The following is a 72089-nucleotide window of genomic DNA, read 5'->3' on the forward strand; positions in this document are numbered from 1 at the left end:
TCAGGAACCACCGGTTGTAACTCCTCCTGGATCTTTTCTTGATTATCAATAAAAACTATTTGAGTTTTTTCTCCATGCTTTTGTATCATTGATGCTTGTTACATTTGTATGGTTAACTTAAATCTGATCCTAAGTTGTTTATGAATATAGATCCATGTCTTTGTATAGTGTTCTTCTTCTGTGATCTTACAGGTACTTTGTGAAGCTGGGCAAGTAAGGGAGCAGGTAGCTGGAGACTGTCAAAGAAGAGAGGGATTGGATCAAAGGATTAGCGCAAGACACAGGTCGGTTCTTTCTATTCCTCTCTGTCTATAGTTCATAAAGGAAATACAAAAGTAGTTTTTCTCTGTTTGTTTCTAAGGCAGCTGTCACACCTTAGTGGGATAGAGCAGTTCTAAATAGACACTTTTCTCTGTAACAAAATGGCGACTCCACTGGGGAGCTAATTAGTTTGTTTGTGTATCTTTCTTTGTTGTTTGTTTCATAAACTTAAAAGTAGCATTCGAACTGCATTTGCCAAAACAAATGCAAAGTAGACATCTGTTGCTTCAATCCATTCACTGGATCTGTTTATGATTTGAACAAATGATTCACAAACTATCTGATTGCCCTTGTGATAGCTCTTAGATCCTCCTTAGATCTACCCCTGATTGTGCATTACTGATTGCTTTTACTCAGCCAAAAACCAAAGACTGAACTGCAAACTGTGACCCGGAACCTGGACAGATTCTCGTTTCTGGCCTAGCGTAGGTACTGTTAAGAGATCTTGAATTTCAACGCACTTCCCGAAAGGGCAACCTGCACTGCATTTCAGTTTGTCTGTGTTACAGGTGCGCTGATCAGACTAGCCCTGTGCAGCTGTGGTTCTTGTGCTTCATTCTTTCCAGTTCTGTCTCTGAATTTTGCTGCCTGTGATCAGTATATGTCTGTTTAAAACCCCTTTTCCTTGCTGTTATTCTGCCTCCTTTGTACAAAAGAACTGTAGATGTTTTTTTGTGTTTGTTGAGTCGTTTACAGTTTTCCATTGCAAAAGTAGAATAGTCGTACTGTCGTCCTTTGATTTGAATCTGTCGCAAGTGTCGATTTCAATCATAGGAGAAAGTTTGATTGCTGTCGATGGTCGATTATACTGTTACTATTGCTTTGGTATGAATTTGTGATTTTCTAGTGTCAAGAACAAGTGTTCATTTCAAAATCGCAAGGTGTCGTAATCATCTCTGTTTTTGATTTCGAAAAAGAGCTTGTTTATATTTGTCGCTCGAAAAGAAATTCAGATTTGTACATCAACTTTCTTTTTAGCATCAATACTAAGAAAGTCGAAAACAAATACATGCATGTGCATTTGCATATAGACAGTCTGTTTGGCTTGATTTAGGAAAGTGCATTTACAGTGTGCTCTTTGCTCTTTGTGAAAATATTGTGTCTTTCTTTTCCTCTAGTAGCTAGGATTTTCATTGCACAAAAGAGATAAAAGTTTGTTTATCATCTTTAGATTGCATTTTAGGAATTACATCTACATCTCATGGTGAACCCAAAAGGCAAACTTCATAAGCAAGATCAACTTAAAATAAATTCAATGAATCTAACAACGCTTTGGAACTTAACGCACAACATTTAGAGGTCTAGGCTAGAGACGTATTCCGGCATCGTAAAGCCTGGTAACTGTTGTCCTCACTGATGGTTGGGTGATTCCTCCACTTTGAGACGATAAGTGCCAGTACAGACTTGTTCTCCCACGTACCGTCGAGTATATTTTGGGAGACCCCTATAGGCTTAAATCCTTTATCCATAGGAAGCCGTGTCTGCCGCCCTATCGATCGCAATGCACTGAACACAGCATTCGGGAAGATTGACTGCCGTACCGTAAAAAGTATTCTGCAGTTTTGCGATTGGTTTGGTACTCCCTCTACCTAGATCTCCAGAGCAGTCCCTTTCGTTCCTTTTCAGACTCCTAAATGGAAAAGGTCCATCTGAGCACTTGTCACTTCAGGCTCATTAAAAATCGAAGGAGACTAGAGTCATCTTTTATTTTTTCTCGACTCTTAAAAACTGAAAAAACAAGTTTTGTCAAAGCGTCTAAAGTTTATTTTAAACGGAATATTCATTACCATTTCCTACGTTGATCTTGGGTTGAGAAAATGGAGTCTACCAACCAAGGAATTCCCCTTGGAGGAAATCCTAGTCCCTTCTCCTCTTGGGGAGATGTTGGTGCGCCCCACATGGCCACATTGTCGCTTCCAGGACTAACAATTGGTTTGCTTGTATGGCTCTTCTCAACCTCTGTCGTTCAGAACACCACTATTCCTGAACATTCGAATCAGCAATTAGACGAATCCAGAGTAGCCCACCAACCTTCTACTTCCTCTAATTCTTCCTCTCCTCCTTCCTCTTCACTTGATGGGGCTGGTAAAGCCAAAAGTCAAGTTCCTAAGGAGAAGAAAGAGAAGAAGAAGAAGGAGTCAAAAGCGAATGGGGGCAAACGAGTGTCGTCTAACGAAAATCCACACACTGCACCGACCAGGCCTAAATCGCCATGTGTCATTTGCAAAGGAGACCACTTTCACAGAGATTGTCCTTGCATCCCTCGGATCTTAAGGGACTGGTCTCCTCGTTTGCACAACCCGGTGTCGTCAACCTCTGATGATCATGTTGAAAACACACCGTCGACTAGTGAAAGTGAAGCCCCAGGACAAAAAGGAAAATATAGATTTCCTTGTAAACTGTGTGAAGGCGATCATGCATTCACCGTTGCCCCTTCTTAGACGAAGCTAAAAGAGTTTTGGATGATCGTCCGGTTTCACCGTTACGACTTCCTCCTGGATATAAAAAACTCTTGCCGAGTCCGTCACTAGTCGAAAATCCGGCTGACCCGCTCAGGTGGTCGGCCGAAGCATCTGTCATTGAAGATGAACAATCTGAATTCATACTAGACAAAAGTCAAAAGGTCGAGGTGGCAGTTGACCCGGTCTTGCCTTCAGAGGTTCCATCTTCAGATGATACAATCACTGAAGAGAACAAGGATGACACCATCCAAATTATTTTCATAAGCACAGACTCCAACGAACATGGGGGCAATTTACCCGTTCCTTTATCGCAGGAAGGAAGTTTGTCAGAGTCGTATCCGGCCGTCTATTCGGTCCAACCTTCAAGCAACCTAGTTGTCTCCTTCGACTGGAATCAACTAGGCAGACCCTGTTTACCAGCTAGTGTACCATTCCGAATTATTGTTCAAATAAATAGAATGGTTATGGCTGGTACCATCATAGATGAAGGGGCTTCTGTTAGTATCCTTTCCTCGACTGCTTGGAAAGCGCTTGGTTCGCCATCGCTTTTGCCTGAAATGAGAAATCTAACAGGCTTTGATAAAGGAACCAGTCGACCGTTAGGGATCCTTCCCAATGTGCCCATAACAATGAAAGGGAAAACCGTTGACATGAACGTGATGGTAGTTCAAGGACCCCTGGATTACAATATACTCCTTGGACGAGACTATATTTATTGCATGGGAGCAATTGTCTCCTCACTCTTTAGAGTAATGTGTTTTCCGCAGGAAGGAAGAGTGGTCAAGCTCGTGGACCAGCTTTCATTCCCCGGATCATACAGAGCAAATAGTCACATACCATCCCTGAATGGTCTTTTCACGCAAGAAATGTCTCAATCTCTAGTCCGTCCTCCCGATGAGCGCGAGTAATTCGGAGGGATATGACTGAAACCTAGGGGGCATGCACCCTGGTCTGCTTCGGCAGGAAAACTTCGGGTATGGGGTAGGTTTCCGCGAGAGAATATGACCTCCGTACTCCCGTCCGTGATTGGAAGGGGGAGTTGGACTGGAACAAGATTCTCTTGTCAAAGTTATGTGAGGTGGCGAGCACTGCCACTCACCTTTGTTTATCTCGGTAGACATCGCCAGAGAAGTGTTTTGTTTGCGCTGTGAATAGAGCAATCTTTAGGTAGCCTGAAAGAGGTATACCCTTCCTGATAAAACGAATGTTTTGTCAGCTCGAATAGAGGGTGACCTTGAAACTCTGTTTTATACCTGGGGGCATGCAAACCTTTTGGAATGCAAGCAAAGAGCGATCATTTATCTGTTTTTTGGATTGGTCGTTTCCTAACTTACATAAAGAAAGGATGTGGGGCAAAACTCTAAAAGTTGCCGTTTTTATATGAGACATTCTTATCATACGACTGGATTAGTCGAGCAGTTTTAGCACATAGTTCAAGCTCGTTAAAAAATAAACATAAGACATGAGCAAATGTTTCCACCCGCGTTCAAGCTCATTAAAAAATGAACTATTCCCCGGTAAATAACCAGCGTGAACGTAGTACTTCAGCCATTAAAGCCTTGGTCGTGTTTGCACCGTCACGTCCAATTTTTCATTGGCCGATCATTCACCTCCATTTGATTGTTTACCCATTTTGAGGAACAGCTGTGAAGAGTGATTTCACTAGCCATCCTTGTGACACTGCCGTGATTAGAAAATTCCAAACCTTACCTGGAATCAGTTGCTACTCGTTTTATCACTCGTTCGTCAAAAGACGAGTCTCCTTTAAGATCTTTTCAACTGACTCGTAAAATATGAAAAGATTGCCGAGTCCTTGGCCTTCTAGCTCATTAAAGGGACAGGAAGTGCTATTCCTCTTCTAGATTTTAATCTTTTTGGACCTGAGGGATTATTGCACAAAAAGATCGAGCGCTTGTTTTGATCGGCTCGTTAAAACTATCGAAAATTCATCCCTTCTGTATTGTTTTATACTTTTTCGGACTTAAGGGATTAGGTGACGAAAAAGGAATTTTGTAGTTACCTTTACGTTCTTTTTTAGACTCTCTAAAATTGAAAAGGACCGAGTTATCTTTGTCGTTAAACTCGTTAAAAAGATTAATAGAGACAAACTTGTCTTTAGATGATCCAAGTGGATATTGGTGGCCACCTGCCAAGTCCACCTGGACCCCCACCATTATCTTTCTCTGCATTTTCAGTTTCCTTAATTGTAGCACAACTTACTATTTTTAGCAGTTTTTCGGGTCCTGAACTTCCAGAGCCGTTTTGAGGCCCTAAACGACGTTTTTTGGGGAATCCGGGGGCAACATGGGTCCATGGAATGGACCGATGTTGCCCGTTCCAACAATGATAGTGCTCGGATAGATCTTTCTAATGAGCTATTGTACGCGTCAAACGGAGATCATATGCCAAAGTTGCGACCTCGAGAAGTTGATGTACCAATTTACCCCAAACGGGGCCCACAGTTTGGTTTTTCATCTCCTAGGGTTAGGTTTTGGAATGTTAAGGGTTTTTTCCATTGTTTCTCAACAATAAATAGGCCTTCGAGCCTCATTGTAATACAGTTCAGAGGCATGTAGCCATCACATCTCTTCTCAGAGATAAGCTACCATCGCCCTAGCTGGTTTATTTCCATTTCTGGTTGTAAGCATATTTCAGTATTTTCCATTAATGAAATTAAGTATTATTTCCGCTGCATCTTTGTGTATATGGTTATCTCTGTAATTTGTTGCATTCCTGTTTAAATCCGGATCAGTGGTATCAGAGCGGTCTGCTTTTTCTCTGTTTTTCTTTGCATGTCCCCAACAAGGTCAGGATATAAGGAGTTAGGGCTTGAACTGGTTGAACCTTTGTAAGACCAGCCTCGCAAATCCCGACGGCCTCCCATGGCGGACGAGAAGAAAGACGAGGGGGCAGGAGATCCCATCAAAATCTTGCTCGAAGAAGCCCTCGAGCGACAACGGAACGCGATGATGGACAGCTTTGCCCAGATCCTTCAGCGGCTACCTAGAAGCGGCGCATCGGTTTCCAGCAGCTCCTCTGGAAACGCCACACCCTTTAAGGTACAAGTTAATTTTGAAATCCCCATATTCGAGGGTCAGATAGACGCCGATGCCGTAGGTAAATGGTTAAATCTGCTAGAGGGTTATTTTTCTGTTCATGAATTTTCGAGTCGGGAAAAGATTGTTTTTGCTCTTCTCAAAGCAGCCCCCCACGTCAAGGACTGGTGGGAAACCTACTGCGAGCAGAAGGGTGAAAGTACTGGCTCACTATTTTCAGCCGCACCCACCTGGGATTCATTCCGGGATGCCATCAAGGAGCAGTACTACCTTGTCAGAAGCTATAAGGATGAATACATAAAGTGGACCACGCTGCGGCAGGGAAGGGACCAAGACGTGCCGGAGTTCACCAATCTTTTCCATACCATTCGCACAAAGTTGGGTATCAAGGATTCGGAGCAACATTTGATACTCAAATACCGTGGCTGCCTACACAAGTACATCCAGGAAGAAATACAATTCCTAAACATCCCCTCGCTCGGCGCAGCATACCGATATGCTATCAAGGTCGAGCAGAAGTTTAAACAAAAGAAGCGAGACTTTGGATCTGCGAATTCAAAGCAGGGGAAAGGTGTCCCTAAACCACAGAACAAAGGACAGAGCCAAGGCGGGATAGCCCAAGACAACTAGCCAAAGCTGCAAGCAAAGAACAACGCCGCAAAGCCGAGAAAGGACACTGGAAAATGGTGTGAGTTCCATAAGAGCTCCACTCACAACACAAGTGAGTGTCGAGCCAAGCAGTCACTGGTGGCTGAGCTAAAGGTTTCAGAATCAGATGCATGTTCCGACTCTGAGTCAGAACTCGATAAGGGGTATGAAAAAGGGAAGCAGATCATTGATGCAGATCCCAGTGCCATTGTTGCTACCGCAAAGATCCAGAAAAATGAACCCGAAGATCCAGAGGAGGAGGAGCGTTTCTTCCACTCCCAGATGTGGGTAAAGGGCTCCCCGATACAGTTCATTGTTCATAGCGGGGGTCAAAAGAAACTGATTTCGGCAGAGGTAGTGAAGCAGTTGGGCTTACCGACCACAGCACATCCACAACCATACACCATTGGGTGGCTTCACCAAGGGCGAGATCTTCGCGTGAGCCAGCAGTGTCGCCTTCCATACAACATCAAGCCCTTCACGGATGAGGTATTGTGTGACATTGCTCCCCTTGAAGTTTGTGATGTATTACTAGGACAACCATACTTGTGGAAGCGACATGTTGTGTATGAATCAAGGCCCCGTGATGTTATTATTACATTGGGAAAAAATTTGTTTAGGATACCAGAGGTAGCACCACCTGCCGCCATCTCTTTGATTACTGCAAAACAGTGCAGTAAGATCATTTCCAAAACCAGGAAATTTGTTTTCCTGATCATACGCCCTCAAGGGAAGAAGAAGACAGTAGCCGCGGCCTCCAAACGGGGTCCCTCTGCACGACAGCTACAGATGGACAAGATTGTGGAGGACCATGAAGACATCTTCACCTCCCCGGCAGGGGTTCCTCTGCACTGTCAAGTCAAGCACTCCATCGATCTGACCCCAGGTGCGCCGCTACCCAATGGACCAATTTATCGGTGCTCCGTTCTAGAGAACAATGAAATCAAGAGGCAGATTCAGGAGCTCCTGCAGAAAGGTCACATCCGTCCGAGTTCATCGCCCTGTGGGAGCCCGATCGTGCTGGTACAGAAGAAGGATGGGACGTGGAGACTCTGTATTGACTGTCAGGCGCTGAACAAGATCACTGTCTGTAATAGGTACCCGATTCCACGGATTGATGACCTCCTAGACCAACTAAAGGGGGTGAAATATTTTAGCAAGATCGATCTGAAGTCAGGATATCACCAGGTACCAATCGAACCCTCAGATGTGTGGAAGACTGCCTTCAAATCCAAGGAGGGCCTCTTCGAATGGTTGGTCATGCCTTTCGGATTAACGAATGCTCCTGCAACCTTTATGAGGCTAATGGATGACATCTTGCGGCCATTCACCAACTCCTTTGTAGTAGTATACTTGGATGACATTCTGATCTTCAGCCAGAGTTGGGAAGAGCACCTCCACCACATCCGACAGGTTCTCCAAACACTGCGGCAACACAAACTATGTGCCAATTTGGAGAAATGCACTTTTGGCATGACCGAGGTTCAGTATCTGGGATACATCATTGATGAACAGGGGGTGCATGTCGATCCAGCCAAGGTCCAAGTCATTCAGGATTGGCCCTCTCCAACCACTCTAACAGAGCTCCGCAGCTTTCTAGGTCTTGCCAACTTCTACCGCAGGTTTGTGCTGGGGTTTTCTCATATTTCTTGGCCCTTGAGTCAAGTCACCAAGGGAGGGGCGAAAGCCAAATTCTTTTGGTCTGAATCTCAACAGAAGGCATTCAGGGAGTTGAAGGATCACCTCTGCACGGCACCAGTGCTCGCGTTACCAGATTTACAACAACCATTTGAGGTCGAGACAGATGCCTCTGACTATGCTATTGGGGCAGTCCTTACTCAACATGGACATCCAGTGGCATATCACAGTGAAACGCTTTCAGACACAGTCCGGAAGTACCCCACTTATGATAAAGAGATGTATTCCATTGTACACGCCTGCCGACAATGGAAGCATTACATTTTGGGGAAGGAAATGGTCATCCACACAGACCACCGACCCCTGCAGTTCATACAGACCCAAGGGAAATTGCAGAATGATCGCCATCAGAAGTGGTCTACATACCTACAACAGTTTCACTTGAATATCAAGTATAAAAAGGGCAGCACCAATAATGTTGTAGATTGCCTCAGTCGACCACCGATCATGGCGCTGACCACCGTGCTCAACTCTTGTGGGCACGAGACTTCTGATTGGCCACTTCTCTACAAAAGTGACCCAGAATTCGGCCACACATACCAGACACTCTTGGAGGGTCGGCATGTTGCAGATTTTCACCTCCAAGATGCCCTATTATGCCACCTCGGTCACCTTTGTGTTCCTTCAAGTGAGCGTGCCAAGACGATTTGGGAAGCACACTACAGTCGAGCTGCTGGGCATTTCGGGGTCGAGAAAATAGTGGAAGTACTGCAAAATTATTTCTATTGGCCGAATCTTCAACAGGATGTTGGGAAGTACATCCGATCATGTACTGCCTGTGCCATTGCCAAACCGACCATTAAGAAGCAAGGCCTCTATACCCCGTTGCCTACCCCTAGTCGACCTTGGGAATCCATCTCCATGGATTACATGTCAGGCCTTCCTTCCACTAAGCATGGAAATGACTGTGTTTTTGTGGTCGTCGACAGGTTCTCGAAGATGGCCATTATGGTGGCCTCCAAGAAGAATATCACAGCAGAAGCCACTGCTAAACTCTTTTTTGAACGGGTGTGGGTGCACTTTGGGATCCCACAGTCTATCATCTCAGATCGGGAAAGTCAGTTTCTCAGCACATTCTGGTCCAGTCTCTGGTCAATGCTGGACACCAAACTCACGAAGTCCACAGCCTTCCATCCTCAAACTGATGGCCAGACAGAGGTTGTCAATAGGATGATTGTGCACATCCTGCGCATGTATAACTCAAAGCATCCACGCACATGGGATGAGAGCCTCCCCTATGTTCAGCACAGCTACAACCGAGCTCTTCACAGCTCCACTGGCCATAGCCCTTTTCAGGTGGGGTTGGGATTCCAGCCACTATGCCCCATTGATGTGGCCATGCCACTTGCAGCTACTCACATGAATTCAGCTCATGTCCAGTCCGAAACAGATAAGGCCACCATCTTCATTGAGCGCATCCAACATATTCGCCAGCAGGTCCATGACATTCTTGAGAAATAAAATGCCAAGTACAAGCAGCGACATGATCAACATCGGGTGCCACACAAGTTTCAGGTGGGCGACAAAGTCTGGTTGCATTTGCAAAAGGAACGCCTTACTGGAGCCTATCGGAAATTGAGACCACTCTGATATGGTTCTTACACCATTACTAAGGCTATGGGAGACAATGCATTTGAGCTCAGCATTCCCCCATTCCTTGGCCTGCACCCAGTGTTCAATGTGGACCACCTTCGGCCATACTTTCCACCATTTCTAGACACATCTGACATTGCAGAACAGCTCAAACCCACAGAATTAAATCCAGATTGCATGGAACAAGTTGCAACTGATCGAATCATGGACACACAGATCAAGAACACTCACCAACAGAATATCCAACTGTATCGAGTTGTCAAAGCAGGCCAACTCCTTCAGCAGGGCAAGTGGCTCACCAGGGAACAAGTTCAGCAGAAGTTCCCTCATCTCATGGAGGAGCTCAACGCAATGGGGACCATTGCTTCCTAAGGGGGGAGGAATGATCCAGGTGGATATTGGTGGCCACCTGCCAAGTCCACCTGGACCCCCACCATTATCTTTCTCTGCATTTTCAGTTTCCTTAATTGTAGCACAACTTACTATTTTTAGCAGTTTTTCGGGTCCTGAACTTTCGGAGCCGTTTTGAGGCCCTAAACGACGTTTTTTGGGGAATCCGGGGGCAACATGGGCCCATGAAATGGACCAATGTTGCCCGTTCCAACAATGATAGTGCTCGGATAGATCTTTCTAATGAGCTATTGTACGCGTCAAACGGAGATCATATGCCAAAGTTACGACCCCGGGAAGTTGATGTACCAATTTACCCCAAACAGGGCCCACAGTTTGGTTTTTCATCTCCTAGGGTTAGGTTTTGGAATGTTAATGGTTTTTTCCATTGTTTCTCAACAATAAATAGGCCTTCGGGCCTCATTGTAATACAGTTTAGAGGCATGTAGCCATCACATCTCTTCTCAGAGATAAGCTACCATCGCCCTAGCTGGTTTATTTCCATTTCTGGTTGTAAGCATATTTCAGTATTTTCCATTAATGAAATGAAGTATTATTTCCGCTGCATCTTTGTGTATATGGTTATCTCTGTAATTTGTTGCGTTCATGTTTAAATCTGGATCATTAGACGAGAACGAGTTTCACTATCTCTAGGTTCGTTAAAACATAGCGATGGGTTTGCCCGAAGGGAAAATTATAGAACAAGCATATGTTATCCTCCTCAAGCTTGACAAAAATAAAGAGGTACTGGTCAGCAATGACTGGGGAAAAATGGGAAGAAAACTCAAAGAATCTTTATTGGTAGCAAGTCGCTCTTGAACATGGCACTTCCACTCCGTGTCCGAGTCGGGTTGGGTTGTTTCATTCACCGGTCACATCGCCATGGTCACGCCATACCATCCACATTTGGGGTTAATGATACCAATCCATCACATCAGTGTCGCTGAAATGTTCAAGAGAAGTCATCCAGAGAAGCCACCCGTGTCTCACCCACTACCATACATTATACTCCATTCTTTCATGACTGCCACCCTGAACCGTATATCATCAGATCGTTTTCACCTCCATCAAAATCATTTGCTCCATTCCGTGTCATTGATGTGGGATTCATTAAGGCCCTCCTATGACGGATCACTTCTTGTCGACATCAGCTCATTATCCAAGAAGTTGATCTAGGAACACCCCATTCAGTACTTTGAAGCTTGCATGCCTTAATGGCAAGTTTCTCACTTCCGGCGACAGGTTTACATCAATGGCCTTCGACCGAAAGAATTTGCGTGGTGTTCGACGCCAAGTCCTTTATTCACACCACGTGGATTGTACTGCAGTACCTTGAGGATCATTATCATTATCGGTGATTCCTCTCGCGCTTGTTAACAGTTTACATCATTGACTGGTAATCAAGCGATGTCTTTCCATGTTCGACTTCAAAACATTTCTCACATGGATCGACTTGTACTTCGAGTAAAGATCAGACGAGATTGAAGACCCCGGATCTAGTTTCATCCATCCGGGCTGCGATATATATTCAGGGAAATAAAGACATCAAATGTACAACATTGCAGCACATATAATCATCCTACCAAAAGGATGATGGCTCTATCAGAATCATCAGTCTACACTCAGACGATTGTCTGTCCTATGTACATGAAAATGAATTTATAAAGCTGAGCATGGGAATGCCCACCTCAGCTAGATCATGAAAACAGTATGAAGATAATGTATTGTATTGTATCTTATTACAGGTCTCCTCCCAGCATTGAAAGAACTTCGGATCCTCATAATAAAGCATTTCACCCGACACCGAAAGGTTAACGGCCTCACACTTTAGGGGGGCAACTGTTATAGAAATTTTTGTGCCTTACAACTCCAAGCATGAAATGTCCATAAACCAAGGGCTCCTAAGTCCCTAAAAGTTTTGTTCTAACCCCTAAAGGAACAAGGTCAATAGATTACAGCTTCTCCCAGAAGTTCTCCACCAGAAACTGCTCAGAATAAGTCAAAACAGGATGATTTCAGCTGCTCCACTGGCTAGGTGCGTTGCATTGCACCTAAATACACTGTGAGGGTGCGTTGCATTTCAAAATTCCCTTCTGTGGGGTGCAATGGGCGAGAAATGACAAATGGCAGTGTCATTCCGCGAGGTGGAGAGACAATGGAAGCTTCCAAAATCTTCTCCTGTGACACTTGCCTCACTGAATTCGACCAAGGATGAGTAAGAGGCCTTCAGTCTCCAAGTGGAAGCAAGAACTGACAGAGAGAAGACACTAATCAAATCACAAGCTGACTCATCCTCCTTACACATATCTATATATGGATCCCTCATCTCATAGATCCAGAGGCTGGAATTTTTCATATTGTAAGGAATTGCTGTTGGTTTTTTGAGACAAACATCAGAGTATTGGGTGATCTATGCTTTGTTTGAGGTGAAGAGGGGCTTCTTTGCTGGGAGGTTGATGCTGGTTCAGGAATCACCGGTTGTAACTCCTCCTGGACCTTTTCTTGTTTATCAATAAAAACTATTTGAGTTTTTTCTCCATGCTTTTGTATCATTGATGCTTGTTACATTTGTATGGTTAACTTAAATCTGATCCTAAGTTGTTTATGAATATAGATCCATGTCTTTGTATAGTGTTCTTCTTCTGTGATCTTACAGGTACTTTGTGAAGCTGGGCAAGTAAGGGAGCAGATAGCTGGAGACTGTCAAAGAAGAGAGGGATTGGATCAAAGGATTAGCGCAAGACACAGGTCGGTTCTTTCTATTCCTCTCTGTCTATAGTTCATAAAGGAAATACAAAAGTAGTTTTTCTCTGTTTGTTTCTAAGGCAGCTGTCACACCTTAGTGGGATAAAGCAGTTCTAAATAGACACTTTTCCATGTAACACATACTACAAGTGAATTTGTTGATGAAATTATTAAAGCCTTTATGTCCATTTACACTCCTGGAAAACCCCTAGCCATCATGTTTGACTATGATAAGTTCATTGCAAATAAGATGGATGATCAATTCATGAGGATGGATAATGAAAGAGTGTTCAAATATTCTTCAGTGTTATATCATCTGTTCCTGTATTATCAAGCTGATAGATTCCCAGTCACACTCCAAAAGCTTGATATGAGAGGCAACCCTAGATTAGTGGTCTTCTGGACTTCATTAATCGACCAATATGACTCTCAATATTATTATACTGATTTCATAGATCTCTTTGTGCATCCAGTGGCAACTATGCTATTAGGAAGTCCTCCCCCCAGAATCAGTGCATATATCAGGAGGGTCCTATAGTTGTCCAAACAATATAGAGTGGGGGATTGGTACTTGTACCAAAAACACACTGAAATCAGAATATATGGATGTGAGTTGGCTCCCTACAAACTACCCAGACACCTCCCCATGAGATTGTTTTCTCTGGAGTACTATAGGAAAATGATCAATTCAGATGAGGTACATTTTGTGAAGGCCAGGAAGAAATCTCAACTTAGGATAAAAGATCAGCTTGGCCCTTTCATATGTAATAGTAGGGAAGCAGGAAAGGAAGCAGAATTAATCCTCCAAAGGCTGAAACTGAAACAAAGTTTTATCTGGAATTATGACCCTTTAGAGTTCATTTGCAATAGGAGACAAAAGAATAAATTATGTCCTTATATCCACCATAGAATTCTTGAAATTAAACAATATGCAAATCAGCTAGAATGGTTGGAAAACACTTTGGTAGATCGATATAGCAGAGAAGCTGCTGTCAATAATGTATTGATTGACTTAGAAAGAAGACTTGATGAGAATTCATTTACATAGGTGCTAGGAGAATCTCAATCTCAAAGAAAATTATAGGGACTCAGTGGGAAAATAGTAGAAGAAGGACCTCAAGAGCAAGAGCCATTAGAGAAGCTAGAGAAATCAGAACAACCAGAGATATTAGAAGAGCTTGCTTAGCCAGAAAATATCATGAACAATCCACCTATTTTACAAACTCCTCTAAATGAGGAGAGAAATCCCAAGAGAGATAGGGAGGAGGCCACTCCTTCTAGTAGACCTATGTGCCAGACTTATGTCAAGAGGCAAAGGTTGAATCCATTTTCAGAACAAGAGTTTACTGAGGAGACAACTGGGACTATAGGTATAGGAAGAGCAGAAAGCAGGCAGACCGCACCCTCTGGAGGTACACAAGAACCTTCAACTTCACAAGCTCAAATGATAGAGAGATAATAGAGAGTGGGAGTATCCTCATTCAGAGCTCCAAGTGGCCAATGCCAGGAAATTAAAGAGAAATACAAAGAAATCAAGGCAAGAAATGAAATATTTAAGGCCCAAAGTTATGCACACTACCTTAAAATGGCCCCAACAAATCAAACAAGGCTAATGTCAGCCTTTGACATAAAGGAAGGTAAGATGCAGATGAGTTTCTTGAGACTAACTACACAGCAGCCCAGGTCAATTGCAAATTATTTGAAAATAGAATTTGAAGTATTGGCAAAGGATATCCATCCTATTGACCAAATAGAATTACACAAGCAGACTGGGGAAATTGTTTAATCCACCTTGACGAGCAAGGCAATTGTAGCTCACCGACTCCAAAATTTGCTGAATAACATATCAGTGCAATTCCAGTTAGAGAAGGCCTTTTCATAGGCCAAAGGTACCAAATTAAAGTCCTTAGAGGACTTGGTCATAGAACTGGGGCATGATCCCAAGGATGTGAAAGCTGCAGAAAAGCTCATTAAAAATAAAAATGATGATATAGCTACACTAAACAAGCAGCTCAAAATTACCCCTCTGCATCATCCTCAGACAGCTGAAGTATTGGAAACTCAAAAGGAGGGAGAGCTTATGACTTAGTCCTTAAGCTGAATGAACAACTGAAAGAAACAAAAAAAGAGCTGGATAACTTGATACAGTCTAAACAGAGTGAGTTGGCCACCATTCCTTAGACTGTAATTCCTATAGTCTCTACAGCAGTACCCTCCACAGTGGCTGCCTCATTAGCACCCACAATTCCATCGATTACATTTATGCCAGTCACAGGTACATCAACAGGCACAGGGGCATCTACAGGCACAGGTACTTCCACAAAAAAACAATTGAATTGATAAAAGCCATGGAGGAAATGAGCATCCAGGCTACTAAGCTTAAGAAACTTAGAGGAAAAGTGTCATGTTTGGAAACTGATTACAAACTTGCACAGATACAACAGAAGGAAGAAGTTCAGAAGAATCAAAGAATGGGAGAAAGAATAAAAGTCCTTGAAAAGGACTTGACATTGTAAGTGCCACTTGGAGACATGAAGGAAATTCTTTGGGCCAACATCATTGATTCTATCAATGATGTTTGGTCATCTATTCAAGTAATTTTTGAACAAATTGATCTAGTAAAAGTGGCTATAGAAGTAATCCACAAAACAAGGGAAGAGTTGGTAAGGAAACCTGAAGAGGCCAACCAATTGATAACATTTTTGAACAGCAAAAATAGGTACCAACTTGATGAACTAGAAATAGAAGATGTAACAACAACCATCATAGAAATAAAGAAGGTTCTCACCAAAAGGAACTTGATGCTCAATCAGGAGAAAAGGTGGCAAAGCATCCAAGCTGATATTGACAGTTTTATGACAAAGTTTGGTATTTTAAGAGAAAAAGGACTTCCCAGTCCTATGGTAATAAATTACAAGCTGATGACCCAAGACGATTATGTTGAAAGACTAAACAAGTTGTCGAGCAGCTAAGCTAGTACTTCAAGGGTAAAATCTTTACCCACTGGAAAGGTATTATATGATAGTTTGGAAAATCTAGTTTTTATAGAGCATGAGGTAAAGCACTTGTTTGTCAGCAGGCCAAATTTTTCTAAGTATACAAAAGCTGATGAGATATATAGAAAGATGATAAGGATGAAATTACCTGATAGTGAATGGTGGATGAAACTAACAGATTTATTATAAAGTCACTGCAGTAAATCTATTTGCTAGGTAAAACAAATCAAACAGGGTCAAAGTGTAGCAGGTGAAGAGTATCAGTAGGTATAAGACATAAAGTGAATCCAACACATAAGTATCAAGCAACTAAAAATCCAAATTGCAAAAACCAGCACAGTCATAATAAAAGGGACAACACGAAGGCAATTCTCCATCTGTCTCTATCTTTGTGTCGAAGATATTTTTGGTTTCCTAAAATAATTCTCATCTTTTTATGAGATATTTTGTAACATGTTTTGTATAAATACTTCACAAATTGAAGTAATTAGTGTGGATTAAAATACATTTTTGTAGACATTTTATATTGAGCCAAGGAGATATTGTACTCAAGACTGGACTAGTTTTGCTAGATTATGAAATAAAGCTAAGGACATTTCACTGGATTCTCATGCACAGTTGGAACCAAACAAGGAATGATATCTTAGAATTAGTTTAAATGCTCTCTGTTTTAATTGTTTACTTTCTATATGTTTTCTTCTAAACTATCTTGGTTTGGGAATTCTTGATTGCTCCCTTACTTTCATGGTCCCGCCCCCGGTCCATAGTAAAGGTTCCTTAGTTTCCCTTTGTTACTAATCATCCTTATTTTCTTCATATTAATCCCAGTTAAGGATTCTTCATTGCCCTTTTCCCTGGTTAGGACTACCTCATCCATTTGAACCTATAGATTTTCTTTTTGTTGTGCTAGCTTGCCTTGTGAACTCTTACTTTAGTGATTGATCTGATCAAGTTAAGCCACTCTTTGATTGTCTCCATAGCCCAATGGCCTGAATACTTGTTCTTCCCATCTGTTTTCTTAATTCCACCACCCAATCAAAACAAAAAATCATGAGCACTAATAACTAACCTGAAATCCTACCCAAAACAAATTTAAATTATCAAGAGAGAGCCCTCTTTGGACTTATGTTGGCTAGAACCTGAGTCTAAAAGATTACGTTTGTGGTTACCTCAGATTATTCCTTCTTTATAACTTCTAAGGAAGACTTCTGAGTGATAACATAGTGGCGACCATACTGGGGATTCAAAACCCTCAGTCTTAATAAACCTTTGAGAAATTCAAATTTTTATTTTTAAGCTTCTTAAAGGGTTATTAGAAGTTATTTCAAGAAATTCATAAAAAAAGAAAAATAATTAGAAAAAGCTCGAAATATGGCTTCCGGGAGAACTCACTATACTAGGGCCAACCCTGATCCAAATCCTCCCCCTGTATTTGATAATCCCAACCTTATTCCGAGAATAATTAGAAGACAAGAAAGTTCAGTAAGTCCTAGACCTGTATTTAGATCCAATTCCTGTCCTTGTGAGTGGTTATTCATAGAAGACCTCCCTTTTGACGAGTATTTTGACCTTTCCCTATTTAGAACTAAGTCTGAGAGTGCACTTGAGGACACAGTCCTAGATCCAAAATTTACAGCAGAACTTAATGTCCAAAGGGAAAACTTGTCAATTGATCAGTACCTTCTAAATTCTCCTCAGTCATCCCTTACAACTGATAGAATCCCTGAACTTTATGAAACAACTTCAACATCTTTCAATTCATTATCATTTCCTCACATTTCTGAAGTCCATTTCTCATTTGCATTCATACCTTCACTTCCTCATCAGGCTATCACTTCCCATCAAATACCCATTACCCCTGTTACCCAAGTTCTCCTATTGTCCCAAATCCTCCTATTACCACAACTCCTGTTCTCAATGTTGTCCAACTTAGAGCTATGGGACTCAGATATGCCCCACTTGTTATGCCTACTCCTCAAGGTGTCTTGCCTCCAGACTATCAGAGTAAAATTACCTTATTTGATGGCACTGGATCTTACATAGCACAACAGCACATAAGAAATATGACAGATTATTTTGAACTGCATGAAATAGACATAGGAGATGTCCAAATGAGAAGCTTTTTCCAAACTCTAACTAGAGAAGTGAGAACATGGTTTAGATCTTTGCGTCCTCAGAGTATAGATAGTTTAGAAGTTATTTATCAACAATTTGAAAATAGGTGGGAGAAGAAAAAGAACCCCCTTCAAATTCTTTCTGAATATGAAAACCTTAAGAGGGGAACAAACGAAATCGGTCAGGACTACTATACTAGGTTTAACAATGTTTATAATGCAATACTACTTGACCTTAGGCCTCCACCTGGCTTAGCCCTAATTAAGTTTCTAGATGGGTTTGATATTGACATGGCTTTTGAACTTAGAGAAAGGAATCCCCCAACCGTAGAGGATATTCAAAGTGTAGCAGTTAGTGTAGAAGTTAATCTGCTATCCAAAAGAGCTAGGGCTAGAAATGAAAGAAGAACACGCCTGAAAGATGAAACTTCACCCTTTGATCAAAAAATGGATGCTTTAGCTAAAGGAATGGAAAGATTGATGGATAGGATAGACGTCATTGAAAGGAAACCTCACTGGGATAACCAACAGGCCCCTCTAGTAAGGAATCCAAACTTTAGGAAGAACCAAAACCAAAAAACCATTAAAAATGGGCCTGATCAGAACATTAGACCTCCTTTCCAAGAGAATTATGCTGAAACTTCCCATCAAGAAAACCCTAAACTAGACACCCAAATCAACTTAATGGGATTAGATGATGAGGAAACAATCTTTCTGACTTAGGATGACCAAGAATTATACATGCTTCAGCAGTTACAAACCCAAGCTAGAGAATATTTTGACTATAAGCAAGGGTATGACTCTGCTATTTTCGAGGTGCATAAATAGTACAATTTGAGAAGAAAAAAGAACACTGATGTTCCAAACCAAAATAAGAAAGTAGTACCTAATAAACCAAAGAAAGTGAAACTGTCCAAGTTACAAAAACTATAAAAATCCTTTTTAGATCAAGTCAAAACCCCCCCAGTCCCACCATTGAAGATGTAATCAATGACCAAACTCCTAATGAGAAACCTTCCACTTCAGTCCCCTTCGAGGGAATAGTGGAACAACCTCCAAAAATTACATTAGAAAATTCAATTAAGAATACTCCAAACAATGAAAAAGAAGAACATATTACTGCTAACCCTGCTGTTAAGGTTTCAAATGTTCAAACAGACAAAACCCCTCTACCTTTCAATTTGGGAGCAGAGGTGGCCAAACTTAAAATATCAGTTCCTTTAACAGAACTAGTTAAACATGAAACTTACAAATCTCAAATAAGTAATTCTTTAAACTTTGTTGAGAATGAAGACTCTGTTAACTTATTTGACGATCAACCTGAGCTAATTTTCGGTCCTGATGTTAATGGAAAACCAATGGAAGGAGGGATACCACCCTTCTACATTAGCCTTAACATCCACGATAAAATCCTACATAATGCCATGCTAGACTCTGGTGCTTCACATAATCTTATGCCTAAATTTGTTATGGAGAAGCTAAACTTGGATATCACTAGACCTTACAAGGACTTGTTTTCATTTGATTCAAGCCAAGTTAAGTGCCTAGGACTTATAAAATATTTGTGTGTTTCCCTAGTGCAGTACCCTGCTAAGACCATACTTATGGACATAGTTGTTGTTGATATACCACCTAAGTATGGTATGCTGTTGTCTAGATCTTAGGGTGCCAAACTCCAGGGATCTCTAGAACTTGACATGTCATATGCTACCATATCAGTCTTTGGACATCCTAAGAAACTATATAGAGAGACTCTGATGAAGTATGTAGTGAGTACCCAGGAGAGACCTCAAAACTTTCCTATATATTCAATGCATTTTGATATTGATTCTTTCATTCTTTATAATGCTGAATCTAACCAAGAAGACACTTCAAACATTATAAATTCAGAACCAAAAGAAATCGCAGTATTAAAAGAGAACCAAAGTGTCCAAACTCAAGAAATGTGAGATTATAAAGATGACTAAGATATAATAATCAAAGAAGATTTTGTTCCCTCAGATAGTAAGAATTATGAACATGAAATTCTATGGCATCTTGAATTCGATGGGTTAGTCAACAAACTAGGTGTAGGAGCAGGTGTATGGATTTACAACTTAGAAAATGATCATTCAGAGGGTCATGCCTACAGATTGAACTTTAAATGTACAAACAACATGGCCGAGTACGAAGCACTTCTGTTAGGTCTGAAACTGGTCAAAAGGTTAGGAGCCATAAGAGTCTCTATTATGGAAGATTCTAAGTTGGTAATAAAACAGATTAACGTTGTTTATATGACTAGGGATCCTAGGCTAGGATTTTATAGAGGAAAAGTTGTAGAAATAATAAATACATTTTTAGAAACCAAGCTTGCTATTATTCCAAGAAAACACAATATGCAAGCTCACAACTTAGCCATGTTTGCTAGTCACGTACATCAAAACTTCTTTCGCTATGATGCTGATCTGCCTATTGTTTCATTCTATTCTACGCCAAAGTGAGGTTATCCTTTAAGAGGTGGAGAACTTGTTGTTGATGCTCGATGTGATCTTCCACTGCTTGAACCTTATAATTTTCTCTTAAATATGATGCGATGGATGGTTGATGATATCCATGAAGTGCCATAAATGGGTAATTTTTGCTACAATATGGAAGGAAGTGTTATACCACCATTTAGACAAAGGCAAGAATTTGATCCATTATGTCTATTTATCAGATACAAAGCAACTAAGATATCCTTCCAAACATATTTTTACTATCTCAGTTTTCTGATCAGATTGAGGATGATAAGATGAGCTATGAGCTAACTGAGTACAAAGACAAGAAAATAATTCTGTCCAAAAAGTTCCAGTGAAAATGGGATCTCTATCGCTTACAATAATCTTTGGGTTTCCATGTAGCTTTTGATTGTTTCCATTAATGCAGTAGAAACTTCTTTGGCTTTAAATGGATGAGATAATGCACAAAAGTTTGCATACTTGGTAAGTTTGTCAACTACCACCATGATGATACTCTTTCCTTTAGACTTGGGTAAACCTGTGATAAAATCCATTGAAACTTCCTCCCAACGTTGACTTGGAATGGATAAAGGTTGTAATAGACCTAGTGTCTTAGCTATTTCAACTTTATTTTGTTGGAAAACCAAACATTCCGCCACACAATTTTGAATATCAAATTTAAGGCCATCCCAAAAGAATTCCTTCTTAACCTTGAGGTAAGTTTTTAAAAATCCTGAGTGCCCTCCTACGGGAGAGGTGTGCAATTCCATAAGAATGTTTTGTTTGATTTGGGAATTATTACATAGGTATAAATGATCTTTGTCTCATAACGAATCATTTTTCCAGCTAAATGTATCAGATGTACTGGGATCTTGTTGTAACTTTTGAATGAGTGCCCACACTTCTTTTTCATTCTTCCATTCATCCCTTGATTTGTTTATCCAATTTGGTTGGATAGTAGAAATGGCGCAAAGCAATGCTTCCACATCCTCATCCTTTCTTGAGAGTGCATCTCCCACAAAATTTTTCTTCCCTTTTTTGTAGATGATTTCAAAGTCATCACCCAACATATTTGTGACTCATTTTTTCTTCTCTTCTGAAGATAATTTTTTTTCTAAAAAGTATTTAAGACTATCATGATCCGTTTTTACCTTGAAGTGCCTTCCCATTAGGTAGGGTTAACATTTTGTAAGTGCATGTAGTATTGCCAACATTTCCTTCTCATAAATAGCTTTGTGTAAATACTTTCCTTTGACTGGACAACTTTCAAAAGAAATGGGTCTTTCTTCTTGCATTAAAACAACACCAATTTCATTTCCTGAGGCATCACATTCCACAATAAAGGATTTTGTGAAATCCAGCGTAGCTAAGACCGGTGCTTGGAAAATTGCCTCTTTAAGATGTTCAAAGGCATTCATTTCTTCTCGAGTCCATGAAGAGGTGGGCTGGAAGAAGAAATGAACCGGCGCGGGATTACCTATGTGCTCCTTGCTCACTATATTGATTTCTTTTCTCGGTTGGGAAAGAGAGATCGGCTGGGACTGATGAAAGCTGACACATAATGTTGTTAGAGGTGGTAATATTCTCCCATAATTCTTAACAAACTTGTGACAATACCCTCTCAACCATATAAATCCTCATAGATGCTTTATGGATGTGGGGATTTTCCATTCCTTAATGGATTTAATTTTTCTAGGGTCTACCTTAACACCTTCATGAGATACAATATGACCTAGATATTCCACCTCTTGTACTCCAAAGAAACATTTGGATCTTTTTGGATATAATTGTTTCTCCTGCAATAGTTTGAGAACCCTATCAACATGTTGAACATGATCCTTCCAAGACTTGTCGTAGATTAGTATATCATCAAAAAATACTAACACAAATTTTCTAAGGAAGGGTTTAAAAATGGAATTCATCAAACCTTGAAATGTAGAAGGTGCGTTGCTAAGGCAAAAAGGCATGACCAAAAATTCATAATGACTCTCATGAGTTCTAAGTGTTATTTTTAGAATGTCTTCAGTCTTCATTCTGATTTGATGATTGTTGGCATTATAATGCATGTGTTGTACTTGATGGCAACCCACTCATAGAAGATCATCTCACTTATATACAACAAGATGAATCTACAGAAGAGATATCAGATGTGACAGAATGCATGAGGTGCCGAACAGCTCAAAGGGATCAGATGACAGTTCACAAGTAAGCTTTGCCATCAAGTCCAAAGGGGGAGATTGTTGGCATTATGGCTAAAGTATTGTCCTTGATGGCAACTTATACAGGTGATAGATCCCAGTACAACAGGTCAGTAGCAGAGATTGATGATTAGCCTCTCAGATTGGAAGAAAATAAGAGGCTCGCAGGTGAATCGTTCAAAAGGTGCGGACCCGCAGGTTCTGCATTCATAATGTGCGTACATGTTCGCGGGATCACAGAACAAAAGGTGCGGTCCTAAAGTGCACACACTTTCATGCAGAGAAAAGCACATGTGGGGTTTCTTATGTTTAACCCTTGGTATTTAGCCCGTCGGTATTGTGTTATTATGGTTTTGGCCCGTGGTATTGTGAAAGGCCTAAGGCTATAAAAGAGGAAGGAGATCATTTGGCTAGGGTATGCTTTTGGGTTGAATATCTTATGGGAGCTTGATCTGAAATACTATGATCTCTTGGTGAGTAATGTCTAGATCTAAATAAGGCGAATCTACTGATGGGTCGAGATCATCTTGGTGCAAGATCAGATCTGTAGATCTGATAGACTGGGGTATGCTTGAAGTCTGAAAAACACCTATAACCTCAGGACCGCAGGCGCAACACGGCGAATGTGCGAGAGGAACGCAGGCGATCCATAGGCGCTGTGCGGACGCACGCAGAGTAGCAGAAGGCGCAGCTGCGGTGGTACGCGGCGCTACAGAAGGAGAAGTGCGGAGGTATCTTGGAGGTGCGCGACGCGATAGAAGGAGTAGGTGCGGAGGCAGAGCAAAGATACGCGGCGTGACAGAAGACGCAGGTGCGTAGGCACCCTAGGAGTACGCGGCGCGACAGAAGACATAAGTGCGTATCTGCACAGAAGTACGCAGAAAGACAGAAGGTACAGTGCGTGTGCCCGCAGAAAATCAAACAGTTAGCTGCGGATACCCGCGGGTCAGTAGTTGGTGCAGGGGCGGATACCCGCAGGTTTCCGTTGGAGAAGCTGCGTACATTTCTTAGAATATGTCTTAGCTGCTTCTGTTGTTTACTGAAGTATTCTGGGTTGTTAAGTGATGTCTGGTATTATGTTCTGATAACAGCAGTCTGAGAAGTGATTGATTAAATGATTGATGGATGAATGGATCAGGTTCTTAATGACTCATCTTTATGTGACTAGATCTGGTTGATGACTCACTTGTATATGTATTGATCTAGTGCTTGGGTAATTCAAAATATTGTTTATGTGCCTCAATGTTGTTGTTGGGTCCAGTATGAAAATTGGACGAAATGTGGCCTTTTAGATTATGTGTTGTGGTTAAGTGTATCCAGTATGAAAATTGATGAAACGTGGTACCTGGAGGAGAGAAGATTGTAGGCTAGCGCTTACGTACTAGTATCTAATCTAGTACAAGAGCAAAGGGGGTTGTAGCTCCCGTACTGGTATAAGACTGCACCAGTACTAATATTGTAAAAGGATTTTTAAGAAGAAGATTGAGATGACTTGCAGCAGGTGGTTTTCTCCCACATTGGGTTTCCACCTTATATCATGGTGTTCATGTGTGTGACTTATGTGTGATGATCTGTTCTATTTTACTGCACCAATTTACTGTTAATATGGTTGATAATGTTCTAATGCACTCATTAAGGATCAACTAACTGAATCATAAGAAGTTGTGGAAGTAGCATATATGAATCTGAATATGGAAATGAAAACGTTTTATTAATGTGATAATACTGATTCACCCCCCCTCTCAGTATTATTTCCAACAATGATATCCTGAATGAAGATCCAACTTGGTGAAGTAAATTGATCCATGCTATTCATCCAATAATTTATCAATGACAGGAATGCGAAATTTATCTTTAATAGTGATCTTGTTGAGCTCCCTATAATCTGGACACATGCGCCATGATCCATCCTTCTTGTGCACTAATACTACTAGAGTAGAGAAAGAACTTTGACTAGGTTGAATTATACCAGCCTCTAACTTTTTTGCGACCATATGTTCAATTTCACTCTTTTGAGCATAGGGATATCTGTAAGGCCTAATGTTTGGAGGAACAATTATTGGAATCAAATGAATAGAATGATCCTAATCACGAATAGGTGGGAGATCTTTGGTATTTTCAAACACCTTGGAATAATTATCCAAGACTTTTTGGATATCTGGAGAAATAGACGATTTCGATGTGGGAACCTCTAGCGAGCATAACTGTGCAATTACGCCTCATTTTTATTTATTTAGAAGCTTTGTAATTCTGTTAGAGTTGATTATCTTTCCTGGTTTCCCTGTGATACCCCTTAATTCAACTTCCTTTCCTTTTGAAAAAAATTCAAGAAAAGTTCTTGAAAATTAAAATCTATCGCATCCAAAGATTGTAGCCATTAGACTCCTAGTACAACATCAGCACCACCCATTGGAATGGAAAACATTAGGCTATTCAATACATCTTCTCCCATGGATATCTTGATATTATGGAACTTTCCAAAGAAATTTATGGTTCCCCCACTTGCAACCATCACTTGACACTCTAGTGCTAGATATAGGAAGCAATTCAATTTATTGGCTATCTTACAATGAATAAAATTATGGGTACTGCCCGAATTAGTCAACACTACTACCTTTTTCTTCTTGATATGTCCTTCTATCTTGATAGTTTGAGGATTGGTAGTTCCGACCAATGCATTACACGATATGGTCATATTCATTTCTTCTTTCTCTAAGGTTTGTTCCTGGTGTATATCCTCTTATTTTGACATTTCTTGTTCCTTTTCTTCCTCTTCAAAATCTATGTAAAATAATTTCTTCTCAACACACTTATGACTTTTAGTGGATTTATGACTTTTAGTGGATTTTCTATCACAACTGTAACAAAGCCCTTTTTCTCTTTTTTCTTCCAATTGTTGTGGTGTCAACCTTGTAGGTTATGGAAGGCTAGGAGCAACAACACTTCCATCTTTATAATTGTGAGTGGTAGGCTTCCTTGTTGCCATAATTTTTCTTTCCATTTTTCTTGCCAACCTGAATGCCTTCTCTAATGAATCCCTATGAGCACATCAATCCTATACTCCTCTAGAATATCTTTTACCCTTATGTTCACTTTTTGGAAGTCCTCAATGTGCTCCATCATTGAACTCTTTGTTTGAGATTTATCAATTGGCTAGAAAAGGTGTTTCTTTTTGTATCCTCATAATGTGCTATCATTTCTTTCGTAAAAATTTCCCAATTGACAATTTGTTTATGAGAGAAAATCCATCGATACCATAAAAACTGATTTGGTTCCAAATATAAAGTTGCAATGCATACCTTTTGCATGTTTTGCACATTATGGAGATAGAAATATTGCTCCATCTGTAGTATCCATGTTATGGGATCCTTGCCATCAAACTTCCTCATATCGATCTTTAGAAGATGGTGGGTCTTCAATCCAATGTTAGAGTCTATGAAATCATGATTACCATTTCTTTTGTTCTCATCATGAGTTTCGTTTACTACCCTTTCGCCATTAATAAGCATTTCTTGTAGAAAAATTGTGAAATATTTCTTCAAATCTTCCATGTTTCCTTTAAGTTTTTCTTCTATACCATCCATATTAGCTTCCACTCCATTAATCTTAGCTTCCATGCCATCCATCATAGCTTCCACACCATCCATCTTAGCTTCCACACCATTCATATTAACTTCCATGCCATCCATCTTAGCATTCACGCAATTCATATTATCTTCCATGCCTTTCTTTAAACCATCCATATTAGCTTCTGTTACTTTTTGTGAGAGTGAAAGTTGTTGCACTTGATCTTGTAATTTTGATATATCATGTTGCATTTCTTCCTCTTCTTCATGAGTCATGGTAGATATTTCAGGTTTCTTGCTAGGTGTTTCCATTTTCTATCTTTGGGGCATCAATTAATGATAATTATTCCTAACTATTCCCTTTGAATCACTTCAAACTATTTTTTCGAACAAAACTTATGCAAATTTATTAAAAAAACTACACACCTTTTTTTTCTTTGTAGGAGATTGATATTGAATTTATTGTATGTTTTCAATTTAGGATCTCCAAGGTTTGAAATTGCATCCTGTGGGATCCCTCTAAGTACTCTTTTCAACCCCACCCATCTGATCAATATTGATTCTTCAAGAAAGAGTTATGCTAAATCTCCTACGATGGCCTAATTATAGAGTGGTTCAGTAGAGCGAACTTGTACGACCTGCCATGTGTCACTATTTCAACCTTCGGACCTCAAAATGATACAAAGAAAACTACAGTCCATCCTCTTTCTGTAACTTCTTACAAAATTTCAATCCAATGCTTAGAGAGAAAATTATGATGATTTTCCCAAAGTCACCTGTTTGGGATGTAATTCAGGAGCCTGCAAAAAACCCTAAATTCCTTGGATCATATCTCTGAAAATGTAGTGAGAAAACATTTGAAATTTGGGCCCAAGGTTCATCGAGATTTCAACTCAAATGGATTTTAATTTTGGCTTTTGAAATGTCGTAGAAACAAATTTATAGTGAGCATTCCACGATGACCTGTTTGGAGAAGCGAACCCCCAGAATCCAAAGCTTTGATACCAAATTTTATGCAACTAACTCACAAAATAGAAGAAAAGATAGATCAACGACTTCAAAATCAGCCTCTTTGAGGGGTAAACCTCCTTTACATTACACAAATGAACAATTCTTGGATGATAAAAATGAAAAAACCTCCTTTCTATATATAGGAGTCTAAGGGGTCACAGTATAATCAAAGCCGACATAACAATAATAATATAAGGGCACAACAATAACAATAGTGGGCTTCTATGGGGCACAATAATAACAATATGGGGACAATAAGGGCACAACAATAACAATAAGGGCTACAATGACAATAGTAATGGAGGAATCACTAGTATTGTAGGGACTTAACAATCATTAACATTTTTTATACCCCTTTATATTTTTTCATTAACTTTGAGGTCCATTTTTTATACCTGCTAATATAAAAACTCTTTACCCCTTATATATCCCTTAATATATTATGTCATTTTTTCCTCGATATATATCCCCAAATATGAACCCACGTGGTATGGTATTTCTCCCCAATGAAACCCTCGTGCTTGTTATAAACATCAAAGGATACATCTTGCATAACATCTTGAGGTCGGAAAAAAAAGTGATGTATGGGAGTTTCTTATCCGCTCTCTTAGACACTTTTAGTGATGATAATGTAGGGGTTATTGACAATGGATATTCTAGACATATGACAGGTGAATGTAGTCAAGCCCTTATTTTTTCAAAAGGAACTTCTTCTCATTCAGCTGTAATTGGATACAAGAAGAGATACCTTATGAAAGGAATTGGATCTACTCCATTGGAGCTAGAGACCAATGGAAGCATTCGTCTCATTAATATACTCTACGTTTTATGTTTGAATAACAAAATAATTTCTATTTCTTTCCTAGAAGATAAAGGTGATAGGATTGCTTTTGTTGATGGTAAAGTCTTGGTTTGGGGAAAGGGCTCTAGTATTGAACAAGTTAAGATAATTGGGATTCATGAGGGGAATTTGTATATACGTATTACACCTCTCCCTCAAGCCCTAGTACACTTAGATGTTACCCTTATAAATTATGGCATACATGGTATGGAAACCTTCACTACAAGGTTTTTCCATCTCTAAATCAAATTGTCACTAACATCCTTGAATTGAAGGAAGAACATGGAGGGATTTGTAAGGGATGCGGTCTAGGAAAGAATGTGAAGAAACCATTTGAAAGAAATGATACAAGATCCAAGGACATATTAGATCTAATACACTCTGATGTGTGTTGACCTATGGCAGTAAAATATCTTGGAGGACATCAATACTATGTCACCTTTATTGATGGCTACTATAGGAAAACATTGATATATGTTCTCAAGAACAAAGATGAGGTATTTGAGAAGTTTCAAGAATTAAAGAATGAAGTATAGAATTTGATAGAAAGGAAGATAAAGACCCTTAGGTCTAATAATGGTGGAGAGTATACCTCCAAAGATGTTATATCATTTTGTAATGAAGTAGACATCAAAAGGGAGAAAATTGTTCCTTGTAGTCTCAAACAAAATAGTGTGGCTGAAAGGAAGAACAAAACAATTGAAGAATGTGTTAGAGCCATGCTACATGATCAGGATCTTCGTCAGTTCTTATGGGGAGAAGCATCTATAAAAAATGTCTACACGAATAATAGAAGTCCTCATAATATTACACAAAATGTGAATCCAAAAGAGGCATTTACAAGAAAGAAGTTGAATGTGGATCATCTTCAATTATTTGGATGTCAAGTTTACATGCACATTCTAAAGGAAAAGAGGAATAAATTGGATCCAACAAGTATGAAATACATATTTGTTGGTTATAATGCATCATCAAAGGCATACATAATCTACATTAAAGAGGATCATCATATTTAAGTAAGAAGAGATGTCATCTTTGATGAAAATGTTTCATATAAGAAATCGAAAGAGATCTTGGAGGATTCTAATGAAGAAGAGGTACCCATTTTTGAAAAAATCTCAAGGGATTACAATGTTAAACATCCTACATCAATTCAAGAAGATGTTGAAGGACCTAGTGAATGTGTGCAACAAGTTGTTATTCCATAAACTTGTAAGAGACTTAGTTGGTTGAGGAAAACTCTACAAGTGGTAGATGGACATGCAACAACAAAGGGAACCTTTAGAGAAAGTAAAAGGCCTATAAGTTATTCTAGTTATGCAAAATATATGACTAATCTCATTGAGGCTAAACCTTCCTCCTATGAAGATGCAACTAAACATCAAGAGTGGAGGAATGCAATGCAAGAAGAATACCAATCAATTTTGAAGAATTATGCCTGAGAAACTATTCCTAGACCAAGTGAAGAATCTATCATCACTTCCAAATGGATATAAAAGATAAAGCATGTTGTAGATGGGAGAATTGATAATTATAAGGAAATATTTTTGGCTAGAGTGTTTTCACAAAAATAAGGTATCGATGAAGAAACCTTTTCCCCTACAACTATATATACAGCCATAAGGTTGCTTGTCCCTTTGGATGCCACTATGGGATGAACATTCATCAAATGGATGTTAAAACAAATTTTTTGAAAGGGACCATTGATGAAGAAAGTGAACAGCCTCAAGGTTTGAAGTCCATAAGAGGTGGACACACATTTGTAGATTGAAGAAGGCTTTATGTGGCTTGAAGAAAGAACCTAGAGCGTGATATGCTAGAATGGATGCATACCTATTGAGACTTGGTTTTGTCAAGAGCTCTATAGATCCTAACCTCTACATCAAAGTGATCTAGTATGAACCTATGACCACACTTTTATATGTGAATGATCTACTTGGTACAGGTGTGGAACATCAAATTCAAGCATGCAAGAAGTAGTTGGCAGGAAAATTTGACATGAAGGATCTTGGGCTTATGCACTATTATTTGGGACTAGAGTTTTGGAGGCAACTCGGTGAAATATGTATTGGTCAAGATACTACAAAACTTTGGCATGATGGATAGTAAGCCAATGACAACTCCTATGACCACTAACCTAAAGAAGTTAAGGAGTTCAAAATCTAGTTCGATGGATCCTACATGCTCTAGAAATTTGATTGGTTCCTTAATGCATCTTTTGAATACTAAACGTGGCATTTGTTTTGCAGTAAATGTCATCAGTAAATTTCAGATGGAACCAATGCATGATCATTGAATATCATCCAAACACATCCTAAGATATCTTCATGGGACTATGGATCTTTGCCTTAGATATGTTAGTAATGAGATCAAACTTTTGGGATATACATATTGTGATTTGGGTGGTAGTGAGATAGATAGAAGAAGCACTACATGTGGATGCTTCAGTTTTGGATCTTCCATGATCTCATGGATGAGCGAGAAGCAAGATACTTTTTATTTGAGTAGTGCTAAAGTTGAGTACATTGATGCAAGTGAATTTTGCAAAGAGTATGTCTCGCTTAGAAAGTTGATATAATATTTATTTGAAGGACCTTTAATCCTTATAAGTATACATTGTGACAACAAAAGATGCATAAGGTTGACTAATGACCTTGTGTTTCATGCTAGGATAAAGAATATTAATAATAAGTACCACTATATCAGAAGCTTGGTACGAGATGGGGTTGGGAAGCTACATTATATTCCTATAGATGAGCACGTAGTTGAAATTTTCTAACAAAGGCACTTCCAAACAAGAAGCTTGAGTACTTAAGAAGCAAGATTGGTTTGGTGGACATCTCCTCTCTAATTGAGAAGGAGGGATGATGGACATTAAGGTTGGTGCTTCTTGAGGATTGGAAATCCAAGATAGAAGTAGTCTCGTAGAACAAAACTCTTTAAGGATGAGGTAGGGCATCCAATATGAGAGTAGCCGAAGAGGATCAAAATTATTTGAGGAGTTGGAATGTAAGAGAAGATCAGTCCTAAAAGGACATACCTAGTGAACATCCAAATGGGGTATATGCCTTTAGACGTAGTGTGGTGTCTCACGTAAATTCTCCCCGCATTATGCTCTCATATAAGTATATCTTGTCCGTTAAGGCCTTGTTGACAATGTTGGTTGTGATAATTGTTTGGCCGTTAATACGCCATTATTATTATCACTTTTTAACACCTATTTCATCCATTTATATTCTTCTTTATCATGTCATTTATCATGATTTATCATATAATTCCATTTTATAATTATTTATGCTCTTATGGATAAATATTATTTCTTCTCCTTTATTTTTAATAAATTGATTATTATGCATGTTTTTACCAATGATGGTTTATTAATAAATTAGTTGAAACATCACTTACCATTTTAGCTTCCAAGATATTTTCCATATTGCAGATTTGATCTCCAGCTCATCATTAAATGTGCCAACTCAGAAATTCGTTGGAATAAGAAGTGACAATTTTGCATTGGACGTTTTGGGCAAATGGAGAAGAATCTGGAAAACCGAAACATGGGTTTTGTCTAAAATGGACCAAATTAGTTTTTTAATGAGCTATTTTCCCAAATTCGGTCCATATTAAGAGAAACGGAAGGTTCTCTGAATACATTTTTCTTAGATTCGCTATTGTGGCCGTTTTCCAAATTATCTCAGTTGTAATACCAAATTCAACCTGTTCCTGTTGAATGTTGATGGAAAGATATTTCAGCTATGATATTATTGATCAATTTGTTGTGAACACTCCAATTTTGTAATGGGAATCACATTGTAATCATCTCTGTTGTAACTTCTCTCTGCTCTCTGTGTATTTAAATGAAAACAGAGATCAAAGCAAGAGGAATGGGAATTATGGAGAATTAGATGGATTATTAGATTAGAGATAGATAGGATAGGATAGGAGGAATGGGAGAATTACTATTGAAATTGTAACTTTGATCATTGACTCTCGCTGTTGAAGCAGAGCACGAACTTGCTGTAACGATTATGTAATGATTAATATATAAAAACAATGGTTGTTTCTTCGCATCTCCTAAAGTAATTCGGTGGTATTCATCGGCAGCTAAGGGCCTAGCTCCTGGTGGATCTACTTGCTATTCTTGTACCATACAGTGTGGTTTGCCTAATTTTTGATTTCTGCAAGTGTGGTTTGTTTAATGACTACCTTCTGTAATCGAATTGCATTGCTGATCATTTCCCTCATAACAAGATCATTTCTTTTTGCAAGTATGTTGTTGTGCTATTCATTCTAATTACAGAGCTTTGCTGTTCATTTCAGTAACTGAGTTTTTCTATTCATTGCAGTCACATAAGCTTTGATGTTCATTTCTATTATATAACTTTGCTGCTCATTTACTTTCTGCAATCATCTAGTTTTGCCTTCTAGCATTCTTACAGTTAACAGAATTATTTTATTTACATAATCTGTAGTGGTATTGTTGATTTACTTCATTGTCATTTCCAATTTGGTTATTTAGTGTGTTGTGTGTGAGGTCAACAACTGTAAAGAACATTGACTATTGCTATGAAAGCTCTCAGATTGGGGATCTTATTTATGATTGATTTAGTTTCCATCAGTTAAACAAGGAATGAGTTATTGCTACTGTATCCTTGACTAATAATTGTTGTTACTTTTTCGAATAAATAATTTAGTTTTAGAGCATTGAGTTTCCTTTAATTGCAAGTGAGTTTGACTTAAAGCATCAATTTACTCTTTTATTTGAAAGCACTGTACTGCAATTTAGAAACATTACTCTTGAGTAAATAGCCACCACAAATTGTGTACACTCTTGAAATAGAAAATCTTGCCTGGATTGATAATTAATGTGGGATAATTAGGAGTTAAAAAGACACCTTTTATCAACCAACATTTTGGTGCCGTTGCCGGGGAGAGTGTAGCCATTTCTAAAGAGTAGTGTGCATCTGATGGGTGCCTGTTAGGAAAGAGTTGGGTATCAAAAACAAAAGGTAAGAACCTGTGTACGGAGCATGTAAAAGCCTTGTTCCCCTGCCCACTTTCTAGCAGGATTATTAAAGAACTTAGGGTAGAAATAAATGTTTGAATTTTTGTGTGAATGACTAACAAAAAAAAAATAAAAAATTGAAAAACAAATCTCATGATTTCACTTAAGTGGTGATGTAAGCACCACCCATTTCACTAACCAATTGACACGAAAATTTGGAGGAGCCTCAAACAAACACATGAAGAACATTTTCTATTATGGTAAGAAATGGCTCACATTTCAACTTTTGAATTTCCTGTCAAAGATCTAGGATGAGTGACAAACTTGCACATAATTCCCCCATCTTCTCTACCAAATTTTCATGGTTTGACAAATGAAGATCCAGATACATTCTTATTTGAGTTCGAAAAACTTTGTAGAGGATATGATTATTGTACTAATGATCAAAGGTTGAAAATGTTTCCTCTTACTGTAAAAGGAGCAGCTCTTCGATGGTTCATGAGCCTAGGTGGGAATTGCATCCAAACATGGGAGGACATGAAGAACATATTCTTGAAGAAGTACCAAGACTACTACAAATCCAATGAAGATATTTTCTGTATGATACAAGGGGAAGATGAAAGCTTGGAGGACTATGTAGACCGATTTCAATATAACCTTAAAAAATCAAAGCATAAGTATTTGGAAAAATAGATCTTAAAAACACTCAAAGGAATCAAAGATAAATTTTTAGAACTCTTAACTCTGATAGGAAAAGGTGATGTTTTTCAGTTGTCATATGATGATGTTTGTGAATTGTTCATAAGGTATTAAAGAGGAATCTCCAAGGCTGGTAAGAATTCTAGAGACGTTTGTTCTTTATTTTCCAAATATCCTACAAGAACAGGAGACATAAGAGCTGAAATCAATGTTTTATTTGAAAATTTTAAAGTTGATTTTATTAGCTCTTTAAATTCAAAATTGGATGTTTTCCCCTCATTATCGAAGGGAGCATCCAATAGATAGTTGTTCTTCCTTATCTAGGATGGAAGTAGCATATCGAAGATGAGGAAGCTGCAACAAGGTCAAAACCATGGAAATCATGGCCCACACGTATGGTTCAAAACACTTCCTCTCCATTCTCTTACTTGCATAATCCATTATGGAATACTCATATGTTAGGGCAGCCATGTCAATCTGAATATAACCACCACCAATCTTGTCTACAAGTTTGGCATGGTTCATCTTATAATTGCATGACTACTCTCCCTCATTTTGTAGCACAAACACATCCTCCATATCCTTCACCAACTCTTCCACAACATATTGCTTGCCTATCGAAATCATCCACTCAACCTAATCAACTACATCATCAAAATGCTCCATTCTGTGCACAATTTCCTGCCCAACTCATTCCACACCCTCACCATAATAAACCAGTACAACATGCTTACAGTGTTGAACTATAAAATTTACCCACCCTTCCCACCCATTATATGTCACATGCACCATTGGAGAAAACTTACAATGAGATTCAGAATGTTTCAAATTCAAAAATTGTAGAAGTTATGGAAGAAAATGAGGTTTCTTCTAGTATGCATCAAAAAGTCATTTTAAAAGCTCAAGAACTTCATGATATGATGGCTATGGGAAATCAAGAAAGTAAAGGATATATTGAAGATTGGTTTCACTCCATCATTTGTTTGCAGCATTACTCCATACTTCAACAATTTTTTACACCATTGTTTCAAGGGAAATTGGCTTCTCATACCCTAATATTTTATACATGCATTTTTCAAATTTCGGTATGTGCATATTTGAAGCCTTATTTAGAAAATGGTTCCATTGGAAGTATTCTTATACGTAATAATATTTATTTTTCAAATCAGAATAGGTTAGTGTAAAAAAATAAAATAAATAAGGACATAAATAAATACATTTTGTTTTTATGTAAAAATAGTTTTTTTTTTTTTGCAACACGCTGTGGAAATCAACATAGGTGATAAATGTTTTAATTCATTTGTGTATTTAGATGAATTATAATGGAAATAATAGTTCTACAAACACTCATATTCATTTTTATCACCAATTTGGAAAAAATGCTTGAATATCATATTTTTTGGCTTGTGGGCTTGATGAAATTTCTGAAAACACAGCCGGGACAGTCATTTTTTGAGGGACCAAAAGGGAATATTTTTAAAACATGTTTCTATCCTAATTAGCCCTTGATGTTTAATTTCCAACCCAATTTTAATCACTCAATTTTGATTTGGAACGAAAAAGTTAGAACTAAAACATTGACAAGGTGTCTAGCGGGCAGCTTAGGAACATAGTTGGGACAGTCCATTTTTGGAAGCCTAAATGACCATATTTTGAAAATATGTTTCTATGGTATATTCCCATATGAATTTAGTTTAAAAGGAAATTTGAATCACTCATTTTCGATATCGTATGAGGAAGTTATGACAAAAATACTGACTAACTATCGTAAATCAGCACTCTTAAAACTCTATTTTTCCGGCTGTTGCTTAGAGTATTTGACCTATCAATTATTATTTTATTCAAAACCTGTTTTTATTGGAGATAAATAAATGAATCTAATTTCATTTCCAATTTGAATAATTCAAATCTGACATCAAAAGAAAAATCTATGCTTCAAATATCCACTGTTGTTCTAAGTGGGGTAATCGAAAATGACTCTGTTATGCAGGTTGTTCTAACTAAAATTGACATATCATATCATTGAATTTTTAAAATATGTTTCTATTGGAGATATATCTTTGAATTAGCTCTCATTTAGATTTGTAATCACTCAATTTGGATGAAAAACAAAGAAGTTGTGATTAAAACACTGCAGGTTAGCATGATTGGCCACTGCTCTCCCGCAAGAAACAAATAAATTTTACTTTGTTATTTTCTTCGTGGATTTGTTATGCAGAGTAACTACTTGTTTCTTTTTTGCATAATTCTTGGATTAGGGGAGCCCAATCACCTCTTTATCTCCATGATTTAATGTTTTATTGCAGGTAGACACTCGTTTTTTGCAGGTCCTAGGAGAATAAAGAAGGTCAATTTATGGACGAGCGATTCTTGAAAGAAATTTTAATGAAACAAGGGAATTTCATCCAATTCATTACCCAATGGATTCATAATAGAAGAAATGAAGAATTGATTTCCATTTGAAGATTCATGTCATGTCACTGCTGCCAAAACATTTTTCAAAGAGATCATTTTTTTCCTTGCCTTAGGAAATAACATCATAGCTGTTGTAACTTAATAAAGTGTTGTTTCTTTTCTGATTTCTTTTATGTTTTTGTGTTTCAGGTGTTGCTCCCTTCAAATTGTAGTTTCCACTCCATTGGCAGTTGAACAATGAGGACCCCACAATACAAATTCTTGCTGCAGAAGGAAACTCTTCGACAACACCAGTCCACTAAACAATTTATTCTCTTGAAACCTATACATAAGTTTACCTTTTTTGTTGTTTTCTTTTTATTTGATTAGATTTTCTTGGATAATAGATTGTACATTAGTTTTTTTTCTATTTTTGTTTTCTGTTCCTCAGAATAGCAGCTATTCCATTTAAGGAAGAGCAGTCGTTCCTTTTAAGGAACATCAATTTTTGGGCAAACTGGTCAAAATAGAAGTGTTGCTTTCCACCTGCTTTTGGAGAACTTCCCCTTAGCCAAATTGAGCATGCATTAGGTCATTGGAAATATTGTCGAGTCTAGTTTCTAGAACATTTTGAATTTTTCAATTTGGAGTTCATTTGCCCTATCAAAAGTCCAATCTCCCAAGACTGGTCAAAATTTGCAGAATGAGGTTGCCGAAATGCATAGTGATGTTGCAGTCAACGTTTGAAGGCCTTCGTCAACTCCAAATTAAGCTTATGATAGCTCATTGGAAATTTATTTGTGTCTACGTATCAGTTGATTTATCAAGCAAGTGCTTTGGCCAATTAATATATGAGAAAAAATGATTTTACCAAGGTCACTCCAGAGGTGCACTAACCCTCCTGAGGAAAATGATGTTTTCGAAATTTCTCCCAAACCATGAAACCTGTGTAAAGAATAAAAGACATTTTTATTCTTAATTCAATGATGGACAAAAACGTCTCTCACTTTTCTCAAATTCATCTTTTTTTCCCAGAAACACAGTTTGAAGAAAAACCGTCCCTTATGTGTGGTGAATGGCTTGTTCCTTGGAAGGACTTCTTGACAAATGATGGAGACCTGATTTTTGATGATATGAATACCTTCTGATATACATCATACCTCGTCTACTCAGATATCTCTGAACAACACTTTTGCATGTATTTTCATTTGCTGTTTCCTACAAGGAACAACACATTTTTGAGTGTTTTTGTTGTTCCTTCAAAGGAACAACACTTTGGGAGTATTTTCGAGAACAACCCTTTTTTCCTCTTGTGGGGTTATTCCTAGTTCATATCAACCACATTTTACTTATTCCCTTTCATGACATGAAGTACACTACTTTTATGAGGACAAGAATTATGGATTTTATTGAAGCGAGTTAATATCATTCACATTATGATCTTTAACAAGACAACTCCTTGATGATAGATTATTTTCAAAAGGGACACAATTATTTATATACTATTTTACTGCATTGTTTTCTGCTGTACATGATACTAATTGATAATCTTAATACCATGTTGGTTCCACCCTTCTTGGTTATAATATTCTCTGTCTATAATAAATGAAATTATGGGTATTTTTTTCTATTATCATGTTCAACTTCTTCCACCATCCCTGCTCTTAAGGAGTACTGAGCCTCCCTCTTTTTATCATAAAAAGGTGTAATAATAGCAAACTTTTGTTCATAGATGGAGGATAGGGGGTCTCATTATGAGCCAACCTATCATGTTCATAAGGCTATAACAAATTGACATTCCCATTATGGCCACCACACTAGGGTTATGAACCATTGGATAGCTAGAATATCCTTGGAATAGGAGGCCTGATCACGAGCCGGCCTGATCACTTTTGCTACATCCCAGTGAATGGCAGTGTGGTTATCTGGTTACCACGTTAGCACACTGATCTCTTTTGTAGAACAACACTGGAACTCTCCATTTATAAATTGAGGAACCTGGCTCATATGGGTTAAAAAGCAACCCTGCTGAGGCTATGGATGCCTGCTGGCAGTAGAGGCTCTGCTTATGGTTTTGAAGTTATATCTTATCATCATTTATTACTATAATACCCTTTTCTTATTCTCTCTTTTTATCAGAGGAGTTATTTCCTTAATTTTACCCTGTTTTGAACCTTTACACATGAGAAATTGTTTTTCGATCAATCACATCATTTTCAGCTAGAATACCGTCAGCAAAGCATCTTCTTGGCATATTGTTGTCCTTTTTCTTTTTTAACTTATCATCAATCCAAAGCGTCCTATCTCTTATTGATAACTATGTTTACACACTCTACTTTCATTATAACCATACCTCTTGCCATCCTATTATTGATATGTGTACTCTGCTTCATTTACTGTTGTATTGTTCATTCCCTTGCCTTGCCGTTAGCACAACACTTTTCATATGCTTGATGGCTATGGAATTCTTTTTCCAATTAGAGGGGGGAATATATGCACTAAGAGATAGCATGCGATATGATTACTGCACTTTTCCATAACTTGTTGATTTTACAAAATATTAGTATTGCATGTGTACAAAAGTTTTTCTGATTGAAATTTTTGTATGCATCTTATCTGTTGCTATTTAAAACTAACACTGTGGATTCAAGAAAATTGTCTGCAAAATAGTAATTTGTTTATAGGAGAAAAACAAGTATGGGGGGGAAACTCTATTTGAACCATGACCACACTATTGCAACTAACAGAAGATGCTCGAGTAACTCACGAACGCGAACAATTGTTCAGACATGATGTGCTTGCCTGGATTCCACCTTTTGCATCACTTTCAGCACCAACTCTGCCTACATCAACTTTAACAAATTCCAATCCATACATGTCATTCTACATTTTTTTTTGGAGGTAAAACTTGAGGTAAACTAGCATAAGTGTCTGATTTATTACGAATTTAGGAGAATTTCATGAAAATACATTGAGCATTATTTATCATCATTCATTCCACATCTTTACAACTTCCCATTTTTTAGAGACATATCATTTTTTAGTTTCGGGGAATGTTGCTTTCATTTATTTCTTTCTTATGATCATGTCATTAATATTCTTTATCATCCATTGATATTCTTATTCATTCTCAACACCTCCCTTATTACATGTTGTTTTACACCAAGCATAGATTTCAACAAATTGTGGCAATCACCTCTATTTGTTTTCTAGCATTGCATGAGGGCATGCTAATTCTTCAGTTTGGGGGAGGAATTGCTACGCATGATGGATATTTTCTACTTCCTTTCTCATTTAAGGCATACAATTTCATTTTTATACAGTGTGGAAATTTATATCCATATATTTTTAAAACTATGAACTCAATTCTTGTGATTTTTGGAAAACACAGACGTATCATTAAAATACACAAACCCAGATAATTTCAAGTTAAATTAGTTCATAAAATTTCAAAAATCATGCATTATCACCTACAACCATTTTGCTTATATCTCATGATCCATGCATCAAAACGATTTGATTTTTGGATCATAGAAGCATTAATATATTATAAATGTACTTGCAAAATTTCTGTGAAATCTGGTTTGTAGTTTTTAAGAAAATGGTTAATGAAGTTTGTTGTTACTTATATCATATTTTGCTGCAACTTCATATACACATAAGTTGAACGTCCATGTAAAAATTGTTATGCCTTTATCAAGATTGCTAAAATTGAATATTCATTATTTGAGGAAGAATTCATTTGTTCCATCCATTTCATGAGTTGGGATGACCAATTTTTTTATTGCTTGGTTAACACAAAGTCTTTGGGTTGCATGAGGACATGCAATATATTCAGTTTTGGGTTGCATGAGCACATGCAATATATTCAGTCTGGGGGTATGTTGGGCCATTAATAGGTCATTATTATTATTATCATTTTTTAACACCTATTTCATCCATTTCTACCCTTCTTTATCATGTCATTTATGATGATTTATCATATAATTCCATTTTATAATTATTTATGCTTTTATAAATAAATATTATTTCTTCTCCTTTATTTTTAATAAATTGATTATTATGCATGTTTTTACCAATGATGGTTTATTAATAAATTGGTTGTAACATCATTCACCATTTTAGCCTCCAAGATATTTTCCATATTGCAGATTTGATCTCCAGCTCATCATTAAATGTGCCAACTCAGAAATTTGCTGGAATAAGAAGTGACAATTTTTCATTGGACATTTGGGCAAATGGAGAAGAATATAGAAAATCTGAAACATGGGTTTTGTCCAGAACGGACAAAATTGGTTTTTAAATGAGATGTTTTCCCAAATACAGTCTGTATTAAGAGAAACAGAAGGTTCTCTGAAGACATTTTTCTCAGATTCACTGTTGTGGCTGTTTTCCAAATTATCTCAGTTGCAATACGAAATTCGACCTGTTCCTATTGAATGTTGATGGAAAGATATTCCAAATATGATATTGCTGATCAATTTGTTGTGAACACTCCAATTTTGTAATGGGAATCACATTGTAATAATCTCTGTTGTAACTGCTCTCTGTGTATTTAAATGAAAACAGAGATCAAACCAAGAGGAATGGGAATTATGGAGAATTAGATGGATTATTAGATTAGAGATAGATAGGATAGGATATGAGGAAAGGGATAATTACTATTGAAATTGTAACTTTGATCATTGACTATCACTGTTGAAGCAGATCACGAACTTGCAATGATTAATATATAAAAACAGTGGTTGTTTCTTCGCATTTCCTAAAGTAATCCAACGATATTCACTGGCGGTTAAGTGCCTAGCTCATGGTGGATCTACTTGCTATTCCTATACCATACAATATTGTTTGCCTAATTTCTGATTTCTGCAAGTGTGGTTTGTTAAATGACTATCTTCTGCAATTGAATTGCGTTGCTGTTCATTTCCCTCATAACAAGATCATTGCTTTCTGCAAGTATGTTGTTGTGCTATTCATTCTAATTACAGAGCTTCGTTGTTCATTGCAGTAACTTAGTTTTGCTGTTCATTGTGTTATCACAAAATCACAACTGAAGGGCTGCTGATCAGGCAGACTCTGTGTAACTATTTCAGACCAAGCTTTTGACTAAGGATTAGCCTCCCTAGCCTGAGAGGGCTCTCTCAAGAAAAGGTTATTGATTTTGAATGTTGATAAGAGGGCTAACTCTTGTACTATAGATTTAATGTAAGCATAACTGGTTGGAAACACACCAAAAGATATCTCATTGGGCTATGGAGTCTATAATATCAAGTAAACAAGAAAAACACAGTGAACTCATAGAAATCAAGGCTCTTAGCATTACAAGTCAAACATATTCCACCACACATAGCTTGCTGTATACACAGGAAGTCAGAGCATATAAGTATGAATTCTGAGTGATTGCATACAACAAAACCATAAAATAACATAAGGTATAACACATCATCACTTCATTTGACCATGACAATCCTTCGAGAATCTTGAGAAGAGTATAACTCTGTTTTACTATCACTGTCAAAAAAGATCTTACAGTGGCCCAAAACAACACCCTTTTTCTATTAAGTATCCAACCTTTTTTACATCTAAGTTATTCCTATATATAGCCTATCAAAACACTGCTGTACGAGACTCCTCATCAAGCATGAAGGGAGCTCGGGCTTTTGACATAAATGACCTTAACAATAACATAAACGAACTAATTTATTACAAGAGATATGATGCTACGAAAACAGAGGATTCCATCATATTGGCACTTTAAGTCTTCTTCCTTGTATACCCTGATGTGTCCTTTGAGCTTGCCACCTGTAGTACTGCAATAATAACCATATCCAAGCTTAAAACAGATTCAATGTACATACAGCTCCGGATACTTGATGCATAGATGACTTCAACAACCGAAAAGAAAATGAAGCCTATATTCTTGGTTGCTGCCTCCCTCGGTGTTCATATATTAATGATCCATCTTTAAGCCATTTAAACCTTGGATAGTCCCGTGTGACTGAAGAAAACTCATAACCCAACCATCCCACAACTGGACAAGTGTATCATTTAACACCTCAGCAGCTCTATCCAAACCCTAAAATTTCGGAGATAAAGTGACTTTTAGGCAAAAGACAAAACTTCGACTTTTTCTTTGAATATTTACACCTGACCTCCTTTTCAAAATTTCTGACTGATCTTCTATAGTCTACATGCTGATATTAAACCATCTCTTTGAATATATGCTGATCTCAGCATTCCAACTCAAGCTTTAAACCTAACCAGTCATCTACAGCAGTTTCGTAGCGCGCTACGAAACTGCTGTAGGTCATCAAAATTAAATATATGAACCTCAAAACAGCAATATTTCAAATCTATGATTCCTTTAGTCTTTCCATACAGGTGTGAAGACACAAACAAGTCTCAAAAACTTTTAAAAAGACAATGGCCTAACATATATCAAAATTTGAGAAAACACATTCCTCCTTGAATCATTTAGCTAGCTTGTCTAGCTTTTCTTTCAGGCTGATGACTTCCTCCTTCAACTTCTTGTTCTGTGCTCTTAGACTTGCATTCATTTGTTTCATAGTTTTTGCCTGTTTTAGAGCTGGTATTGTCCATACATAGGCGTCAGATACCGAACTAGCTTGACTGATCAAACTTGTTTTACCTTTCATCACAACTTTCTTATAACTAGTATATCTCACTGCCTTCTCTTTAAAGATATTATGAACCTGAGGTATCTCCTTACTTGTTCCAGCTTGTTTTGTAATGGCAACCACATTCCACTTTGACTGATAACCACCTTATTGTCCTTATTCTTGTTTTTAACTGCTTGGACTATTCCAGAGAAGATTTCAAGTGCCTCTGTCCTAGGCATGTCTGAAGGGACTTTCTCTTTTTGAGCCTTTTCTGCTTCCTTTATTTGCCTCCTAGTCATTGGTCTGCGAGGTTTAAAGGCATACTCTTTACCTGGTTCTTCAAACTTTAACCTTTTGGAAGCCTTTGACTTCTTAGAACTCTCAGGTGAAGATTGTGTTAGATCAATATGCATAGGTGCCACCAATTGATCTGGTTCTATTTCAAGTGGTTCAACTTGGATTGGATGTTCTTGTTCTAATTCAATGGCTTCCAGCAAATCATTTAGATTACCCTTAGAAACAGGACTCTCTTCCACATGAGCAGATTTTCCTTTTTCTTTGTTCAGCTGGCCTCTAGTTCTTGCTCTTGAAACTCTTTCAACTTCACTAGACTTAACTTCATCTTTTCTTTTGTGAGTCTTCTGTTTAGATGATTCTGGTGTTTCTTTAAGCGGCAACTTAGAGGCTTCTTTTTCAGACACTTTGGATGATTTCGAAGTTTTGACTACTGATGCCTCAGGAGTTTCTTTGACTGCTAACTTAGGAGTCTTCTTTGTTGATGCTTCAGGTGTTTCTTTGACTGTTACAGACCTCTCTGACTTCTTTGTTTTAGCTTTGGGCTTCTTATGGTCTGTTATTTCTTTCCTAATCTCAGCCAAAGTAGTATCCTCACTCCTATCTTCTCTTTCTCTTACAGGTAATGGAGTGAGGCCCGTTTTACTAGGGAAACCGGCCATGAATACAAACGAATCCCAGTCTTTGTAGGCTATCTAACACCAATAATTTAACCAAACCATGATGAAAAAGAGATGTTTCATAAGCTTCCTTTTTCAACTGAATCTTGTCACACATCTTAGACATACTCCTGAATAAGTAAAAAGGGATGTCTATTGAGCTCTTACCAGTGAAGTGTAGTAGCAGCTTGAAATGATATGAGTAGACTTTGTTGTACCGACCTTCACATGTCAAGTACTTCTGGATGCATGTCAATAATGTAGCATAATTCTCCTTAAGATAGCTCCTTGGGACAGCTTTAGTAAGATCTTCGTCTACATATGGTGCCTTTAAGAACTCCTTACACGGACCCATATCAAACTTGAAATTCTTGAACCATTCTTGGCCACCTCTTGGGATTTCTGTGACTGTAGAAATGACTTCAGGGGAAACCGGAAACTCCAGCATGGCCACCTTTGAATTTAATCCCGTGAAGTTCACTGCAAATGCCTTGGTCACTTCTGCATGTCCACCTTTGAGTTTTTCACAGAACCGCCAACAACCAGCAGCTCTGAACGCCTTTGCTACTTCCTCATCCCTGAGGGTTACATCTAATCCCTCCGGCTCTGTTCTCACACATCTACCCGAACGGTGCTCCTTTCTCTCCATGTTTCTTTGCACAATTCTACACAAGGAAATGACGGTGGTTTGCAGCACGATAACACTCTTTGGCTGTAGAACTCAGGCTCGCTTGCAGTAGTCTGATTAGAATAAAGCTCACGCTTTTCATAGAGTAGAAGACATTCATATGTTATGAAAAACACATTATGGAATGACCACTTCCTATAACGTCCTCCAAACTGACACCTAACTCAATGAAATCAGACTTGATGGCAAAGTAATGGCTAATCATGACACGTAAATGGTGTGAGGAAACAATCATAACCGGACTCGTGACTCACCACTTCTCGGATTAGACATTTCAGGAAAAAAAAAACTAGACAACAGCCCGAAACCCCGATTTCGTAGCGCGGGCAGTTCAAATTTAAAGGAATGCGCTACGAAATCGCTGGCAAACGGGCCGCTACGAAAACACGCAAACATTATTTAGCAGCAGAACTGACCAATCACTCTCGCGCTACGAAACTGCGCAAGTACCTAAGAGATCATACCCGCGCTGCGAAACTGCGCAAATACCAATGACATGACATGACATAACTAACCATGATGGAAGATGACTAATGCCCTTGCCTTTACACGAATTTCATTCATAACTCTTGAATTTCAAAATTTGAAATTGACATAAGTTAACAAACTTATTTACAAGACCTCAAGACTTTATAAAAACTTATGGATAATTAACATATACATGAACTATAGATTCCAGTGATAACACATTGCAGTCACATAAGCTTTTCTGTTCATTTCTATTATATAACTTTGCTGCTCATTTACTTTCTGCAATCATCTAGTTTTGCCTTCTAGCATTCTTACAGTTAATAGAATTATCTTATTTACATAATCTGCAGTGGTATTATTGATTTACTTCATTATCATTTCCAATTTGGTTATTTAGTGTGTTGTGTGTGAGGTCAAAAACTGTAAAGAACATTGACTATTGCTGTCAAAGCTCTCAGATTAGGGATCTTATTTAAGCTTGATTTAGTTTCCATCAGTTAAACAAGGAATGAGTTATTGCTACTATATCCTTGACTGATAATTGATGTTACTTAAATAATTTAGTCTCAGAGCATTGAGTTTCCTTTAATTGCAAGTGAGTTTTATTTAAAGCATCCCTTTACTCTTGTATTTGAAAGCACTGTACTGCAATTTAGAAACATTACTCTTGAGTAAATAGCCACCACAAACTGTGTACACTCTTGAAATAGAAAATATTTCCTAGATTGATAATTAATGTGGGATAATTAGGAGTTAAAAAGACACCTTTTATTAACCAACAATACTGATACTTAAAAAATGGATTATCAATCTGACTCTTCTCATGAGAATAATTCAATTTTAGAATCCTTGTACCTCATGATGAAATTATGAATACCTCCCTAGATAATAGGGAGTGTTGGAAAATGTAACTAGTTTCAATATTCATAATGACTTTTGTAATCGTGATATTGTATATTTTAAATAAAAAGAGAAAAATAGTTTTATTTTTTCAAGCATGGGTTTCATGCTTAAAGTCTAGGTCAAAGCATGTTATTCATGATTCTAAGCCTTATTGAGTCAAAGAAGAATTTTTTCATGTAGTGTAGTTCCACTTGGACTTGTTGTAACAAAAGAAAGTCATTATTTTTTAGCCTAGAAAGTCAATTTATCCTCCAAGATCAAGTCAACCCAACCATATTGAAGTCAACCTAAAGAGTCCTAGTTGACTCCTCAAGAAGACTGTATATAAGAGGGACTTCGACTAATTTGGGTCACTCACTCAATAAGAGTCCTATTCGACTCCTCAAGAAGGCTATATATAAGAGGGACTTTGACTCATTTGGGTCACTCAATTTCGATATGCAACAAGACAAGAAGAAAGGAGAGTGAGAAAATCAAGAAGAATAAGAAGTCAAAGAGAAGAAGAAGTCTTGGAAACTTCATATTTTCTGTCCACATGTTCAAAGTTGTCTAGGGTTTTTTGTGCGAATTGCAGGGGCCAACGTTCTAGTATGAAATTGGAGACAAAAAAGTTGCCAGGTCAAGATTTTGATTGAAACTTCTTTGACAAAGTTTCACCTTCACTGACTTTGGAATACTTTGACTTGTTTGGAAGACATCATGTTGAAGGGATTACTAGGTGATTAGGAGGAACTTTGACTTTAGTCTTTGGGTCTTGGAAGTCTCATATTGATTTGATTCTATAAGAAGAGAAGTATTCTTTCTACATTTTGCCCTTGGAGGGATTTTTCCCTAGCTTGGAGCCTATATCTTGTGTACTTTGTCATTTTCTGATCTTTATTGTTTTGATCATTTCTTGATGAAGAAGAAATAAAAGTAATAAAAGGAAACTAATAATCATAAGTAATTATCAAGTAAGGGAATTCAACAATAATCTACAAGAACCTTGATTTTACAACACCCCGCAACCTTACTCTTAACCTAACGGGGTGTATGTGAGTCCAGGAAGAGAATTGGAATATGGAGATAAATGTTGAGAAATGGCAACAAGAAATTTCAGTTTAATTTGTCATTGAATTAAACTGAGAATTAAAATCAAATTCTATTCTTATAGCAACTTTTAAATAGTTAAGTAAGTTTAATTAACTTAATTATCTTAGGAATTTTGAGTTGGAAGTTTTTCTGTAGTCATGTATATGTTCTCCCTGCATTTTAGGGGTCCAATATGAGTTTAAATTGAGTTGGAAAATAGCTCACTCAATTTACTGAGTTAAGTTGAATTAGTCCTAAATTGTTTTTGGAACTAATAGAGGACTAACAGTTAGTTGGTGCACTAATGCATCCACTAGTGCTACTCTAGTTAAATAAAGATTCCCTGCATGTCAGTTCAGAGAAAGGCCCAGTTGAGACTAGAGTGCGGGGACAAGGTACTATCAGTGCTATTATTTACTAGAGTGTAATATCATGCATGCATCAAAGATTGATCCTATAATTGGATTGTGCAATTTTGGAAGCATGAATTCCATTTAAATACGGGTTATTCATCCTAGGAATTATGGAAGAGATTAGGGGCTTGGAGAGATGTAGAATTAGCTATGTGTTGGCCAAGAGCTAGCTTGTGAGTTGAGAGAGTTGAGCATACCTGTGTGGAATTGTTCTAGTGAGAACACACTTTGTATCTTCACTCATATTTATGATATATGAAATATGGATAGTGGGGTTTTGATCAGTGGCTTTCCCAAGATATATCTTTCATTATGTGCCATTGATTTATCTTCTTCTTGTTCATATTATTTTCATCGATCTATTGGCTTCTGTTGGTTGAAAGTAGAAGTAGATTCTTGTCATGTGCTTTAGTACATTGCATGAGCTTGTGAATCTATAGGATTTTTTGAAGAGACTCAGAAGTTTTAAGTTTTTGGTTACAGGTGAAATTCGAATTTGCAATACATACTTTAGAATTGGCAGATGGAATTTTATGGTTTGCGACTCGAGTGCCTTGAAAGGCAGATCGAATTTTATAGCTTGAAGGGATAGAATGGAGGCTGTTATAGAGGATATTGGCTTGAAGGAATTCATTGATCAATAAATTCCTAAGACATCATCATCAGATGCATAGAATTTTACCAAATGGAAGAAGTGTGTGGCAAAGGCGAGGCAGATAATCCTTGAGGGAGTTCAAGAACACATTGTCTTGAGTCTTGCATGGAAAGGAAAATCCATATGCTAAGTGGAAAGCATTGAAAAAATTGTATCAGAACAACAGTGACCAAAGGAAATTGGCACTGAAGGACAAAATTTGAAAAATCAAAATTGAGAAAGGTGGGACAATTCCAAAATACATGACCAAGTTCACTCAGTATCATGATGAACTTGGAAGTGATGGAATCACGGTTGCCGAGGATGATATGGTGAGTCTTGCTCTTCTAAGACTCCCAAATAATTGTCATAGTTATCAGGACTCTATAAATGGTCGGGAGGAGCTGCTAGATTAGGAACAATTGCGGTCGGATTTGATGTAGGAGGAGATCAGGAGGAACACTAGGGATGGCTCTTCATCAAAGACTGATGATGAGGAGAACTGTGCCTTAGCAATTAAGGTGAAGAAGGGGAAACATAAAGTTTCCCATTCTACATCGAATTCTTCTCATGGAGCTAAGAAGAAAGACATGACAAAAGTGAAATTCTTTCATTGTCATGAGCTAGGTCATTTTGGTATAAATTTTCCACTCAAGAAGTCCAAGAAGAAGTCCTCAGGAGGAGCTACAGGTGATGCTTCAGCCTCTCAATTTGAGTTGGAATTTTCCCTCATTGCATGCATGGTGTCATCAACTATTGGAACTATATTCTACTTAGACAATGGAGCTTCATTCCACACGAATAGCGACAAAGAGTTATTCAGTGACTTGGAAGTATAGTGTTACTCGATTGGGCACGATTACTTTTCAGAGGGAGAAATTGGCTCCACTCACCTTGAAGAATGTTATGTATGTGTTTGGGCTGAAAAAGAACTTGGTATCCATTTCCATGCTTGAGGATAGAGGCTATGATCTAATCTTCTCGAAATGAAAGGCATTCCTTCGACACATAGCCACATGTCAAGTAAAGAAGATAGGGATTCAGGTGAAGAATTTTTATAAGCTAGAGGTAGAAGAGTGCATTTATTTGAGAACAAAAGAAGAAAGGTTTCAGAGCCAATACATTGGCAAGTTGTGGAATAGGTAATTGGGCCACTTGCATCACAGGGCTTTGAAGATATTGCATCATATCTCTACCAGTCTTCCCAAAGGTACGCTTCAGAAAGTTGATACAAGAAAGGGATGCACTTTGGGAAAATACACCAAGTCTTCCTTTCATGACATAGACAACCAAGTAGAGGCTATTTTAGAGTGAGTCCATTCAGATGTGTGTGGACCATTCTCGATAGCATCCACAACCAAACACAGGTATTATTTTATATTCGTTGATGACTATTCTCGTAAATGCAGGATATTTTTCATGTAGAAAAAGGATAAAAATGTCACAAAATTTCGTGAGTTTAAAGCATTGGTGCAGAAAGAGTTGTGATAGAAGGTTAAATCTTTATGAAGTGATAATGGTGGTGAGTATGTCTCAAATGAGTTTAAGAACTTTTTTGTAGCGGAAGGGATTAAATGGGAGTTGACGACACCCCATGACACTCAGCAGAATGGGGTGGCCAAGAGGAAGAACAGACGCATAGTAGGGGTAGTGAGGGTGATGTTTCATGATCTGGGCCTACCACTATAGTTGTGGGCTGAGGCATGCAACACAATGGTTTATGTTTAGAATCGTAGCCCACATTAGATATTTGAGATGAAGACACCAAAGGAGGCCTATTCTGGTAAGAGGCTAGATGTTGGTCACTTCAAGGATTTTGGGTCATCGGTATATTTCCATGTGACTAAAGATGCATGGAAGAAGCTTGAGATGATAAAAGAGCTGGGGATATTTGTAGGGTACATTGATACACCTCACAACTATTGGGTGTACTTGTCGACCAACAGGATGATAGTGGTTCGTAGGGATGTCATATTTGATGAGGAGAATACCTGTGAGTTTTCCTTGAGAGGGAGCTTGAGCTACATGAGAATGAGGAGCTTTTAGCTCCTAAGCTTGAGGAGCCTCAGATTGAGGTGGAGCCACCACATTCAGAGGATCTGGGAGTGGATACATCCACTCATGTAGAGTATTTTAGAGAGGGAATAAAGCACACCAGAGAGGCTGACAGATTGTTGGATGATGCACGGGAGAATGTGGGAGCACCCACCTCTCAGTGCAGGTAGAGGAGGTCACCTGGGAGGTACACTAGATACATGGCTCTTATGGGCGAATGTGTTGTGATAGAGCTATCTTCCATTAAGGAAGCAATGCAAAAACTAGTTTGGGTTGATGCCATGGTGGAGGAGTATGACTGCATAGTTCATAATAGTGTTTTGGATGTGGTTTTGAGACATGAGGACAAGTCAGTGGTGAGCTCTTGTTGGCTTTACAAGGTAAAGAAAGCTACAGATGGTAGTGTGGAGAAGCATAAGACTAGATTTGTGGCCCTTGGCTTTTCATAGGTAGAGGGGATTGACTATGATGTGACCTTTGCTCCTATTGCAAGGTACTCATCAATCAGATCTATATTGGCACTATCAGTGTAGATGGTTTGGAAGATACATCAAATGGATGTGAAGACAACCTTCCTTAATGGCATGATTGAGGAAGATGTGTACATAGAACAATCTAAAGATTTTGAGACCTTTGAATGTGAGTCACATGTGTTTCGGCTCAATAGAGCATTTTATGGGATGAAGTAAGCACCTCGTGCTTTGTACAACAAGATAGATAGCTACTTCATCGGGTTGGGCTTCACAAAGAGTGAAGAGGATGAGAACCTGTACAACATAGTGGTGGAAGGTAAATTGTTGATCATTGTACTTTATGTTGATGATCTCATACTGACAGGTGATGATAAGTTGATCAAGTCTTGTAAGGAGGACCTTGCAAGATAGTTTGAGATGAAGGACATGGGGCTCATGCATTACTTTCTTAGCATGGAGGTATGGCAGGGATATGGGGAGTTGTTTATGTCTCAGGGAAAGTATGCCAATGACATACTCATGAGATTCTGCATGGAGAGAAACAAACCCATGGAGACTCCTTTAGAAAGTAACTAGAGGAAGGAGGATTCTACTTCAGAGGAAGTAGTGGAATCTACTATTTATAGGAAAACTGTGGGTTCACTCATGTACTTGGTGAACACACGACGGGATATGTGATATGCAGTTAACCAACTTAGTCAAGTGATAGTTAGGCCTACCAAGCTGTATTGGAAGGAAAAAAAGCATGTGTTGAGATACCTTAGGGTCACTTATCAATATGGATTATGGAACAAAAGGACAGAGGGAGTGAAACTCCAAGGCTTCATCGATGCAGTTTGGGCACATTAGGAGGGATCTTCAGTATTAGGTCAGTGACAGTTTCTTGGTACAATAGGAAACAAATATTGGCTGCATTCAGTTCGGCAGAGGAAAAATACATGGTTGCGAGTCAGGCAACATGTGAGGCCATTTGGATGAGGAAGATCCTGGTTGGTTTGTTTGGTCGACAGATGGATCGAATTGTGATTTATTGCGATAATCAAAGTTGTATCAAACTGTCTAAAAATCCAATTTTTCATGATCGGTCCAAGCATATTAATAGCTGATATCATCATATCAGAGATTGTTTATTGAGGCGGATTATGTTGTTAGAGTACATTCCCATGGAGTAGAAAGATGCTAACATTTTGAAAAAGGAATTGTCAAGATGTAAATTAGAGTTTTGCAGAGACATGATTGGGGTAGCTGATAATCCTTTTCTTATTGTGAGGGAGTGTTGAGAAATGGCAACAAGAAATTCCTATTTAATTTATCCTTGAACTAAACTAAGAGTTAAAATCAAATTCTATTCTCATAACAACTTGTAAATAGTTAATTAAGTTTAATTACGTATGTGTCAATGTCTGAAGGAGTCGATAGGATCCATGGATCGGTCTGTTCATGAGGAATAGATGAAAACATATTGACTGTCTATGAAACCTTGGGCGGCTGAAGAGGGAAAAAACTCATGAGGGAAGAAGCCTTCAGTAGATTAGTACTGATATTGACGTAGGAGTCAGGTACACCACATACTAAGGGTACAGAGCTGCTTGGTAACGGGGAGTAATCAGGGGTGCAGAAAGATAGTTGATCTACTGTAACTACCTTTCCATCCAGTGGAAATAGGATGATATGAAAGATAGTAGATACGATGGCCATCATGGCATATGTCCAGCTGCGACCCAGCAAGATAGTTGAGTTTTTTTATCTATGACTTCTATGTCCATCATTACCGTTTTCCCATACAAAGTGATGGGGTAGCTAGCTAGGTAACCTTTTGGGATGAAAGTGTGGCCGTTGAAAGCTTTAAGGGAATTCAACGGTGGGGATAGGTTTGGAGAACCCAGAGCAAGCCAACATGAAGTCAACATGATGCAGGCAGAAGCACCTTTGTCGATGACAGTTCTGTGTATACCTTTATCTTTCGAAAAAATTTGCACCTGAAATGCAAGCTGGTGGGAAAGGGGAGGTTTACACTTTTCCATTCGAAAGCTACAAGCATGGAATCCTATGGATCGATACCACCAATAGCCAAAAGCAAAGCTTTCCTTTGTGCTAGGCATGTTTGTAATACTTTGAGCACTGACATAGCCGACGACGCTTACACCAAGTCTTCTACAATGTTGTAGTTTTGGGCGGCATGTCTAGATGTATTGTGCGTTGTGCGTCGAAGTGCCCCTTTGGGGGGTGAATTACAAGGTCAGCAACTGGCCTTTCGATATGCAAATCGTTGGGTGGCGATGGGTTTTGACTTGAGGAAGGTTCCTCTGCATGAGCGACAGGAGCTCCATAGGATTTGGCTCTTGTTTGTAGACCTACTGTTTCAAAGGTGTAAACGATAAAAGATCCTTCACCAGCTGAAGGATGTTGCGAACAACTGTTGCCCCCTTGCGGGGGTTGGGGTTGGTTTGTGATAAGGTTTTGCTGCTGTTGAGCGGGGAAAGGATTATTAAGGACAATGGGGGTCTTACCAGTATCCTTTTTAGCAATGTATTTTGTGCATTCCTGAAGACACAGGCAGCGATAGGTCATGTGGTCTTCAGCACAGATTTTGCAAGTGAATTTGGCAGGTTTATCCTTTCCATCATTAGGAGGTGTAGCAGCCTTCTGTTTTGGGTTTTGTTGCTTCGTTGACTGCTCCTTAGAAGGAGTGGTCTTTTTTTTATTCTTTTTGTTCTTACCACAGTGTTTTTGCATAGACTACACAGAGTTTATTGCAGTTGTAGGAAGAGTAGTCAATTTGGTAGAGGGGTCCACTGACATTTGGGCAATGTGACCGCTGATTTGTTTTACAGTAGCCCCAGAGGTTGCGCTGATAATCCCATCAGTGTGCGCTCTAGGGTGTTGAGTAGCGGAGACATTTGAGTTACGAGGGGCATTGGGGATTACGTCGTAAAGAGTGCCAGACTGTGAATATATCAGATCTAAGTGTTGGGCATGACGTATGGATTGGTCTTCTGTGACCGCACCACCTAAAGCAACATCTTTAGCGATTTGTGGGAGTAGGGACTTGCAGAACTAGTCTGCTAAGAGATAGTCTGGGAGGGGAGCTTTAACTAACCTCCACCTACGTCTCCATTCATGTATATGATCAGAGATGTGGGTGGCAGTATCCTGACGTAGTGAAGTGAGGAGATCTGTCCCAGTCTCATAGCAGATGGGTAGCTGGAAGTGCTTTGGGAATTCCATCACTAGAGCGTCAAAGGTATTTACTAACATGTGTGGTAACTGAATGTACCACTTAGTTGCATTGCCAGTGAGGGTGTGGGGAAAATACGTAACTGAACACTATCATCCACCATGGAGTTGGAAACACACCAAAGATGATAGGTGGTGATGTGAGTGCCCGGATCCTCCCCTTGTTTCCCTTTGAACTTGGGGATGTCTATTGGTATCTTATGCGGGATCAACGACCAAAGTAAGTTGTGGTAGATGGGGTCATTTGTAAGTTTGTACAAGTTGGGGATATCCAACGTTGCCAAGAAAGGCAAAGTGTGTGGTGCCCCCGACTCGGACCAAGGCAATGACATATGACTTGAGGAACCTTGTGGTCCTCCCATCATTTGAGTCCCAATATTATACATAGGCTGCGTGGTATAGTAGTTGCCTTGGGGTATGGCATTGTAGTGTGGGTTTCCATGGGGAATCTGATGTTGGGGTATAGAATTTCCCCTAGGATAAGCAGTGCCCCCTTGACTCATTTAAATTTGTGAGTAGGGTGCCCCCATGGATTGGTTGGGACCTCCTTGAGGATTCTCGCCCACCACAGAACTAACCATATGTCCTTGATTGACATAAGGAACGCTCATGTCAATCAATAACTGATCATGCATGCCAGAGAATGGAGGGGGAAGTGTTATGTTCACGACTGGCATGTGCATATTGGGAATGGGGATTGAACTATACAATGGTTGCCAACCATATTGTTGGTGGATGGGAACCATGGTAATAGTGCTATATTAGGCATTATATGGAGCGTTGTATGTAGCACTTGTTGAAGGTATATAGTTTGACACTAGAGGGGTGGAACATGGCATTAGCTGGGTTGCACTCGTGGAGGGTTTCATGAGAGTGGTTGTACTTGGGACAAATGGGATAGAGGGGTTCATAATCAATGGTGTGGTGGTGACTGTCAACTAGGGAAGTGGTGGAGGACCAAAAGTGTCCACAAAGTTCCATGACCTGTTAGTCATCGACAGGATTGATGGAAATGTTCCACCTACAGAAACAGGGAGTACAAGTGCCACTAGAACCAAGAGTGGGTCCAACGGATTTGTGAGCAGAGGGTTAAAGTGAGGAAGAAATCCTTCAGTAAAGAAATCCTTCGGCAAACTTCAATCGTCAGTTGTCCAAATAGATTTTGTGTGAGATCTAGGAGACTGATTCCCCGAAGATGGGGAATCCGATTCACTGGAGCTCGGTGGATCTTCCACAATGAGTGGAGGAAGTCCTAATAATCGTCTAGATTGACGATGGGGGTCAGATGTAGCCATGGCGACCATTAATTTTTATCAATAATTTTTATCGTGATATTTGTTAAAGTCTCAATGATAGCACACGGGTACCTAAAAATATATAAAAAATACACTAAGTTTATTAATCAACAAACAAAGGGAAATGAACCTGTCTGATAAGCACCGATCACTGGAGATGAATCCCAGTATCACAATGAATAATAGAGAGGGCTGGAAAAATTTACAATTGTTGTTACTCTAGAGCTTTACTCGAACCTCATATTGACGAGCCAAGTACTCTCGTGAAGACGAGCACCCTCCCAAAAACTGAAGACAGAGTAGGTTCGTCTGTGTCAGGTACTAGGGTAGCCCACCCCAGTCACCTTGGGTAAGTCCCTAAAAGCTTGGCCACTAAGGATACCTCAGATCAGATACACTACCGAGGGGGACGTAGTCGCAGATAGTACGCTGTGTGGGTAGGATACCCGAGTCCCCGACTCAGCTCCGAAATCCCAGAAGGGATCCCCAATACATAGAATACCCAAAGGATTTGCAAGCAAAGGCAAGCTATCGTCACTTACATTCTGATGTTGTCCCATATTTAGCTTCACTTTGACTGGAGAGGTCCCGGTAGTATGACTACATAAGGAATTTTCACTCTTTTAATGACACTAGTTTTGGTTTTTGATCTTGGGCAGTTTACTCACATTGCCTATCCCAAGATCCTAGCCTGAACTAATGTTTGTTTGCTCAATAAAGAGTTACTGATTGATTTTAGGTAAATTTTATGTGTACTTTTTTTATTGTCTTCAGTATGGGAGTTGACATATGAAATGTGACGGGACTCTGACTTAGAAATCATGCACAAGACAATGCTTTTAAAAAATATTCAATTCGATGAAAACAAGTTGTATTCTACAGGTGAGAGTCTTTCACATATTCATATTTGTTCCATGCATTTTAGTCATTATAACACATGAATAACCAACATAAATCTTTCCAATTCTTTCCTAAAAACTAGTTGAGACCAAAATAAAGCAGCTTTTAACTAGCTAAACAGAAGAATGAATAAAAAATGTGGATCGTGCTTTCATAAAAAATGTTTTAAGAAAGAAGAAAAAATTGATTTCCTAAATTTTTATTTTTTTATTTTAGGACACCTATCTTGCTAGCAAAATACAGTAGTAGATCCTCTTTCAGTCCATGAATAGGCTTCCTATCCCCTTGGGTTTGCAGACACAGCTGGAAATCAAGATTTAGGGAGACTAACGTTCTATAGCAGTGGCCATAGAGAGTTACTGGGTCCACTAATGCTCTGTCTGTGTAGACACAGTGCTTTATAAAGCACTGTGTAGTCTGCTAACCTGCGTTAGTGTGGGAAAAAAATTCAAAATAGGGCTTCTTGGATTAGATTCAATGATGAATATGTGTGAGTAGGATGCAACAAGGTTTTGGTGGGTCAGAAAGGGAATGCAGACGTATACGGAGGTCTTAGAAGGAGGAGGAAACTGAGAACTATCCAGGTAAACTGGGAACTATATGTATAGTCCCCAACGGAGTCGCCAATTCTGCTGTAGGATAAAATGCACAGTGTATGGAGAATGGAGATACCCTCAAAGGTCTTCCCGGGATCTTTGGGAAATTGTAAGATTATCTGCGACTGTCATAAAGGTATATGCATGTTCATAAACAATAACTAACTTATCAAAGTAGGAAAAATAGATTACCTCAAGCCTCTATGTAGATTTGCTAGTGAGTGCAATGAAGCTAGGTGGAAGTCCCTTGAGCCAGCTACAGATGAAGTCTTGCACATAGATGAGACAAGCATAATCACAGTATACAACTCTAATAACTAATACATGAATACATAAAAGAACATCTAGTTACACATAACTAAGCTACTCATGCTAAAAGGTATTGGACAAACAACTAAATGAATGATAGTACCAACACCATGGAGTAGACAATACAACTGCAGTTCTATATTAATGTTAGAAGAGTGATTACAACCATCTGTTTCATCAGCCTTCTCTTACCCCTCCCGCTTCTCTCTCTCTCCCTTCTTACCAACTTCTTTTGATTTGAGACAATGCTCAACAATCAAGTATGCTATCCTTTCAAATGATCTAACCTCTATCACAATAACCCTGGCTTTGCTTATGTATCAATTGAGTTAGGGTTGCCAAGTTCCTCCATGAGTTCCTTAGGGTATTAGAAATGAAGTTTCCATGCTTTTCAGCTCTTTCCTATTTTCCTCCTTCATTAGGATTAGAAATCCCCCAAACAGGTTGAACTTGATATGTTTCCTTGCTTTTCTTGAGTAGATCTAGAAGAAAATATCCAGATATTTATGAGTCAATTTGCTCCTTTGATCCTTAGAACTTCATTAGGGTCCACTAACATTGTTCCTGAACTAGCAACTAGAGTTAGTTGGGTCACTAACGCACCCTTAGGCTTGTAGAGAAGCTTTATAAAGCAGGTTGTCAGTGCATGGCCAGCCAACGTTAGTGTGGAAATAAGGCATGTGATCTTGGTCTTTGCTTCAACTATCATGTCTTCCCCTTTGAGCTGATGAGGGGGTCAATTTGCTCTATAACACCTTAACAAAACACCCTATAATCGACTTCTGTACACCTTATCGACCCTCTATTTTTCTCTCTTACTTCCCGCTCCTAGATTCTCTACTCAACTATGCAACACAACACAAGAAAAAAGAAGGGAACCCATACTCCTTTCGGTGGTCTGGTATACAACATAACATGGTAGCCCACAATGGGTACAATTTGATTCCCTCAACTGTCAGCTAGATATATGGGCTTGAAACTTCTAAATTATTCTTCAATTTCCACATGTGGACAAGCCGTATACATGAGTAAAAAGCACTAACATGGAATCCATTTGTACCATGGTGGTAAACAAGGTAAGTAAACTTGTAGGAGACATAACTGTTTCATATTATATCTGTTTGATGTGCTTCTTGCACTATTGGAAAGGTCTTTGGGTGTAGAACAATGATAAGGGTTTGGCTCAAGAGAGAGACTTTAGAGCGCAAACAACTTTGTTTAAGGCCTCAAATTTCCTCCAAAAGTTTTAGGTTCGTATTCTCCAAATTAGGACCCACTAGTAAAAATGACCTTTCAAGCTAATTCATCCAAATTTTCCACTTTGAAAACATTGACATTGATGAATAATAATATAATTATCTAATCCGAACTATCATAATTTGGGATACCGTTGGCCCAAACCAAATCACCATTTGATATTTTACCATCTACTACACACATTGGTTCACCTAGCTCAATCTATGGTAAGTAGTGGCTAGAACCCATAATATGTTGACCAAGATTGACAATAAATTCAAAGGAAAAATCCTAAAATAATAACATCCATACCAAAGATGATCTTATTCATAAAATACTTGAAAGTTGAGTGGTTTGTAAATAATTTAAAGTGTTGCCCAAAAAGTAATGATGAAATTTATCCAATACACCATAGAACTTCTCATTTTGTTTTCATATAGTTTCACTCAACCTATGACAAATCCTTGCTTGCAAAATAGATACGATGATAGGGATCACCTTCCCCTAGTTGTATAAGAACTTCTCTAAACACAATAATTGAGGTATCTACATGTATGTGAGATTCCACAAGCTAGTTAGGAAACACTAATGGGAGTAATTTATAGTTTTTACTATAATAGATTAAAGGAAGATTCACACTCTGTACTCCAAAAGAAATATTTCAACTTAATTAGAAATTTCTCCATGCATTTTATAATATAGGCATAGTTGTGCATGAACCTTCAATAATAACTGGTGTGGCCCAAATTGGAGTGCAACATTTTGAGATTGTTCAAGGTAGAAAACTCATAAATCACAATAATTTCGGTTGGGTCCACCATGACACCATCTTTACAAACAATGTAACCAAGAAACATACCAAAGTGTTTGCAAAAGACACATTTCTTCAAGTTTAAAGATATATAGAACCATTGGTGGTGTTCGATGATGAATTGAAACATGGGTATGTGATATTTTAGTAACCCATACATTATCCAATCCTTTAAACTAAGGTGTTAAAATTTATGAATATAATTATGAAAGACTGTTATGATTTTCTTAAGATACATGCTAGGAAAATTTTTCAATGGATTCACCTTATATGCAAGGATCCTCACTTAGTAGTGAAAGTGTTATTCAAGTTATCTTATTTTGTAATATGTGTTAGCAAATTTTGTCTTAGAGGGTGCTGACCTAGGTTCAGAGTTAGTTGCGCCAACCAACAAATCCCTATACTACTGGCCCTTTCGGAAACAACCTGTGTAGTGTAGGCTACAGTCTCACCCAAAGCAGTATGGGGGGATGCAAGAACCAAGTTTCTGCATCCAGATATTAGTGTGATGTCTTTTAACGCTTTAGATATGACTTTGTTTAGATCGATACACTCCTAGGGCTTACTGCCATAACTCTATCAAACATCCTTTAGACCTTCATGAAGGTCTACGATTAGTCTTTGCAAACCTTTAGCAATCAATCTAACCACTTACGCATATCAGAAAGTAGTCCCATGTTAGGGTTCGCACAGATTCACATAAGTTATTAGTAAACAATAGAGAATTCATCAAAGTCTTTGTGAAAATATATAAACATGCTTTTCGTGCACCATTAATAGTTATTAAACATAATCACACAACATTCAATCAATCTTCCTTGAAATGCATTATTCATAGAAAACATATAACACTACCAGAAACAAAGATAAAATAGATATACATAAGAATTCTCCTGTAACTGTCTTTATTGATCTTCAATTTAAGATTACAGACTCAAAACTACCCCGTGCACTTAGCTACAAGGGTTTATGCACGTAGCTACAGACTCTACCTAGGCCTTTGTGCACTTAGCTGCAGAGCCTTTATTCTCCTATCCGACCCACTTTTTCTCACTATCCTTCCCTTCTATTGACCCATTGCTTATCATCACCTGCCTTAGACTCTCTAAGACACACCTATCTATAGCCTTTAACATACAATGCAATGATCCATGGACCATGGGTGGATCTCAAAACTAAGTCAAAATTTACATGAAACAAGGGGCTAAACCCCTTTGACTCCTAACCCTCTACATGTTCCACATCCACAAATCGCGAAGATTTTACATTAACTACAAAAATATATCAAAACTTGGGTTATCTTAACCCTAAAACAGACCCCGGGGACCCCATCCCAATAGGCACCCACCACAAAGATCATGACTCACCCTTGAGTCACTTGGCTGGCGCTGCGATCTCTATGCGAAAATCCCCCAGCTCCACCTAGATCACTGTGACTTTGGCAACACTTTGAGTTGTTGCCTGCTTGACTTCCTCAACTAATTTTTCTATAGTTTGTCCTTCTATGGCTAACCTCATTGTCTATTGTGTTTGCTGCAAGCCATTAAGATTATACTGGATGGTTGTCATCACTTGATAAGCCTCTTCCAACCATGGCTGCAACCTAGCCTTCAATAAGGCCTCGTTTTTTTGCGCTTCCTCCACCTAGGCTAGGAGTTTCTTTCCTTCCTGTAGTTTAGCAGGTGCTGCATCGGTGTGATGGAGCGTACAGTTGCCCTGAATTCATCGTGTTGCCATTGTAGCTCCCTTACCTTTGTATTCAGTGTCTATAGGTTTGGATCCTCCTGTAGATTGGTTACTAACTCCATTGCTTGCTCAAAAATTCTGTACAGTTAGTGACTGTGGCATCCAGGGTGGCCATTCCATCCTTGATCGTAGTGTCATGCTGCTCCCGGACCTCGAGCAGAGTTGTGGGTTGCAACTTTAATTGTAGCTTTGTGATCTTCATATTGAGCTCAAACTAAACTCATCCAACCTCAGCTTTAACTTCACACACACCAGAAGCTAGTTTTTTGATCTTTGCTTCTACCTGTGCATCCTCCGGGATGTGAAGCTCAGACACTATCTTGCATGCCTATTCTACTGCTGACTCTAGTTGTGAACTATGAACCTGAAATGTCCCTTTTCCTTTGGAGCCTGTGTCTTTTCAGTGAACATCTACTCATTTTTCACTCTGTACTTGCTGATAAGGTTGAAGGTGCACTGCTCCTAGGATCTCAATTCATCTACAACCCCTACATGCATCGTGTGGAGTATCTCATTAGGGAGCAATGCTATATTCGGCTCTATGTTCTTGATTGTGCTCAGGATAATGAGATCATTGGCTGACTTTGCGCAAAGGGACCCATCTAGCAATGCTATAGTCCTAAGTTCTAGGGTCCTTACCAACTCGGCTGCTTGGCTTGTCCCATGTTCCAGGTTCACTTTCTCCACGTTCGTTTTTCTAGTGCCCACCTGTATCCTGCTTGCCTGGATTTGTAGCTCCTGCAGATCCTTTTGGACACTCCCCATCGTATGCATGTATTGTTGCTCAAACTACTGCAACACCTCGATTGTGGTATCCCTAATTTTATCCGTGATCTCATCAAGATCACCTCTTGTTAAGACCATGGGATCCACCTGTGACTTATCCAATTTATTGTTTTTCCTTGGAACTTCCTGGTGCTCCTTGTCACGTTTTTCAGAATGAATGGGGTGCTCTGCCCCTCATATCCTCCACCACCTTGCCCTAAAAATTCTTCCTGGTGTATCTCTGACGAAGGGGACTTGTCACCTTTTTGTGGCTCACATTGCTGCTGTTCTACCTGCTCCTTGGCAGCGTGCTTTTGCTTCACTCGAGCCTTCTCTGTGACTTCCTTCTTTTTCTGCACAACCAGGTTACATGCAGCCTGCTTAGCTACCTCCTTTCTTTTCTGTGAGACAGAGATCTACACACCTATGCTTGGTCCTGTAGCTAAGTCTGATAGGGTGAGCCATTCTGTAGGCCACTTTGCGAGGACCTCCTGCACATCTGTTTTTGTGACTAAATATGGCAAGTCGTTCCATTTCTATAATGGATCCTTTCGCACTTGATTTTACACTCTATGGAAGTTATCCTTGAATGTCGCGTAGGCTGACAACTGCATGAACAAGGTTGGGGACAACCTTAGACGCTATTTAATGGCCATGCAGAGATTCGATTCCATAATGACCCAAAATACATTCATTTCTGTAATGTGTGCATTATCCTTTGTAGCCCATAAGGAAGAAAATTGTGCTACCTCCGACAATCCTTCCTCAAGTGGAGGAAATTAGCTGTCGTCCGACAATTCCTATTCCACTAACACAATCGACAGGAACAACCAAGCATAGTGTAATTACTTGGTTTCATCTTGGGGCTCTCGGTAGTTCTATAGGAACTCCTAATAGAGGTATCTTGACCAGTTAATTTGTAAGCCCTTAGCACACTGTGTAGCTAGGGAAACTACGGGTGCCGAAACTTCATTCATGTGGCATTTCCTCATCACCTTCCCTGCTAATATCTGGGTGTCTATTTGAACTACGTGATCTGATATAGACGGAATTGAATACCCGTGCGACTTCTTCACGAGATCTTAATCTTTCTTCATTCGTTCTGCAAGGTCATTTTCCTCCGTATTTCCACCAAAGTATTTGGTCAGGTTCACACCCTTATAAGGGAGGTGCGTGATTCTGTGAATGAGCATATCTGTGATGGGTATAGGACCTCCTAGCCATACGCACCCATCATGCACCAAAGTGACCAGTTGGTGAACATATATTGTGTTAATAGGGGTGCGGTGATAATGGGGTACCCACAGTAGATTGAGTAACCCCGAATGCTCCACCCCGCGGATCTATTTCTCCATCTCTAATGCTATCACACCTAATTTTGCATATTAAACCCTTCTCATATACTTATATGTGTCCAAGTAGGGAAACATGGCATGATCTGTAAGGTCCCAATCCTCCATTTTTAATAGTGGGATCTACATGAGCCGTGGAACTTCAAAAGGAACCCTCTCAGGTAGCAAAGTTATGGAGATGGTGAATTTTTTGGAATCTAGGTCCTTCATGACCTTCACCTTTCCCTTCCTCGAAGGGATATACTCAGGTATCCTAGTTATGGGTTCTACTCCTTCAGCATTAATGTCTATTGTGCATTGGCCTTCTTCCACCTCTAGGTCGACTACCTTCTCTGATTTCTTATCTTTCTTCTATTTCTACACTTCAGTATATTTCTTGGGGGACGTACACACCAACACTGGCTTCCTCTGCTTGTGCTTCTTTGGTTTGGCTGTTTGGGTTTCTATAGTAGGGGTAGGCTTCAACCTAGGTGACCACGGTGCCGTAGGCATAGGAGCTAGAGCTTCCATACTTTAGACTTCTGGGGCAGCTCCCGCAGAGGCAACATCACCTATACTCACAGTTTCAGTGGGACTTGGGCCAAGCATTTTCTCTAGGCTAAATTTCTGGTTCAGCTTAGACAACTTAGCAAATGTGGGAATTGCGACTAAATCTTCCCAATACGATCAATTCATAAGCGACAAATAGAAAATCACACTAACAATTTTGAGAGCGCAAAGTGTTCTTTGTTGGACTGGCACATGTAATTTATAGGGGTTTTTGAATTCAAATTTGACCGTTCCCCCTAAATTCTGACAATAAATTTTATTTTGGAAGTAGATATTCAAATATTTTTGCCTTAAATGCTACAAGCCCACTCCTCTTAACCATCCTTTGGTTGTCAAGTCATGAACAATGACTCAAATGATCACTTTTCTGTTGTGTTGCATGATACCTCCCTCCACAGCGCAACTTCCTAGGTTGCAACTTCATTATTTTCCAACTAGCTCGCCTACTGCATAGTCCTCAAAACCTAGAAGTGTAGTTTATAGTCCCGTGCTACCTTGCAACTACCTAGAGCACTAAGAATATCCTGCTGCCATATAGTCATTGTGCAGGATCCCCTGTATACAACTTCAATCAGATCCCATTCACTCTTCTCAGAAAAGGTTCTCCATTCAGCTTCACATGCTGAACTTTGCCTCCGTCTATAATTTCTTTGATAATATATGGTCGTAGCTAATGCATATGGAATTTCCCTGGAAACTTAGTGAATTTACTATCATATAAAAGGACAAGATCATTTACCTTGAACGTGCAAAGCTTGATGTGGCGATCGTGCCATGCGTTTTTGTGTTCCTTCTATACTTGCTGATGAAATCTTGCCAAGAATCGGTCCTCTTCAACCTCCATCTGCTACACAAGCCATGCCTCCAGGGCCTCACGATCTACCATACCTGTGAGAGCTACTATGCGTAGACTAGGCGCAATATACTCCATTGGCATTACAGCTTTGACACCATATACCAATTTGAATGGTGTTTTACCTATCAGCTTCTTGCAAGTAGTCCTATAAGCCCAAAGTACTGTGGGTACACGTACATCCCAGTCATTTCACTGCACATTGTATATCTTCATCAGCGCATTTTCCAAATTTTGTTGAAGGCTTCAATAGTTCCATTAGCATGTGGGTGATACGGTGTACTCTTCTGATGGTGGACCTAGAATTCGTCAGTCAGGGCGCTAATCGTCTCGTTTAGAAAGTGTGTACCCCTGTCACTCATCAACACTTTCAGGCAACCGAACCTGGTTAATACATATTCAAATAAAAATTTTACTGAAATAGCTCCTGTATAATCCTTAAACGGTTGTGCTTCTGCCCATATTGTTAGATATTTTGTCATGGTGATGATATAACATGCACTAGTTTTCTTTCCTGGGGGCTGAATTGACCCAACAAAATCAATCGCCCATTTATTAAATTGTTGGAAATATACTTGATGTTGTAATGGAAATTCATCCCTTGGTGATGGTCTACCTATTCTATGACATGCATCACATTCCTTACAGTACGCCTTGGAATGCTTGTGCAACATTGGCCACCATAGACCTATGTGCAAAATCTTCTGCACAATCGCCTTTCTTGCATAATGACCTCCCGCATCTCCTTCATGAGCTTCAGTGAGAATTCTATCCCTCTCGAAATCCCTCACATATCTTTGTTATATTTCATCAGCACCCCACTTATACAAATGTCCTGTAATCACTGAAAAATCTTCTGCGCGCACTACTAGTTCATGCTTTTTCTTACTTGTATATCCTTCTGGTGCCATCCCTGTAGTCAAGAAGTGAATAATATCTGCAAAATGATTATTCGCTATGGCCACTGCAAAGAGCTACACATCTAGCAACCCTTCCTCCAAATTAATAGGCTCCTCTATTATTTTGATCTACAACAAATGGTTAGGTCCCAAATTTAACCTCCCTGGCTTCACAATTACTTCAAAGTCATACTCCTAGAATAGTAGAAACCATCTGCAGGTCTTCCTCCCCAATACAGGCTTATTGACCAGGTATTTCAAGGAAAAATTATCTGTGTACATTTTGAAATGCCTTCCTAATAGGTAATGCCTGAACTTCTGCAACACGTTCACCATGGCCAATCCTTCATGCTCAGTGGTTGAATAATTCTTCTTGGCCTTTGAGAATTTCCTACTTGCGAAGGCGATAGGATGGTCCATTTCTCCTTCACTGGCTTACATTAACACTACACCCAATGAAATGCAAGAGGCATCCATATGTACGTGAAATTCCTTTTTCCAATTGAGGAATACCAAGATCATGCATTGGCCATCTTTTCTTTCAATACATCTAAGTTTCGCTGACATTCTTTGTCCCAGCAGAATGTTGCATCCTTCTTCAACAGTTTATCCATGGGCGCAGTAATTTGAACATATGCTTTGATAAATTTTCTGTAATATCTTGTATGTCCCAATATCATGCACAACTACTTAACGTTCCTTGGGGCCTCCAAATTGACAATTACTTCAATCTTTGCAGGGTCCACCATCAACCCTTTCTTGCACACCATGTGACCCAACAAGATTCCAAAGGGAACACAGAAGATGCATTTATTCAAATTTAGTGCGATCTGGTCTCTGTGACATGTATCCAACATCAGGCACAGACTTGATACATGGCGCTTTACTAGTCCTAACACCATCCAGTCATTAAAGTATACTTCCAAGAACTTATGGATGAACTCCTTGAATGCAGCAATGACTACGTGAAAAAATATTGCAGGCACATTCTTGAGTCCAAAGGGCATCACAGTGTATTGAAAACAACCCCACTTCATCATGAAGGTTGTTTTTCTCCTATCCTCAAGTGCGATATTAATCTGATGATACCCCGAAAATGCATCAGTGAATGAGTAGGCCTCCTACCCTCCAACATTGTCTAATACTTCATTGGTAAACATCGTTGGGAAAGGATCATGGACACACACATCATTAAGCTTTCGTAGATCTACACAAATCCTTATCTTGCAATTCTTCTTCTTCTCCTGAACCACCATCGGGCTCACCCAATCAGATTCTTCAATCGGTTCTATGATGCCTGCTTCTAGCATCTTATCCAGTTCTAGGATAACCTTTTCCTTGTATTTAGGATAAAGGTGATAAGACCTTTGTTTAATAAGCTTCATGTCCATCTTCAAAGTGATCTTCATAATGCCCAAATCGCCAATTATGCCCTTCAAATATGAAAACTTGGTAGGGAAAAGATCCTCGTATTCACGGAGTAACTCAACGACTTTATCCACAGTAGCGTTGTTTGAATAATCCCCAGTATTTTCAAACTTTGGTTCTGCTTCAGTGCCAATGTTTACTTGCTTTGTTTTCAATGGTGCGGCGATGTCTAGGTTGTCTATTTGTGGGCCCTTGACTTCGTAATGCCCCTCTGCCTTGGGAATATTAATGCTGCTTAGGCCATCATATTCCTGTTCAATGGTCACATTATAACATTCTACTGCATGACATAGTTGGGTGCTCCAATCTGGTTGGATCCATTCCATAAGTTCTTGCAGCATTTTGAATATAACTGCCTTAATCTCGTGTAGGGGTTCATCGATGCTTACGAAGTTGTCTTCAAAGATGAAGGTCAATAAGAACCCTTCCCTCAATATATCCACTTCGTGGTGCCGTGGCGAAGCTCCGTTTCCAGATACCGGTTCATGGGAATTGTCTCGAAAGTATGGAAAAATATGTGTACCCACTCCAGCTACGGTTCTATCCTCCATGCTTTAGTTCATTTCTCTAGGTGATCATGGGGATCATCCTTCCTATTATATTTCTTAGTTAATCTAGTGTTTGGATGCCCAAACCGTAACCTCATCATTCTTCTGTAATCTCGCTATTCATCAAAACTATGTTTATGCATACCCCACCATTGTGCAGGCATAGCACGCAGGGCTAAGTCTAATGCTTGGAAGCGGTGACCCTCAGGGGCTTCATGCTCAAATGCATCCAGAAAATTATCTATGTCAGTTAAACCATCATAAGAGGGTAGTTTCCTTACCTCCGGCGAGACGCAACGTAGCGACTTCTTCATCATATTGCACCGTAGTGTGGATACTTATTGTAGCCCATTCTACCAATGTTCCAACTCTTCGTCTGAATTAGAGGTGAAGGAACTCTCCCGGTCCCATGCAATCCATCCATCTGGCGTTGGGTTGATCTAATCCTGATCTCCCATTATTATTTTGTAGATTTGATCTAGTTCATCCTCACTTTCTTCATAATCACAGATTGGTTCAGTATTGTGCGCCCCTTCTACAGGGTCCAAAGGTACTACAACTGAAGTGATTTCCTTTCAAACGACATTGTCCTTTTATTCAAATTGATGACTCCATTCATATCAATGGACCAGTCAATTCCCTGGAGAGCAGGGTATGGATTATTGTCATCAATGATCTCTATAACCTCAAAGTCGATCATCATGCTCACACCTTATATATCAATACTTACTCCATATAATCATCCCATAGGGATGATTTTCTGATATTTCACCATTCTAAGCTAAATTAGAGACCACTGTAGTGCAGGTCTCCTCATTGTTTCCCACATTTATTTTGGAAAAACGTTCACATCAGACCCGAGATCCAAAATGACCTGGTCCATCTCATAATCACCAATCTTTGCGGTGAGCCTCATCTCGTGCCCCATTCTTGCCTTATGTTTTCCAAATTCTATGACCACCTAGTGTCGATCAGGGACTTCTCTTTGTTGGTGCATTTGTTTATTAATTCTTGCAGGCCTTCCAAATCTTTGCCATTGCGTAACAATTTTATGTAGGTATCCAAAAATGTAGTAATAAAAGAGGGATCAACCTTTGCAGGCCCTGACTTCCTGAGGTGGATGTCTCAACAAAGATTTTCTTAGCCTCCATAAATGTTTCCTTCCCACAATTCAGATCAAAACCCACTTTCTTCTCTGGGGCCTTGCGGACTCATCTGTCCTCTTTAGATTGTTTACCTTTTTTATTGCCAACTGTTATTCTGCTTCTCAGCACTATATTCACGCTTTGATCTTCCTCACGGGGTTCAAATCTCATCATCTGTAAGTTCTGCATAGTTTTCTAATGCTACATTTTATTTTCTTTCATTTTAGCTATTAACGTCAAGCATTCCTATATAGTATGGTCAAACTGGTTACAATATTAACATGACAGGCGTGTCTGATTCTGACATTCTCACGCATAGTGCCCCGACATTCTGTAGTTGTAACAGATAACCTGTCCCCAGCCTCTACCAGGCCATCCTCCTCCTTGGCCTCATACTTGTCTCTGATAACCTCTGCTTGCTTCTCGGGTGGCCTGATCTAGAGGCTACGTTTCTGCTTGCATCCAGTATGTAGGTCTTCTTTCCTACATCAACTCATAGCTTTGACAGTGGAACTAATCATGGCCCACCAATTTGCAGAAGTTACAGAACAAATTCTAGGGTGTTTGGACAAACTTCTGAAGTAAATGACAGTTATCCGTCGCATGTTGTCCAATAACCTGAAAAATAGCGCACCATAGTGCAGCCACCATGCTCGACCCTACTGGGGCTTTTGGCTTCAGGGAATTAGTCCCCCTCCTGTAATATAATTTGAGTATATAGGATAGTGGTCTTTATTGTGCCCCTACCTCTTGCAATTCAGCACCAGACTTCCACATGCACCTCTGGTTTAGTCTCCTTGTCTTTCTTCAAGCTTTGCATTTCTAAGTAGACGTTCTATAACTAAGAGTGGATCTACTATACCCCCAAGGTTGCATCCTGAATAAGCATTGCATGCAACCTCATCGTGATTTCTAATGCTTCTTCTTGCATTCCTATCTTTTTTTGTGACAAAGCAATTCTCAGGTGGGACAGAAGCAAAGCTATAAACCACTCACGATGCTGACCATCTGGGAGCTGCATGTTAGCTTATTGAATATAACACTTCAACCTTTGATCTAATTCCCAAGGCATCTTATCGACCCTCATCATGATTTCCTTAAATCTAATTGCTGACTGCGAGTCAAACTTAGGCTTCTTGAACTCCTTTTTAAAGAAGCCTTAGTATTTGCTAGCGATCCAAGAGGATTATCAGAACAATACTTAATATACCAAGTCAACGCGCGATCCTGTAGAGTGGTAACCAATTGTGTCTTCTTTATATTATCATCAGTAATATGTTGCGATATCCAAACAACATTCACAACAAACCAGAACTGCTCTATATCTTCACTCCTGATTCACTTGAAAATCGATAGCTTCATAGTGTTCTCCATGTTGAATGGAGGTGGTGGAGGTGGAGGTGTGGGAAAAGGTGTATGCAGTGGAGGTGGAGTGGATGGATGACGTGTTCATGGAAAACCCTATGTTATTAGCTGGGAAACACTTCGCTGTGAAGCCTGTACTACTCCTTCATCGTCACTCGATGGAGGTCCGATCAACGGACTATATTCTAGAACTGATCTCTCTCAATCTCTAAAGCGTCTTCCACTTCATGTAGCTCTGAACATCAAGGCAATGGTATAACTCATTTTTCACATAATAACATTTTAATCCAGGTATTCAAAGATCTTAAATACTTACCTCACGGTCCTTTGAAAAATCACCACTTCGCTTCTCTGTAGCTCAGTAAGGTATCAACTGTGAATTTTGTAACAAATCCTCCCAAGATCTGATCGAGCCAATGATCAACAGCTCGTGTGATCTAGTTTTCAGAGGATTCTAATCGTCACACTGTTATAGACATTTTTGGGCACTGCAACCCCAATCATAAATGTCCATAAACCAAGGGCTCCTAAGTCCCTAAAAATGTTGTTCCAACCCCTAAAATAACAAGGTCAGCTGATTACATCATCTCCCAGAAGTTCTCCATGAAAAACTACTCAGAACTGGTCAAAACTGGACCATCTCACCTGCTCCATGGTCAAAGTGCACTGCATCCCACCTAAATGCACACGGGATGTGTGATGCATACTGAAAAACCCTTCTATGGGGTGCGATGGGCGAGAGTGGACAAATGGCAGAGTCAATTTGCAAGGTGGAAGATCATGGAATCTTCCAGAAACTTCTCCTGTGACACTTGCCTCTCTGCATTCACCTAGGGATGAGTAAGAGATCATCAATCTCCAAGTGGAATCAAGAACTATCAGAGAGGACACTAATCAAATCTCAGAAGCTGACTCACCCCCCTTGCAAACATCTATATATGGATCCTGTTGGAAATAATACTGAGAGGGGCGGGGGGTGAATAAGTATTATTAATTTCTCATCCAGATTTATGCTTTAAATTATTCTTCCGAAATTGATAATTAACTTGTATGTCAGTACCATAAAATGATGAACAAGAATAGTTAAAACTAGATTGTCCCACAACGGAACACCAGATATAAGGTGGAAACCCAATGTGGGTGAAAACCACCTGCTGCAATATGTCTCTATCTTCTTTCAAATAGAATTTCTTTTACAATGAATTTGTACTGGTGCAGTCCTTTACCAGTACACAGGCTGAAACCTGCAGAGAGCTACAACCCTCTCTCGTTTTGCAGTCTCTCCTGGAAGGGAGCTACAAACCCTTACTTCGTTCAAGGACCATGTTTCATTAATTTTCAGACTGGATCCAAGAAGATCAAATGGTCATCAAGTATAAACAAATCCTCAGAATTACCCAAGCATCAGATCAATATATATTTTCCTTATACAGCAGATCTTTCAAAATCAACCAAGTGCCAACCCAAGCACTAGATCAAAATACAAATAAATGCTTGATCTGGTCACCCATTAAAAACAGAGGTTGTTTATGCTGAAATCAGAACACAATGCAGAGGATATACATATAACAGTGCACCCGGAGGCTAGACACAAACCCAATATGCGCACCCAGAACCTGAACTGCAATACACCCGAAGCAATGCGATTTCTCTCGAAGAAATGTCTGAACTTCAAGCCTGCGATCCTTTGCTCTGTTCTACGCGCATTATCCTTGATCAGTAATTGCTCCTTCACCGATCACAAGAATTCCAATCAGTTCTCCCTTAAGATCCTCAATTCATAATCGATGCCTTGCCAAAGGATCTCTTTTCTTCTTATATAGTCATGCTTTTGACAAAACCATGAGTCGAAACCAGAGGATCCGAAATCCTGAGGCTCGCTTGCTTTGACCGATGATAGCGGGAAAACAAGTCCAAACAACAAAAGGCGGACTTTAAACTTAATGCACCCATAACAATAATATATCGGGTCCGCTCCTTATCGCTGTATAACATTGTCTATTGCCGATGGCCGATCCGATGGATCGGATGCGACATAGCCATTAACCATGCTTTATATATATGTCGGGTCCACTTCTTATCGCTATATAACATCGTCTATTGCTGATGGCCGATCCGATGGATCAGATGCGATACGACAATTAATCTTGCTTTATAAATATATCGGGTCCGCTCCTTTCATCGCTATCGGCGATTAGATGTGGGAAGCCTTTATAAAATGGGCGATTACCGTGGATGCGATATTAATATATGATGCCTTTAATCCCTCCATCGGGTCCGCCACCTCTTATCGCAATCGGAGGATTGGGGTGGGCGACCCTTTATGCATTGTGGATGCGATATTGTTATAGACTGCCTTTAATACCTCCATCGGGTCTGCCTCCTCTTATCGCAATCGACATTCGGGTGAGGCAGGGCTTTTAAGCACTGCGATATATGCCGGACGCGATATTATTATATACCAAGTTTTAATGCCACCATCGGGTCCGATCGCAATCGGAGGTTTCAGCGGTGTCACATAGCGGAACCCCCGATCAGCGACACTGCGATATATGTCAGACGC

Source organism: Pinus tabuliformis, chromosome 7 (assembly GCF_031772625.1).
Source record: "Pinus tabuliformis cultivar Carrire ecotype Pingquan chromosome 7, CPIR1, whole genome shotgun sequence".
Taxonomy (NCBI): domain Eukaryota; kingdom Viridiplantae; phylum Streptophyta; class Pinopsida; order Pinales; family Pinaceae; genus Pinus; species Pinus tabuliformis.